This window comes from Panthera leo, chromosome E1 (genome assembly GCF_018350215.1).
Source record: "Panthera leo isolate Ple1 chromosome E1, P.leo_Ple1_pat1.1, whole genome shotgun sequence".
In the NCBI taxonomy this organism is placed as follows: Eukaryota; Metazoa; Chordata; class Mammalia; order Carnivora; family Felidae; genus Panthera; species Panthera leo.
In genome coordinates this window covers 31,397,611-31,469,699 of record NC_056692.1, presented here as the reverse complement: position 1 = coordinate 31,469,699, position 72,089 = coordinate 31,397,611, and the positions used below count along the sequence as shown (strand labels likewise).

Below are 72,089 nucleotides of genomic sequence, written 5' to 3'. Positions count from 1 at the left end.
AGAAATGTTGGCAGGGAAGGTATCAGGTAAAATACACGTAGATACTACCTTGAAACCTACTAAGATTAACTGTTGGATCAAGAGGGCATGTTAGGTGGTAGCAAGAGCTCAAAAACCAGACCAGCGTTTAGATAAATGATGTAAGTAGCTGGGGAAGCAGGAGAAAAGGAGAATAGACAGGCAGGGTGCCCATCTTACAAAGAATAGTGTAAGTGACAGGTCACAACGTCAGGAGTTAGATATAGTAAACAAGACAGAAGTAAAGCTTTCAAAACCAGGACACATGATCAGAGCTGAAGTAAAACAGCAAGAGTAACCAGAATCTGAATCCCAAAAGGTTGGGTTAAATCTCCTTAAATCCCTCCTGCTTAGGAATTAGTTCAAAAGACTTTGACAGACTGACATCAGGAAGCAAGGTCAAGTACCACAGCTGTGAGAACAAGCTTGCAGAGTCTGGAAAAGAAGCAGAATAAGACTTAATTTGAAATATGTTTAGGGGATTCCATTATGAACTCCAATACAAGAGATTTTTAAAGACCTGCGGCCTTTTTAAACTGAGAAATATCGGCCAACGCATCTAAGAGACTGTATTGTTTCATATCACAATTATAATCCACATATGTGTAGAATAAACAGTATAAATTCCTGTTTTAAAAATTTACTCCTCTGCATTGCATTTTTACTTTATAACCTTTTAAAATTACAATTTAACACACATACAGAAGAGCGCATAAATCACAAGTGAATTATTGCAACGGGAACACAGCTATGTAATCCTTACCCAGATCAAGAACAGCACATGCTCAGCAAATCAGAAGCTCTCCTCATGCATTATCCTAATCATCTTAAATGCGGTTTTGAAAGTGTGTTTTGGGAAAGACACTTGTTCCCTTTAAGAATCAGAAGGAAATGTGAAAATGCTTGAAGAGTGCAGAAATCAGTGAAGAAACTAACTGAAGGACCATTCCAGATGAACTGTTATATCAAATCCAACTTTCCAAAGGTAAATAGCTGGAGGCAGAGTGATTTGAGGTGGAAGGATGGTAATCTCTTAACAGGAAAGCACCATTCAGTCATACTTTCTCTGCAGAACAAAGAAACAAGGATGTTATTGAGAAATGGACTTAGGTTTGTTAAAAATGTCTACTGTAAACTTTAGAACCACCATTAAAAAAATTGTTAAAGAAGTATAACTGACACCCTAAGAGAGAACAGACATAAGATAAAATCATATAAAATGTTTAACTAAAACCAGAGAAGTGTGGGGGGGGGGGGGCAACAGAAACAAACAATAGATACAATGAAGACAAAACAGTTATGGTAGATATTAATTCAACTGTATCAAAAACCTCTTCAAATGTAAATACTCAAAACACACCAATTAAAAGAGACAGACTGAATTTTTTAAAAAGATCAATATGTTATCAATAAGAAATCTATTCTCTTATAGTGACTCACGTACATTAAATGAAAAATGTTGGAGAAAGATTTACCATGCAAACACTACCAGAAGATGAGTGATTGCTTACTAAGCAGACTTTAGAACAAGGAAAATCATCATAGATTTAAAAAAGGGTATTATATGATAAAGAGGTCAATTCTCCAAACAGACATAACAAACATAAGTGGGCATCTTCGTAACGATAGAGTCCCAAAATAAATAATAGAAGTGAAAAATAGAAAAATTCACTAGTATAGTTGGAGACTTCAACACCACTGTATCAATCAGTATTTGATAGATCAATTAGGCAAGAAATGAGTGCAGTCTGCAAGACCAAGGGGGAAAAAAAGGATCTGTACCTAGTATAAAAGCATTATTCCAGTTGATAAACTTGGTTCCCATGGAGGTATGGATTAGCAATTCTGAAACCACTATACACATACACTTGAATTAAACAACGAAGCAAATGGATGCCAGATGGAATCAGATTAATCAGTGTTGGAGTGGGGATTACAGATAAACAAGGGGAAAAGGCAAGAATAATCCACATGTTAATGATTTGGAGATTGAGACATCAATACAAACTCATATTTAGTTTCATATAGATACGGATGACTACATATAAAGATATTTATAGATTGTGCATATATACCAGTTAGTATATATACATATATATTTCCTTTCCCTGTCAACTAAGAGGACCTAAAAACTATGACTCCCTGGTAGCAACAAGAACACCTAGAATTCAGATCTTGATTTCTTTTTTTTTTTCTTTAAAAGTTTAATTTTTGAGAGACAGAGAGTGTGAGTGGGGCAGACAGAGAGGGAGACAAAAAATCTGAAACAGGCCCCAGGCTCTGTGCTATCAGCACAGAGCCCAATGCGGGGCTTGAACCCATGAACCACAAGATCATGACCTGAGCCGAAGTCAGAAGCTTAACTGACTGAGCCACCCAGGCACCCTCCAGATCTTGCTTTCTAATGCCATCTCCAAAGAAAATAAACCAAGACTCTTTAGAGAAGGACTTGATTCTAGCACTGGAGCAGAAAATATACAAAATGAGCCTGGAGCATCTTGTAGTGCCAAAATGTAAAGTAGTATTGAATTAATAAACACATGCACGTGCGCACGCACACACACACGCATGCAGATACAGTGATAGGAATTATGTCAAAGGGACACAAGAGCCAACAGAAAGAGTGCTCAATTGCTAAAGCAGAATAATCTGAGCATCAAAGTACTAAATAATAAAGCAGTATTGGATTCTGACATAAAATATACCCATCAACCCACACTGAATGATTGAATATATAAATAAATGGAGGACAACAGACAAATCTTCCATGCAGAGACATTCCACATAATTTATGCACATACATATAATTCTTTACAAAGATGAAGCATAGGGGTGCCTGGGTGGCTCAGTTGGTCAAGCGTCTGACTTCGTCTCAGGTCATGATCTCACGGTTCGTGAGTTCGAGCCCCATGTCGGGCTCTGTGCTGACTGCTCAGAGGCTGGAGCCTGCTTCAGATTGTGTCTCCCTCTCTCCGCCCCTCCCCTGCTCACGCTCTGTCTCTGTCTCTCAATAATCAATAAATGTTAAAAAAAATTTTTAATTAAAAAAAGAAAAAGATGAAGCATAACTTTCCATTACTTCAGTGGGGGCTTTGTACAGTGAGTGCTTCCTAAGAGTACAGTATAGAAAAGGGTGAGGGGAGAATAACTTTACAGTGGAGACACTTGTTACAAAACGCAACCTCATGCAGGCTTGATCAAGGTTAACCTCAGCAGGTTAAGCTACATAGATAGTATGTCCCCTTGATATGATGTGATGGGAATGGCACATTACCTCTGTGATTATTCCTCCCCAAAACTCATAATGCCAACCTAATCATGAGAAAAACATCAAATTCCAACTAAGGGACCTTCTACAAACCATCTGACTACTTTTCAAAACCCAAGGTTATCAAAACTAAGGAAAATTTGAAAGTATGACAGCCAAGAAGAGCCTGAGGAGAAATGACAATTAAATAGAATATGGTTTTCTGGATGGGTTCCTGGAATAGAAAATTAGGTAAAAACTGAGGAAATCTGAATAAAATATGGACTCCAGATAATAATAATGTATCAACACTGGTTCATTAATTGTAATAAATGTACCATATGAACGTAACATATAAATATAAAGCAAAGTGGCTGTGGAATATACGGGAACTGTCTATACTATTATCACAATTTTTCTGCAACTCTAGACTATCTGAAAATAAAAAGTTTAAACAACTTTAAGCCTCTTTCTTTAGTGATAAAGAAAAGCATCCTCAGACTTTAAAATGAAAATCCCAACTCCATTCCTTCTACCCATCAAGATTTGAGAAAATCTCACCATTTAATCTTAGCTTGAACACGAGGTTACAGACTTCAAAAGATCGTTGGAAAGTCCATGTCGTGGGTGCTGAGGATGAAGCAAGTTGATGTACCCTGTGTGGCTTATATGACAATGGGACTACATGGTAATTGGGATCCCATGCCTAAATCATTGACTGCCATGGTGTGGGTGCTTCAAACATGTTAGCTAGAGGAAAAACAAATACATGTATTCACAGCATCATTCCAATAATCCAGGGAAAAAAAATAAATTCATTCCTAACAAATAGCAACCAGCCCCTCTGTCATAAAGCTAGAAATTAATCTTAATGTGTAATGAAGTAGACTACAGATCTTAAAGGGGAAAAAAAAGTGTGTGTGTGTGTGTGTATTTGTGCTACTTAAAGAGTAAACCTAATAGGTGGTCAACATTAATTAAACTATTAGTTTAGTAGAGAGAGTCAGTTAATGGAGTCAGTTAGTTGCTATACTAGTGTCATTAAAATTAACTGACAAGACTCTGTAGAGGATGTTGTCAGCATCCTGTTTTGGCAGCCATTAACATTGGTTCTACTCCTGGACATAGCTGGAGCCCCACCTGTTCTTAACAAATAGGTACAAGCAAGAATTTAAATGCTTCTGACCCATAGGCCAGTAATTTTCTGCATGTATTTGGCTAATCATCGGCAAGGAAGCTGGAGGCCCTAAAACTTTCACAGAAAGGAAAATTTAAAATTTCCACTTAAATATGATAAAGAGAAAGCAAGACATGGATTAAAAAAGTATCTCAATTTCATCTTCATTCGATTTTTGTTTAATTGTAGCTCTACGGACACCAAGGTGGCTCAGTCAGTGAAGAGCCTAACTTTGGCTCAGGTTATGATCTCATGGTTCATGGGTTTGAACTCCATATCAGGCTCTGTGCTGATAGCTCAGAGCCTGGAGCCTGCTTCAAATTCTATGTCTCCCTATCTTTACAGTCTCCCTCTCTCTCTGCCCCTCCTCCTCTTGTGCTCTCTCTCTTAAAAATAAACAAACATTAAAAACTCTACTGTTGGTGACAGGTAATGATTTGTTAATTAAAAAGACTTAAAGTCCTTACAAGTATTTTCTATTCTTGTAGGTGTTCTAAAAATTGTTCATTTTTAAAAAATGAAACTATGGTGTTTTTATTTGTTTGTTTTGGTCTTTGTGTTATTTATTTATTTACTTGTTTGTTTAGACCACCAGCTAATAACTGATTTAATCCAGCTAACCAGCAAACATGACTTACTAACTTATACAAAATTATTACTTTTCTTAGATCAAAAATTTGAAGTAAAAGCATTATAGAACTTGTAAATATAGATGGCTACCATACACCATAATATATATTTTAAATCCAATGTCTGACACACATAGGAACACAATATTATTGAATTAATTTGTGTCATTTGTAGATTTGCACCTTTTATTAAATTTTGCAAGTACATAAACCTCTTGTGAAAAAGAAAAAAAAAACATATCCTGCATGAGGATATGGTTTTCTCAGTTTGCACGTATCAAGTAATGGCAAATATTACACTATACAGTCTATGTGCTGTCATGCGAATACACTCTCTGAACAGGAGCCACAAACAGGTCTCCAGGGGCTGAGCAGGGAAACGTGTGTCAAGCAGCAAGGATACCAGGCAAAAGGGCACGCACACATACATACATCCTCATTGGTGTCATGGGGTATAAATGTAAATTAAACTTCAGTAGAGACAAATGTATAAGTAGAGGGCACATAATCATAAATTCCTATCATTCCAAAAGACAGTCTCTTCAGCAAGTGGTGCTGAGAAAACTGGACAGCAACATGCAGAAGAATGAACCTGGACCACTTTCTTACACCAGACACAAAAATAAACTCAAAATGGATGAAAGACCTAAATGTAAGACAGGAAGCCATCACAATCCTCGAGGAGAAAGCTGGCAAAAACCTCTTTGATCTTGGCCGCAGCAACTTCTTACTCAACATGTCTCTGGAGGCAAGGAAAATAAAAGCAAAAATTAACTATTGAGACCTCATCAAAATAAAAAGCTTCCGCACAGCAAAGAAAACAATCAGCAAAACGAAAAGGCAACTGACAGAATGGGAGAAGATATTTGCAAATAACATATCAGATAAAGGGCCAGTATCCAAAATCTATAAAGAACTTATCAAACTCAACACCCAAGAAACAAATAATCCAGTGAAGAAATGGGCAAAAGACATGAATAGACATTTCTCCAAGGAAGACACCCAGATGGCCAAACGACACATGAAAAAATGCTCAACATCACTCATTATCAGGGAAATACAAATCAAAACCACAATGAGATACCACCTTACACCTGTCAGAATGGCTAACATTAACAACTCAGGCAATGACAGATGTTGGCGAGGATACGGAGAAAGAGGATCTCTTTTGCATTGTTGGTGGCAATGCAAGCTGGTGCAGCCACTCTGGAAAACAGTATGGAGGTTCCTCAAAAAACTAAAAATAGAACTAACTATGACCCAGGAATTGTACTATTAGGCATTTATCCAAGGGATATAGGTGTGCTGTTTCGAAGGGACACATGCACCCCCATGTTTATAGCAGCACTATCAACAATAGCCAAAGTATGGAAAGAGCCCAAATGTCCATCGATAGATGAATGGATAAAGGGATAAAGAAGATGTGGGGTGTGTGTGTGTAATGGAGTATTACTTGGCAATCAAAAAGAATGAAATCTTGCCATTTGCAGCCACGTGCATGGAACTGGACAGTATTATGCTAAGCGAAATTAGTCAGACAAAGACAAAAATCATATTACTTCACTCATATGAAGACTTTAAGAGACAAAACAGATGAACATAAGGGAAGGGAAACAAAAATAATACAAAAACAGGGAGGGGGACAAAACAGAAGAGACTCATAAATATGGAGAACTGAGGGTTGCTGGAGGGGTTGTGGGAGGGGGGATAGGATAAATGGGTAAGGGGCACTAAGGAATCTACTCCTGAAATCATTGTTGCACTATATGCTAACTAATTTGGATATAAATTTTAAAAAGTAAAAAGTTAATAAAAAAAATCTACAAAAATGTTGAAACAGTATAATTAATACCCGTAAGCTGTTCAAAAATAAATAAATAAATAAAGCTGCTTATATGAGAAGAAAAAAAAAAAGTTCCTATTACTCCAAAAAGAGAAGAGCTTGAGGTGGCATTGCTGGACTCTATGCACAATGTAAATACTTTGGCAGGCCGGCGGGGGGGGGGGGGGGGGGGGCGCACCGGGAGGGAGCCCTGCATTTCTAATGCCCCACATCTGTGGTTTTCAAAATGTGGTCCACCATTGCTCTGTTCCTACCCCTACCATGAACCAGCAACATCATTATCAACTGGAAACTTGTAAGAAATGCAAATTCTTGGACACATTCCAAATCTATTGATTTGATTTCCCTTGAGACTTCCTATTTGACCCATGGAATATTTAGAACTATGCTTTTTTTTTTTTTAATTTTTTTTTCTTTTTTCTTTTTCAACGTTTTTTAAATTTATTTTAGGGACAGAGAGAGACAGAGCATGAACGGGGGAGGGGCAGAGAGAGAGGGAGACACAGAATCGGAAACAGGCTCCAGGCTCCGAGCCATCAGCCCAGAGCCTGACGTGGGGCTCGAACTCACGGACCGCGAGATCATGACCTGGCTGAAGTCGGACACTTAACCAACTGCGCCACCCAGGCGCCCTAGAACTATGCTTTTTTAATTTCCAGATGTTTAGGGTTTTCCTGTTATCTTTCTGGTATAGATTTCCAATTTGATCCCATTATTGTAAAAGAGCATTTAAAAAAAAAAATATTTCACTTCTTTAACTTTATTAAGGCTTTTTTTTTAATGGTCCAGGACATGGTCTATCTTGGTAAAATGTTCCATGAGTACTTGAAAAGAATGTGTATTCTGATTTTATTGGATAGCATGTGCTGTAAATGCTAATTAGACCCTGTTGTTGAGTGTTGAGCTCTTCTAGATCCCTGATTTTCTGTCAAATGTTTCTACCAGTGATTGACATAGGGATATTGAAGTCCTCAACTATAATTGTAGATTTGTGTATTTTTCCTTTGTTCTGTCACTTTGGTTTCATGAATTTTAAAATTCTGTTGTTTGGTATTCATATTTAAAATTATTGTATCCTCTTATTAAACTGAACTTTTGTTATTACTTGATGTCCCTCTTTATCCCAATAATTTTCTCTGCTCTGAAATCTACTTTGCAGTACATTATATGGTCATTCTAGTTTGCTTTTGACTAGTGTTTGCATTGTGTATCTTTTTCCATTCTTTTATGTTCAACCTGCCTACAACATTGCATTCAAAGTCAGTTTCTTAAAATTATAACTGGGTCATGCTCAAAACAAAAACAAAAACAATTTTATCAATCTCTGCCCTCTCCCGTCTGCTACTGAGTCCATCCAGTGAATTTTTATTTCATGTATTATATTTTCAGTTTTAAAATTCCCACCTTGGAAGTGAACATTTCCCACCCCCCCCCCCGGGCCCCCCCCACCCCAGTTTCAGCCATGTCTTCAGATAACAATCCCAGGTAGCTCTGGAGTGAACCTTATGAAATATCATTAATCTAAACCATTCCTGGATTCCTGACTTGGAATCTGTGAGAGAATAAATGTTTATTGTTTTAAGGCACTAAGCTTTGGTGGAACTTGACATGTATAAATAGATAATAAATACACCCTTTATGCTGTCTATGCCAAGAGTTTATGGAAACAGATATATTCACACAGGAAGACAACAGGAACTATTTCATTGTACCACTTTCATCAAATGGATTAGTCTTGAGGAATAGTATCCCCAAATTGTACGCAAATAATATCAACATCAACCTAAAGTTTTTGTCTTTTTTTTGATAGAGGAAGTCTACAACCCCAACATATCTGTTAGAAATTAGGTATATGCTAAGAACTTAAATTCTTTTCTGCCATGAACAGATACTTTTATCTGTTTCAGGTCCCTGTCCACTTGGAAAATTACCAAACTATTTCAACAAAGAAATCCCAAATAGCCGAAGCTCTTTTCAGACTGAGCTTTTCACCCCAAATCATCAATGGACACCTGAGACTGAAAACAGGAGGACTTAGTTGACTGGACAGTTACAATAACACAGCCATATCACAAATAATTACTGTTGCTCTTCTATCACAGCCCACCTGTCCATGCAGAGAAAATTAATAACAAAATGGCCAAATGTGCAGGCCAAAAAAAAAAAAAAAATCTGTTTTGAGAAACCTCTGAGGAATCTGGAAATCAGGATTTCTAGTTTGAAGTGTCTGAAAGCACCTGTTCCTTGTATAAACCATCCAGATGTAAGATGATGTTATAGTTTATCCTGGGACTAAAAAGATAATATCTGATCATTCTATGTCTATGAAGTCTTGGTTATGCTTCTGTCATTCAAAGTCATACAAAGAAAATATAATTTGTGTGTATCCATGCGCTGCTTAGACAGATGGAAGCACAGCAGGTAGTAAATACTGACATTCTCTTCCATGAATACCTTCAAAAGAAAGGTCAAAGATAAGATACTAAGAAAAGTGAATGCAGATTAGGCAGAACATCTGTTTAAATAGGATAACAGAGGAAATATTCATTGTTTAGAATTTTCACTTCTAAGTTATCAATGAGCATCTGGTTAATTCTCCATTCCTTGCAGCCTACCACATTAGCTTTCTGATTAAAATTAATAGCTTGATAAAGTACAATTAGCCACAAGGAATAATTTGTGCCTTCCCTTTTTTTTTTTTATTAGAAATCGCTAATCTTGTAGGCATAATGGAATATTGTCTTTAGAGATGGCCTAACTCAGTTTGAGAAACAAAGGCATTTTAAGAAAAGCAATCTTTGAAATATCAAGCTATTCTTATAAATTCTCAATGGCAAATTAAAATTTCCATGGACTGAGTCCTAATTTTTTATAAACTCTACTTCTGGTTTACAAAAGAGGAGACTATTGGGGCATCTGTTAAGCATCCAACTTTGGCTCAGGTCATGATTTTGCGGTTTGTGGGTTTGAGCCCCATGTTGTACTCTGTTCAGACAGCTCGGAGCCTACAGCCCGCTTCAGATTCTGTCTTCCTCTCTCTGTAACCCTCCCCCACTCATTCTCTCTCTCTCTTTCTCTCTCTCTCTCAAAAATAAAATATTAAAAATTTTTAATTAAAAAAAACAGAAGAGGAGACTATTTTTTTACGAAATAAAGAAACCAACATGATTTTATCTTAGTTTATACCCTGCCTCATCTCCTATGCAATATTTCTCTTCCTTCCTCATTTCACCTTCCTAGCATTCATGACACAAAACAATCTTGTTTCTTTCACCTTTATTATGTTCCTTCTTTTCTTCACATGCAACCTCCTCCATTTAAGCACTTTCTTGCATATAGCAGTTCCACAGATTCTGATTTAGCTATTTCATGTGTGGCCCAGACCCAGGCTTACTTTATTCACATATCTTATGATTTTCATTGTATTCTGGACATTGTATATAAAAGCACAGTGATAACAGAACATTTTGTTTTGTTCCTTCTCTATGTCTGAAGGCTATGGCAGAAGGCTGAGCATTCCCATCACTAAACACTTGAGTTTGGGGAAGGGATGCAGTTTTAATCAGTCTGAGCTCACCCCATTAGCCCAACCTCCAACTTCCTGCAACACTATCAAAAATCAATCCTTTTGATCTTGACAGTATTTGAAATGGAAGTGGGATTGGGCCACATTTTTAGATAGTTTTGGTTCATCATTTAATCCAAATCCAAAAGAGTTATAGAATCTAAATAATGTGAGAATGTGCACATTTCTGTAAAAAAAAAAAAAATTATCTGCCTTCTAGACCTTCCTCCACACATTCTTGGCAAAAATTGAGGTGGGAGGAGGGTATAGCAAAGGAATCCAATGTTTAGAATGAGTCTGATTATGTACAGATTCCAGTGTATTCCACTACACTATTATTTAAAGTCTCACCTGGTTTTTCCTCATCCCTGCAAAATTTTATGTAATGTCAGATCACCTGGAGATACCCAAACCAGGCACCTTCTCCATCATGTCTAAGGGACTGCTTGCTCGCTTACTCTCTCTCTCTCACACACAGGAATTCAGTTCATCAAGCCTTCCTTGTTTACTTCATAGCCTGATTGAAAAGCACAATTTCTGTGTTATTTGTTTTGTTTCTTGTTTCATCTGGTATTGAAAAGCCACTCCTTCTAGAGATGCTCATTCATCAACTCATGGACCTTAATTTGAGAAATCTGCTAGGAAATGGCCTGGCACCATGGGCCACTTCTAGGGAAATCTGCTTTAGAGTCATAACTAGGAGTTTTATAATCCCTATAATAAGCCTGAGGCATGCAAATAAGCCAAGTAACAAAAATGTTCTCATCCCATAAAGATATTAGAATTATCAGCCACTAAAATCTTTTATAAAACATTCCCTCTTTATTTGGGTAGACTTTACCTTCAGTTTTATTATTACTTATCCAGAGCCCAGCCCTCTTTGATTTCAAATATTAAGGGGTGCCTGAGTGGCTCAATCAGTTAAGCATCCAACTTCGGCTCAGGTCATGATCTCGCAGTTCTGAGTTCGAGCCCTGCATCGGGCTCAGCCTGGAGCCTGCTTCAGATTCTGTGCCTCCCTCTCTCTCTTCTCCTTCTCCCACTCACACTCTGTCTCTCTCAAAAATAATAAAATAACATTTTTTAAAAATTAATAGAAAGTCTTGTCTTCAAAAAGTGCACATTAATGACATCTATTTTCCCTCTCAAAGTTAAATGGATACTTTAAAAATTAATAAATTCTGTCTCTAATATATTCAATAAGGAGTAGGCGTTGGGGCACTTAGTATTTATTCAGTAAATATTTTTAATGAATGAATGCTTTGTTACTCTGGCTTCTCCCATTTGTCTTTTTTTCTCTTTCCTTACTTACCAGTATCATCTCTCCAAATCCTAGCCAGAATAATCTTCTTATTCATTTCAACTTTCTATTAAAAAAAACCTTTAATAGCTCCCCTCCACACACTGAATTAAGTTGAATTCTCAATTTGACCATTAAGGTTTTCCAGAACAAACTTACTTCTTTGCATGTATCTTGCATTCCAATCAAACTAAGAGTAGTCTCTGGATTTTCTGGACATGTTCTTTGCTTTTCCATCTCTGCTTGGTTATGTGTGCTCCAGATAAAATTCTCTTTTTTCTCATTGCACTCTATACCTATCAAAATCCTTCAGTACCCATCTCAAATGTCACCATCACCTTGACATGCAGCCTGATCCATGAAGTTGGACAGGATTCTTTTCTCCTTAATCTTCCCGCAGCATGTGTCTGTACCTCTCTAAAATATTTGCTTACTTCTGTATCATAGTAGTAAATTGTTTCTGAAACTAGTGTAATATCCTTGAGAGCAGGGGCTATGCTAACTTCTATCTACATCCCACATCACTATATTCCCACCAGTAGCAATCACACTGCATCATGCCTACTATGTTTTATACAAATGTTGCTTTAAAATATGAGAATTTTAGGGGCGCCTGGGTGGCTCAGTTGGTTAAGCAGCCGACTTCAGCTCAGGTCATGACCTCACGGTTTGTGAGTTCAAGCCCTGCATCAGGCTCTGTGCTGACAGCTCAGAGCCTGGAGCCTGCTTTGGATTCTGTATCTCCCTCTCTCTCTGTCTCTCCCCTGCTCATGCTCTGTCTCTCTCTCAAAAATAAAAAATAAATAAACATTAAAAAAATTTTTTAATAAAATAAAATATGAGAATTTTATACATGGAAAGGTATAGGTCACCATGAACTTCTGTATTCCCACCTAGTTCATTTCATAGACAAAATACATGAGGCTCCAAAAAGTGTAATGAATCGAATTAAATTTCATCAAATTTAAACAAAATCAAATATAGACTACTAAAATGATTCTTAAATGATTTCATGTTGGATAAGACTAAGCATGGTGGATAAGACTAAGCATGACTAATATGCCCCACAAATTTTGATTTTTTTCCATGTAATATTTAAATTTACCATAGCAGAATGTTCCACTTTAATTTTACTCTGAATTAAATACTAGTCCTAACAGAGCCAATCAAGACTAATCTTTATTCATTTTAATGGGTCGAGTGGGGAAAAATGCAGTTTATAGAGCATTGATGTGGCTAAGACAGTTCAGGACATGCATTATTACCCAATGATGCATCCTGCAGTAATAAGAACTTTTATATATTCTTATTCTAGGCCTTTTGAACAGTATTAAAAACACTAATCAATTCATTAAAATTAATGCAAAATTTTAATTCTGAACATATTGTGTAATATTTTGACCTGTGTAACAGCTGCTTCCTTACAAGCAATCAGATGGTATTGTTAATACCATGAAACTTTGCATTAACATGCCTATGTGTGCACGGTTCCTTTAAAGGCACAGCAGTGCTTCTGTGCTGGGTCCTCAAGAGAAATCCAATGTGTGAAAAGGACTGGAGGAATGGTAAGTAGCCATAAACAAAAGGGTGTATGTATGTATGTGTATATGTGTGTGTGTGTGTGTGTGTGTGTGTGTGTGTGTGTATGAGACATATGTATATGTCTCACCTGTGACATATGAATCCATATAAGCTTGCTTCAGAAGTAGAAAGCATGGGGTACCTGGGTAGCTCAGTCGTTTAAGCGTCTGACTTCGGCTCCGGTCATGATGTCATGATGTCATGGTCTGTGGGTTCAAGCCCCACGTCAGGCTCTGTGCTGACAGCTCAGAGCCTGGAGCCTGCTTCTCTGATTCTGTGTGTGTCTCTCTGCCCCTCTCCCGCTTGTGCTCTGTCTCTTTCTCTCTCTCTCAAAAATAAACATTAAAAAAAAAAAGTAGAAAGCCCTATGAAGAAACATATAAATGATTCACCTTCCACTCTATTTTGTATTCAGTTTCAGCTGCTCTAAAGCTGTTCTTTAATTTTATAGAGCAGACTGGAATTCATCAGAGACAATGAAGGCCAGCACTGAAAAAAGTCAATACCCCTCTAGGTACCTGTTCCCTTGTCACCTCCAACTTCTGTGTGCCACTACACTGTCCTTCTAACAAGTAGAGTAGCATGTGAGGCATGTGTTTACATGTGTATCTGAGAGCAGATGTTGTCTCGTGGAATCAGAGGAGTTTGGACTAATTCGTTTGCCTGTGAAGTCAAAGTAAATCTCTAGCCTCAAACTTACAAGCAGTTACTCATATGGAATCACAATCAACCTTCTGGAGCCTGGGTAGAAACTTCTTTTAAACCAGGGCTCTCAATATAAGGGAAAGCTTGAAATATATATAAATATCTGTATTGTTGTTAGCCTGGCAATTATGGATGGGTACACAATTAGTGTTCAGAAAGAATTCTGAGAAAAATAAGAAGTTACATTTAGTCCTGGTAAATAACCAATATTTATTTGTTCCCCAAATAGAAAAAAAAAAAATTCAACACTGATTTTTCATGTTCAGGGAAATTTTTAACTATCCATTATTTGACTTTACAAATATTGTTTGGTATGGTGTAAATTAAAAGATCAGTAGTTAGAACACACACAGCTCCACGGACATGGCCACACTTAATGATGGGAAGGAGGAGGAGGAGTGAACAATGGACCTGGGCTTGCACATCAAGTAACACTGGAAAAAAGCCAGGGAGTTTGTCCTGGAAGTCAAATAAAGAAAATTCTTCAATTTAAATACTGCCAAGGAGAGGCCAATTGTATTATTACAATTGAAATATATATTGACCATTGGATATAACACTGAAGTCTTCAGAAGCCTTAACATGAGAAATCTGAGTGGAGTGAACTGAGAAACTATAGGAAAGTGAGACATGGCAAGCAGAGTAGGGGATCAGGGCAGGAGCTAAAGAGATACACAGAATTAAAAAAGGGCCTGGTTAAGAAGCAAGATATTCAAGTATGACTGTGTGGTGTATTAGTCATCTATTGTTGCATAGCAAATTATCTCAAAGTTTAGTAGCTTAAAGCAATACATTTATTCCCACACTGTTTCTATGAGATAGGAAACTGGGAACAGTTTATCTGGGTAGTTCTGGCTCAGAGGTTGCAGTAAAAATGTTGGCTATGATTACAGTCATCTGAAGGTTTGACTGGTGCAGAGGATCTGCTTCCAGCTTACACGCACTGCTGTTGACCAGACGTATGAGTTCCTTCCTGGGTGACATATGGTAAGAATGACAGCAAGCTTCCTCCAGAGTGAATGAGGAAAGAGACAGAAAGAAACCTCAGTGTCCTTTATAACCTAATTTTAGAACTAACATATTATCACTTAGGCTACTGATCATACAAACTCTTGTACAATGTAGAAAGAGACTACACTAAGGTCTGAATACCAGGAGACAAGAATCAAAGGGGGATCATCTTAGAGGCTACCTATCACAAAAATGAAGTAAGTGCATTTTGGCAGGGGGCGGGGAGGGGGGTGAGGGTATAGGAAAAAAAGGGAATGAATAAGTGCAGGATTAAAGTCCTTGAATGAGAAAGAATGTCATCTAGCACATAAGTGGAAGGATCAGTCTTACATACAGCAGGTAGCCAATGAAAGTGTAGCCATCTTAACAGGGAAGAGAAAAAATACATTAGATGAGGTAGTTCCTTATGACTCCTTTTATCTTATTGGTGACATCAACAAGGTCAAGTTAATAGTGAGAAGAAAAATTTGAGTAATGGTGTGAAATAGCCACTTCAAAAAGCAGGAAAGTTGAAACAGAATTGACTAGAAAAAAGTAACAGGATTTAAGGAGCAGTATGGGAAGGGAAAAACAATCTAGTAAATGAAACATAAGGGAAACACCTATCCCCTCTTCCAACCTCCATGGAACACAGGATACAGAAAGAAAAAAAAAGAAAGAAAAGAAAAGAAAAGAAAAGAAAAGAAAAGAAAAGAAAAGAAAAGAAAGAAAGAAAGAAAGAAAGAAAGAAAGAAACAGCCCCCAAACAGGATAGCAGAGAATCAAGGTCCTTAAGCATAGCAAAGTTTCAATTAGGATAAGAAAACCCATGAAGTATTCATACCACAGACTGAGGGTCTAATGTATCTTACTGATGGGTTCCAGGTGACTCTGTGGACTAAAGGAAGGGTGGAGGATTAGATCAGACTGGAGATAAACAGAGTAATAGTTCAGATGGGAGTCTTGGACTGCTGAGGTAATGGAAACTACAATGATGAAATCAAACCTGATGACCCTTTAAGGTAAGCTAGAAAGTCAAATTATAACCTTTCTTGGGATTAGGCAATTTACAGAAGTGAGGCAGAGAAGTAGACAGCATATCCCAATGAAGAATAAAGTAATGTGGCACTCTTATATCTTACTAAGAATAGTACTGAGCCTGTAAAGTGTAATCAACATGCTCAGTAATTCTGAATGTATATCGGAAACTTGGTTAACAATTTAGTCTCAGATATAGACCAAATATGTACCTACATGGTTTTTTTTTTTTTTTAATTCATTGAAACTCTCTGGATTTATCATTGGACCTTGATTTGATTATGGAACTTACCTACTTTGTAATTTGTGAAGTAGGAGAACTCAGTAGAAACCAACCTGATATGTCTTTGGTCAGATTTCCTCTAAGAAATAGAAAACAAGGAAAAACAAACCTCAATTGTCTTAAAGATCTAAAAGGATGGAAATATGATTAACTTTTCATGCATTAAAATGGAATTTTCAGGGTGCCTAGCTAGCTCAGTCGGTAGAGCAACAGACTCTTGATTTCGGGTCAGGTCATGATCTCACAATTCATGAATTCCAGCCCCACATCGGGCTCTGTGCTGATAGTGCTTGGGATTCTCTCTCTGCCCCTCCCCCACTTATGCTCTCACTCTCTCTCTCTCTCTCTCAAAATAAATAAAAATAAACTTATTAACAAAATTTATTGATTAAATTTTATTAATTTATTAAAAATTTCAAGACGTAACATCAGAGCATAAAACCAAGTGTGGAGGCCTTCTAAGTGTGGGTCACCACATGACTAGACAGGTCACACACCCAGAAGTTGGCCCTATCTGAGCTTCTTGTAAGAGTCAAGGTCTTAAAACTTAAGATTGAGGAACTGCTCCAAATTGAAGGTGAAAGAGACACGACATCTAAGTGCAATGCATTATTCTGCATCATATCCTTTTTCCAGAAAAGACATTATTAAGACTAATGGCAAATTTTGAAAAAAACATTTGAGAATGTGATGGCAGCAATGTATCAATGTTAAATTCCTCATTTTTATGATTGTATTTTAGTTCTATAGAAAGATGTCCTTGTTTGTAGGAAATACACGCTCAAGTATTTGGAAGTGATAGCAATTTGCTCTCAAATGGTTTGGAGAAAAAGGAAGTTCTTTAAACTATACTTGCAACTCTTCTATAAATTTGAGATTATTCCAAAAAGTGATTAGATTTTTGGATGAAGTGCTCTGTGGACCCATCCCTAAGTCTGACTTCCCACTGGACCCACATGAAAAAAAAACAAAACAAAACAAAACACAACCAATTAGGTCATACATGATCATGAAGTTGCTGCAAGCCCTTTTGTAAAATCACAAAAGTCTTAATATAAGAAAAGCATAGATCTGATGACAAAGAAACACTATGGTCTCATTTCCCAGCTGCTTCAATGTCTAGGTTCAAAAGTCTCTGAAATCATACCACATCCTCACAAAGTGAATGTTTCATTGCAAGGCTGTCATCCCTTCCTCCACAACCCATACCTCAAAAACAGTGATTTAGTTAAACCTTCTGGGCTCACTGTAGCAAATGCTATGGGGTTTACTGAGTATCTGACAGAGTCAAGGCCAATAAGACCAAACCATTGTTTGGGACACCATGCCCCATATTCTTTCGGTTGCTAATTTTCTCTCTCTCTTTCTCTCATTTTCTCTCTCTCTCTCACTTTCTCTCTCTCTCTCTCTCTCTCTCTCTCTCTCTCACACACACACACACACACACACACACACACACACACACCATAAGAGAACAAAATGACAATAAAAGTGAAATCAGAGAGAGTATAATCCAGACATGATGACAGAGACTTTTTTTTCCCTGTTCTTCCACTATTAAATACCATTATAATCCCTGGAAATAAAGCCAGAGGTGATTAAAGGAGAACTCTGAAAGGTGGTTAGAGGAAGACAAACTTGTTTGCCAGGACTGAAGGAACAACACAGCAAAAGGTATTCTTAAGACACCCTACACCCTACTTACAATCCAGCAGGAAAAAGCAACCAGGCCTGCTATTTCCCGGTCACAGACCTAGCAACAGAAGGCAGCCCAGGTAGGCTTGTTCCTCTTCTGGGATCAAATGGGAGTCTCTGGACAACACCTGGAGAGCGTGCATCACTGGCGATGAACTTCCTTTTGTCCACAGACCCTTTTCCAACTAAGAGATAGCGAGGTGGCACAGCCTAGGGCAGTTCCTTCTGCCCTCCTCAGGCAACACCAGCAGAAAACAACAGAGTATAAAAACACAGGGTATAGCCTCTGAATATTAAGCTCTTATTGGAAACACACCCCATAAAAGTTAGCCAAGACATGCATGCTAAACCTTAAACAGGGTGACTGCCTGCTAAAGTAGAAGATTTAAATAAAACCTAGAGTGTCCTAATGTAATAGGCAAAGTGTCCAGGATATAGATTAAAAACTCATCATACCACGAATCAGGAAAATCACAACTTGACACAGAAAAGACAATCAACTGACGCCAAGGCCAAGATAAATCAGATGTCAGAATGATGTGCCCAGAATATATAAAGCAGCTATCATAAAAAATGCTTCAACAATTATAAATTCTCTTGAAGCAAATTTAAAAAACAGCAAATCTCAGTGAAAAAAAAAAATAGGAAGAAACAAAAGGAAATTATACAACTAAAAAATAAAATAACAAATTTTTTAAAAACACAGGGAATGGACTAAGTAGTAGAGATGACAGAGGGTAGAATCCATAATCTGAAGATACATCAAAAAAATAGACCCAATCATAACAGAGAGAAAATGGGAGGGTGGGGAGGGGGAGTACAGCCTCAGAAACCTGTAGGACAGTAACATTTGGAAATATCCAGTATGTGTGTCATTGGAATCCCAGAAGGGGCTACAGGGTAGGGCTGAAAGAACATTTGAATAAATAAACTTTGATACCTCATCCCTCTATTTCCAGGAAATAATTGGTTTAAAAACAATCAAGTCTCCTTAACTCCTATAAACGTCCAAGAAACAGAGAGATTTGGGTTGGTTTCGTTTCTTGGTCTGCACTAGCTCATGGCGTGATTATTAGGTAAGTCACCTTATAACCATGGCTTATGAGCTTTCCACTTCTTCATGTTTAAAAAGAGAGGGGGGGTTGAGGGAGACAATCCCTAGGGTACCATCTAACCCTCCGAATCAACGGTAGTTTTTCATTTTGTCAATAGTTTCCAGAGCCCTGAAGGGTATATGTCCCTGAATCCTTCCTATTCAGTTCTTGGCTTCCCTTTGTCTATAGACTCAGAGCTGATAAAATGTTAGGTCTCTAAGATCTGGGTTACATCTGGACTATTTCAAATCCATACCTATCAACATCTTGACATTTGTAATCAGCAGTTAAGCATTCCCATAACCTCATGGATGTGGGGTAGAGGGGCACAAAAAACTGCCAGATGCCTACTGGGGAGTTTTGTGCATATAATGTCAGGACTCGCCTACATTAGATTTGCTAGAAAACTATAGAAAATCACTTAGCCTCTCCCTGCTTCATTTAAACACTGACGAATAGGACAACATTGGGAAGCATTCTAGGTCCTTGGTTAAATGAAAATCCACTTGGCACTGAAGACCATTATTATCCCATTTGTGAAGCCCTTCATCTCTCTGTCTGTAAGAGAGCTTCTGCCTGCACTGGATTTCAGCATGTCTACAAGCTGCCAATGCCCTGCATTAAGTATTTCCTGTCATCTGTGCTTGTTAGAGATTAGTTTGCAGACATTTTGCAAAAAGCATGCATAATACATACTGCTGAATACAATATTTATCATAAAACAGCTCCAGTGATTGAAAAGCATTACCCAACAGCATCCTCCATTGTGTGACTTGCCTTTCCATCAATGTACCCTAAGTAGGCAGTGTGTCCCTAACTGTTGAGTCATATCTAGTCTAACTCCAAAGCCAAGACTGGAATTGGCTCAATTTCACAAGAGCATCATGGTCTTGTCTGAACATATTTGTATGGTATGTGCTAAGGAAAAACTGAGGATGCCATATAATTTATTTTTCCCCATCAAAGAATACCCTGTTGCCCATTTCAATTGAAAGTCAACTCCTTTCTTATGGTCATGAGTTAGAATTAGGGGAAGAGATATACTTAGTTACAAGGAACATTAAGCAGCACCTCATTTTCCTTTTCCTAATATACATGCTCCTGGATAATAAGATTTTGAACAAATTACTCTCTTTATTTCATGAGTGCCATGAATTCTGGCAGGGTTTACTCTGACAGCTATTTTAACAGCACCGTTAACTCTAAACTCTGTCAGACCAAGCTTGTCTCCCCTCTACTAATGACATTCTTGCCAAGAGTCAAAGTAGGTTTTAGCAGGAGGGGAGGAGATGCTGGAACCAAACCAGCCATGGAAGCTGGAGGGACCTCACATAAAAGATGGAGTTATCTGCTGGCCAGTGTTCCTCACCTCTCTCCACTCTCCCACAGGAAAGACATCTCAGGCCTGTGTGTCAACAAGCAAATGCCTCTTTTCTTGTTCTGCTCAACACACAAAATGGCAAGTATATACTAATCCTTTTATTGACTTGGACTTATAGTCATAATTTTTGTGAGTTTTTTAGTGTAGGGCATTCAGTTCTTTCCTGTGTTACCTCTCTGTTGAGGCCAGCAGGTAACAGGAACAGTATCATATTGGAGAAATATTCTGATTCCCAAATGGAAAATAAAACTTCAAGATAGATTAGAAAGAAGGCATGAGGCAGTTAACAGTGGAGAAGCAGGATGAACACCTCAGGAGTGAATGCAAGACAAAACTCTCCTTCCTAAAACATGAGTAGAAAGTGACTCTAAGAAAAAAGGGAGGAAGAGCCTTGGAATGTATCTATTTTTCCTCAAAAGTGTTTTGTAAACTGCCTGTGCCCCTCCCCAGACTATAAACAACATTTATGAGAATATTTCTACATCAGTTCACAGATACCTACTTCATCTTGTTTGACATTTGGATAACAGTAAGAATTCCTTCCCCCCATAACTTATTTAATCACCTGTTTAGGGGCATTTAGGCTATTTCTAGTCTTCACTGTTATAAACAATCCTACACATAATTACTTAGTTCCTCATAATTAATGTGTAAATAACAGAAGTAAAACTGACCAGTGGAAGGATTTGCACATAGTGCCAAAAACATTGAATACTTACAACTGGTCCTGAAAAAAAAAATGTGTATACAGAGTGTTTACCTCCCAACATCTATGTCAACACTGAGCATTAATAATTTTTAATTTTTAGTCTTAATCTTTACTTTTAAAACATAAAATACTTTTAAAACACTTCATAATTTAATATTTCTTTGATAATAAAGAGTAAACATTTTACCCCATGTTTCTTGGTCAGTAGCATTTTTGTGTGTGGATGTATGAGATACTTTTTTTCTAACCAATTTTTCCATTAAGGTATTAATATTTTTCTTAGTGATTTACAAGCATTTTTACTTACTAAGGATAGTAATGTTACTTATACAGTTATTTTTTCCAATTTGCCAATTATCTTTTTAATCTTGTTATGATGATTTTGCCATGCAGGCTTTAAAAAATTATATAGTAAGAACTTGCAATCTATTCTTTGATGGTTTCTGATTTTTGGCCTTCTCCAACTAAAATTATAGATAGCCCTTAACCTTCCCATGCTTAATTTTCACAAGGTGGGGGTGTCTATATTACAGTGCTCTTCTCAAACTGTCCTACCAATGATGAACACCAACATTCAGACATTCAATGTTTATGACAATTATTTTTCCAAATTAACTAATGTAGGCAATTGTCAAAATCCTTGACCAAAAAGTAACATATTAATTTGACTGAAATAGAATTAAATTTATATATTAACATAGGGAGAATTGGTATTTTTAAAACATTTTTTATGTTTATTTATTTATATTGAGAGAGAAAGTACAAGTCAAGGAGACACAGAGAGAGAGAGAAGAGAGACAAAATCCCAAGCAGGCCTGCACTGCCAGTGCAGAGCCTGATGTGGGGCTTGAACCCATGAGCTGTGAGATCATGAACTAAGCCGAAGTCAGACACTTAACCGACTCCTCCACCCAAGTATCCCCCATCTTTTTTAAACATTTTCCTTTTTTTAAGTTTATTTATTTATTTTGAGAGAGAAAGTGCAAGTCAGGGAGGGGCAGAGAGAGAGAATCCCAAGTAGGCTCCACAGGGAGAATTGGTATTTTTAAAAGTACTGGTCTTCCCATCTGGAAATACAGTACTTTTCTTAATCTGTTCATTTCTTCTTTCAGCACTAGTGGTGGCCAGCCTCCAACATGGTCTCTGGTGATACATATCCTGTTGTTAGTGCCCTAGTGCAGTCCTCTTGTACATTTTATCTGGGTTGTTCTGAGCGATTCCAGAATTCCAGATTCGAGTAGAAGTCACAATATAGAATTCCAAAAACTTTGCTCCTACTGTCTCTTGGATTACTCATTCTGGAGGGAGCCAGTCACCATGTTGTGACGACACTCCAGTAGCTCTTAGAAGAGAGGTCCGGTTAATGAGGAACTGTGGCCTCCTGTTGACAGTCAATACCAACTTGCCAGCCATGTAAGTGAGCCATCTTGGAATCCAATCCTTTAACCCCAGTCAAGCCTTTAGAAAACTATGACCCTAGCCAACATTTTAACTGCAACCTCTCAAGAAATCCCAAGCCAGAAACATCCAACTGAGCTTCTCCCAAACCCCTGACCCTCAGAAACTGTGTTAGATAATTAACAATTGTTACAGAATTAGTTGTTAAAATTTGGTGTAATTTTTTATAACAGTTACAGACAGCTAGAATGGTCCTTTAGTTTTATAGTTTCTTCATAATGTCTCCTATCTATTTTAGTAAATTCATCCCTTGGCATTTGACTGTTGTTGTTTACAATATCCTGAAGAGATAAAATGTATCTGTCATGTCATTTACAAAAATCACTCTAATATACATTTCAGATACTATATTTGTTGTAATGCTAATATAGATTTCAGATACTCTATTTATTGAGGACAGAGGAGCTGGGTCACCTCGATGTCATGAGGATAAACAGTGAAGACATAGAACACTCTATTATAGATTCTTAGTAGTGTCCACCATTTTAATAAAGGTAGATAATGGAATGAATAAGCTCAACTCAAAAGGAATGAACAAAGTATATTCACTGCAACATCTTTCTCAATCCCCAGTTCACTTTTTTCCTGCCACTATGCCACATTCCATATAAAGCAGCTGGGGCATTTGCTGAAAGAGTTGAGAACTGCAAACCTAGAAAGAGAGGGTTTCCCATGGGGTCTTATCCAGTGTTTTGTTTTAACTTTCTCACAATAGGTTCTTTAAAGTTTTATTTATTTAAGTAATCTCTACACCCCATGTGGGGCTGAACTGAACTCATGACCCCAGAGATCAAGAGTCACATGCTCCTCCAACTGAGCCAGCCAGGTGCCCCAACTTCAAGACAGTTTTCTAATGTCTAAAAAATACGTAACACCCATTCATTAGTATCAAAAGGTCCTTCCACAAGACCAGGCATTCCTGGCATCTTGGTGACAAGGGTAGAATACAGAACTGACTATATGGGTTTTTCCCAATATCCTAAGCAATCCTAAGATCCTTGCTCAGACAAGTCTGTCACAGAAGAAAATTCTAGAAGTGCTCTGTATCTGTCAGAGTCCAGTCAGGAGACAGAAACTACATGAGCAATTTGCCAAGAAAAAAAAAAATTTAAGAACTATTATCCAGTGAAAAGACACTAACTATTAAAAGGGGGTAAAGAGAACTCTAAACAATATATGAATAGCAAATATAGGGAAGTACAAAATACTCAAGATAGAAACAAACTGGGAAAGAGCCTCCCTCCCCAGGGCTGAGATTCAGATCTCAATAGAAGAGGGTAAGGCTGTGGCCCATTGGTTTAGGAAGACTGAGGTGTCAATGGTGGAGGTTAGCAAGGAGGGAAAGGCTGCTGGGGTACTCCCTGGGAAGCCACCCACTGCGGTGGTGGTGGTGGTAGTGACATTCGTTGGGAAGCTGCCACCATTATGGGAGTAATGCCCTGCTATAGGAGTAAGAAAAACACTAGAATCAAGAAAAACTGGGTCCTCTTGCAGTGGTCCTCCAGCGCCCTCTACTGGCAAGGGCTAGCTAGCATTATTCCAGCTGGCAACGGAGAAAGAGTTTCTACTCCTCAATTCTAGAAATATGAAGGACAAAGAAAAGTGGATTTGGTACATACATACAATGGAACATTATTCAGCCATAAAAAGAATGAAGTCTTGCCATTTGCAAAAACGTGAAGCTAGAGAGTATTATGCTAATTGAAATAAGTTAGTCAGAGAAAGACAAATACCGTATGATTTCATTCATATGTGGAATTTAACAAAACAAATGAGCAAAGAGAAAAAAAGAGAGGCAAACCAAGAAACAGACTCTTAGCTGTAGAGAATTGATGGTTACCAGAAAAGGTGGGGGGGGGGAGTGGGGGGACGGGTGGATGAGTGAAATAAGTGACAGGGATTAAGAAGTGTACTTACTTGCTGTGATGAGTACTAGGTCATGTGTGGAAGTGTTCAATCATTGTATTGTACACCTGAAACTAATATTACACTGTATGTTAATTAAGGTTAACTTAAAAACTTTTAAAAGAGTGGATCTGGAACTGTGAGGCCATAAGTTGATGACTGGTATACACTCTAAAGCACAATAAAATACAGAATGTTAAGGATCATTAAAATTTTTTTTAGAAAAGAAATCATAGTGTAGCTGGCCTCAGATTCCACCTTAAAACCGGAAATTCAATACAGCTCATCCAAACGCTCCATCATAATCCTCCTCCAAGAGCCTTCTCTACACTAGTATTTTCCCTTTATGGACAAGGTATCTAGTAAGTCAAAGAATGTTCACAGTATATTTCCTTTTCCAGCCGTCAGTCACGTTCTCTGAGAGAGAGGCAATGAAGTTCAGGATTCCTGCGAGACCACAATTCTCTGAAAATAAAGACTCTCCTGAAATACCAAATTATTTTTATCACAATTTCTATTTTCCTTTCATCTCATTTCATTATGTGAAATTAAATACATCAGCATGGATGCAATAAAAAGAGAAATAATAATGAATTTCTGACCCATGGGGAGCGACCATGAGCCCATCACCTTCATTCTGCAGTTATTATCATGCAGGGGGAAAAAAAAAAAACCCAGCAATCTCTACTCTTGGTTGGAAAAAGCACTCAAGATATATATTGCACCTGGAGGATATAAGTCTATGATCAGACCTGCTTTGGGCAACAAATTCTTGCTTCTTTCTTACTTCTGTTGGCATCTTCAGCATAATAAGCAATTTAATCAGCTCAGCTTCATGAGAATGCTTCAGATATTTGCATTTTAGCACTACTTGTCTTCCTTTTTCCTTATTAAAATTGGCATCTACCATGTTATGACACAAACTGCAGAGCCAAGCACCCTGGGCCAATGACAGCACAAATACAGCTGTTTGTTCTACATCCTAAGCTTTGGTCTCTGCCACTTGTCCTTGAGACCTGCATTTTTCCAGATATAGAAAATCGATGCTGCCTCTGCCCTACCCAAAACGAATCTGCAGAGAGATGTATTTTATTATTGTTAATAAAACTGCTTAAATAAGAGTTCTTCAGCAAAAAAAATATCTCTCTTGCATGTTAAAGCACTGACAAGGCAGGGAAAAGGTGAGAACATTACAAATAATTGCAGCAGTGATGTGACACTTGCAGAATTTATGTTACTATGTTTGTACACTGTATTCTACAGACAGTGAGAAAGTGTGCATATCAATAAATTAGATACTAGGTTGGAAGCACCACTAAAAAAACATCAGGTTGCAGTATATTTGCAAAATGAAATCAAACAATCAAAGGGGCTTAGTTTTCAAGCTGCCATCTCCCTTAGCAACTAGCTTCTAGATATATCAATTCAGAATTACTATTAAAATGCTAACTTACTGATTTTTTTAAATCTCATATGTAAAGTGTGGGAGAGACCTCCTTGTGTTCATAAAATCCATTTTCCCACACAGTCCACCTTGCGTCAATGGGTGGCCATTGAATAATTCTCATTAAAGGAATGGGGGGGGGCGGTGATTTATATCACTTTCCTGACAAAGCTTTTTGGAAATGGGTGTGGCTCTTTACCACTCTATTTCTCCTTCCATCAGCCGAATGCAAAAGAGACAATGGTCATAGGACCTGAAGAACCAGAGAACTGGAAGGAGCCTGGGTCCCTGAGTCACAAGAAGGTCAGACTGTCACTGACCAAACCTATTATATTTTCTTCATGAGTCAGACAAACTTTTATTGGGTTTGAGCCATTATAGATTTTGAGGTCTCTGAGTATTATATATTTATTTATATATTACCAAAAGAGAAGAATCATTTTTAGGTCAATTAAAATGTCTGGGAATCTGATCTCTTCTCAAATGATATTTTATCCTAGTCATCTATTCTTTCTAGCCCTAATTTTATCCACCAAGAGTGTAAATTTATTAGACATGCCCACAGAAACATCTTCAAAAACACTTAAAGTGCAGTTTTTAAAGTATGGCCAAAAAGTTGTTTTATCAATCAATATTGCATGTTTTGAGGCAGTCTGGGGATGCACCAGATGACAGAGAATTTTTATTACATTTGGGCTTTTGGCATGTGCCAGCACTTTCCCACTGACATTTATTCAAAGTGACCAGTGACCTACAAAGCCACCAAAATATCCGTCAAAGCAACTGAATCATGTTCCAAATCACAAACACTTTATGGCAACATGAATGATGCTTTTCAAAACACAGTATTTTCCATATTGTGTTTCATGCTCAATACATATTATTGAATTTAATTGGTCAGATAGGAAAAGGCATCCATTTCTCTTAACTTAGATTCGATTGACTAAAATCATCATTCCAAATATGCTTTGTAGTTTTGATAATGGATTTCACATTCTTTTCTATACCTAATGCCACTTAACTTGGTTTTCAAGGTATAGGTATAGGTAATTACCTTATAGCTTTCCTAGTGTCAAATCCAATGACTTTTCTCTAACCTCATTTCCTCTTTTTTATTTGCTTTAATTTTGTTTTTGAACCTGCAGAACACCTCTTTCCAAAATTATATTTCCTCCTGGTTGTAGCAATTCTATGCAATAGTAGCACACTCCCACTACATCTACTTATTTTTCTCTTTGGTCACTGTTCCTCTTTCTTTTCTTACAGGCTTTTCTGTGAAGCTATTTTTCTCTCTCCCACTCTTTAATCCATGGGCTGATGATGCCCAAATTTTTGTATCTAGTTATGCCAATTTTCCTGAGATCTCAAATGCCTGTTGTCAATCACTTAAAGAACGCACATTTTCCTGACCTTCTCTTCCATTTCTACATACCAACATCTTTTCTTCCTCAATATGGATATCTATTCCCTTACATACCTGTTCGCATTAGTCTGTGGCATCAAATTCTGCCAGTTTTGAACCCTTTGAATAATCACTGAATTAGCCGCCTTCAGTTTCCATTTAATTTTTTGCCAAGTCTTTTCAGTGTTCCCTGCAAAGTGCCTATTGAATTCTCCTTTTATTGCTGTGAGCAGCATCTTTACAGATGCTCAATCCTCTAGTGTGGGCTTGATAATCTTATCTGAAGTGACTATAACTCCACAGGTCCTCCAGCCCCAACTCAAAATAGAGGTTACCAGTGGTTCTCAAATCTGGCTACATGTTGAAATCCCTGGGGAGCTCTTAAGAACAGACCAATGTCAGGGCTGAGCACTAGCATTTTTATTTCTCCCAGATGATTATAATATACAGACAAAACTAAGAACCACTTAAGTATTCCATTTCTAGGCTATGTTAATTCTTGGGGGTTTTAAATTTTCTGTGGATGTAGTATATCAGATTCATTCTTTCATTATATTTGCTAAGTAACTATTGTTGGTATATTAAAAAAAACTATTGATTTCCACATACTGATTTATAGGTACAAATCCTTTTGAATTTTTTTCATCTCTAAGAGACTTTAAGTGATAATTGTGGGCTTTCCAAAGAAATAAATCATATTTATTAGTTCCTTATTGCTCCTATAACAAGCTACAATAAACTTAGTGGCTTACAGTGGCACAAATTTTATTATTCTGGAGATCAGAAGTCTAGCATGGGTCAGCAGGGCTATATTCCTTCCTGAGGCTCTAGAGAAGAACTTGTTTCCATGACTTTTCGTGCTTCTAGAGGTCACCTATATTCCTTTGCCCATGGCCCTTCCTCCATCTTCAAATCCAGCAGCTTAGCCTCTTCCTTCTTCTCTGACCTCTGCTTCCATCCTTCCATCTTTTCTCCACTCTAATGTTTCCTTCTCATAAGGACCCTTGTGATTACTTGGGCCTACCTGGGTAACTCAGGATAATCTTTGTATCTCATGATCCTTAACTTAATCCCACCTGCGAAGTCCCTTTGGCCATTTAAGGTAATATATTCACAGGTTCCTGGGATAGGATGTGGATTTCTTGGAGAGAGGGATGTCATTATTCTTCCTACCATATCATCTTAAGACATATTGCCTACTCTGATTATATTTTTATACCCCTCCTTTCTCTTGGCTTTGTCAGTCCTTCCCCCCTTACTGTTGATAGTAATGACAGAGATGATAGAGATAATAGAGATAATAGAGATAATAGAGATAGAGATAGAGAAAGGAAAGGAAAGGAAAGGAAAGGAAAGGAAAGGAAAGGAAAGGAGAAAGATTGATTTATGTATAGGTATATATTCAGCTCTTCCCTCTTTTTACAGTTTATAATAATGATATAGATTCCCATATTGTTTGTAGGTTATTGTTTATCCATGAACATAGCCATTTTTATCTGGTCCTACTATTTGCTAAAAATATTGTTAGGGTGAGTGGGGAACTTAGAATAGTGTCCTCTCTCTTGGGGGGACACCTTCCTCATTTCCAGAGTTCCCACTTTTGGAGTTAAGATTATTCAAAGATCCCAGGCCTTCTGTGTAGTTTAGTATTATCGATCTTTGCCCAGCTGAATCAGAAGAGGAGTTCAAAAGCAGAATGCTGCTTCACCCCAGTCATGTGACTGGGCACCTCAATCTTCTTCCCAGTCCAATGGGCCACAGCCTTACCCTCTCCAATGATATCTGAATCTCAACCTTAGGGAGCGAGGCTGTCTCAGGAAAAGGAAAGATGGCATGCATTACTAATAGTATGAAACTGGGCTTCTAAGGATGGGTTTCTTATTTCTCTCGAGGCAGGCTCACACTCTGATCATCCTCAGTTTTACTAAAGGACTCTTTGTTTAGGACTTTTAGGACAAGTTCACTAATATTTAGAAATTTCTTACCCCTGTTTAGATTTTTAAAAATAGAAGTCTATGAAGGAGTCAAATGATTAACATCTAGATGCTCGTACTCCTTCTCAAGCACAAGTTCTCATTTTCTGTACTCTGAGTAAAGTCTGTTTCTTGCTAGACCACTTTCTAGACTTGTACGATGAGCAACTGAGAGAATAGACCAGACAGACTGAAAAAGGGGTAGGAGATGGGGGGAAAAAATGGGAGGAGAGAAATCAGCAGAGGTGATCTTACAAAGTGCCACATAGGATGTGTTATTCATCCATTTATTTGCTTGTCAAATAATCTATTGATCATCTTCAATATGTTAGACACTCTTCCAGGTCACGAGGACATAGCAGTAAACAAACCCATCAGGTTTTCTTTCTCTAGCTTACATCCCAGTTGGTGACGAGATAGTCAATAAATAAGCAAACATATAAACAAGATTAACTTCAGTGTGGTAAATTCTAACAAGGAAATAAGCAAGATACTAATATGGAAATGATGAGGCATGGGGCAGGTGAGGCGGTCAATGAGGTCCTCTTGGAAAAAAGCAACATTTCAACTTCTGCCTAAAGGATTAAATAGAGCTCCCCTTTGAAAATCCAGGGAAGGGGTATTCTGTCCAGGGGACATGAACCCTAAGACCAGATATAATTTGCCTCATCTGAGGCAAATGGAATGCCTCAGCACAGAAGGATGGGGGGAATATGTAGGAGAATCTAGTAATCCACAGGGTGAAATTGGAGACAAAGGCAGGAGTCAGATGGTATACAAGCTCAAACTCATGTGGTCCAATCTTGGAGTAGTAGCTCAGTCTAGGAGCCAGAAACAATTAAGAATTAATTTAGTACTGAATGGGTATTTCCCCCCCCCCTCTGAAAAGTCTAGTTCATCCATTTGTAATCTGAATCTCTCTAACACCCTCTATTATCTTATTAGTCTTCAGTCCTACTGTTAACCTTCTCTTTCCGGCATCATGTATCCTGCTCTCTCATGGGATCAATCCAGTTAACATATAAACATATGTTCCAGTGAACTATAAACAAAGAAAAGCCAAGGACTAGGTGGCTTTTCAGTGAATTCTACCAAATACATTAAAAATGATTTATCGCACTCCTCAAACTCTCCCCCAAAATTAAAGAGGCCAGCATTACTCTAATACTTTAGCCAGATAAGGGCACTAGAAGAGAGGAAAGCTAAAGGCCAATATCACTGATTAATAGAGACACAGAAATTTTCAACAAAATACTAGCAATCCAAATTTAATAGCACATTAAAAGAATCATACACCATGATCAAATGGGATTTATCCCTCCTAGATGAAAGGATGGTTCAATATATGTGAATCCACAAATGTGATATACCACATTCACAGAATAAAAGACAAAAATCGTATGATCACCTCAATTGATTCAGAGAAGGAGCACCTGGGTGCCTCAGTCGGTTGAGCATCCGACTTCAGCTCAGGTCGCGATCTCGCAGTCCATGAGTTCGAGCCCCACGTCGGGCTCTGGGCTGATGGCTCAGAGCCTGGAGCCTGCTTCCAATTCTGTGTCTCCCTCTCTCCTTGCCCCTCCCCCGTTCATGCTCTGTCTCTCTCTGTCTCAAAAATAAATAAACGTTAAAAAAAAAAAATAGATTCAGAGAAGCATTTACCAAATTTCAACATACCTTCATGATATAAACTTTCAAGAATTTGGACCAGAAGGGAACAAACCTCTACAGAATAAATGTCACATATGACAAGCCCACAGCTAACATCATACTCAACAGTGAAAGGTTGAAAGTTTTCCCTCTAAGATCAGAAGACAAGATTGTCCACTCTCACTACTCCTATTAAATAGAGTACTAGAAGTCCTAGCCAGAGCAATTAGGAAATAAAAAGAAATAAAAAGCATTCAAATTAGAAACGAAGATGTAAAACTGTCTGACGACATGATCATTTATATAGAAAATCCCAGTCGCCAACAAAAAACTGTTTAGACGTAATAAACTAATTCAGTACAGTTTGAGGACATAAAGTCAACATATAAAAATCAGGTCATTTTCTACACACTAAAAATGAACTGTCTGAAAAGGAAATATGTAAAAACAATCACAATCCCACTTATATCAAAAGCAATAAAATTCTCATAAATAAATTTAACCAAAGAAAGTCAAAGATCTACACACCAACAACTGTAGGGCATTAACGAAAGAAACTGAAGAAAACACAAATCAATGGAAAGATAGCTTTTGTTTATGGATCAGAAGGTTAATATTGTTAAAATGTCTGTACTACTAAAGCCATCTATATTCAATTCAATCCCCATCAAAATTCCAATGGCATTTTTCACAGATTTAGATCATAAAATTCATATGGAATAAAAAAAAAAACATATAACGAAAGCAATCTCAAGAAAGAACAAAGCTGGAGGAATCACACTTCCTGATTCAAACTACATTACAAAACTTTAATAATCAAAATAGGATGCTACTAGCATAAAAACAGACATGTAAACCAATAGATCAGCATCAAGAGCCCAGAAATAAACCACACACATACAGTCGATTAACATTTGACAGGGGAAACCAGGAATATTCAGTGGGGAAAGGATAGTCTCTTCAATAAATGGTGATGAAAAAACTGGATATTCCCATGCAAAAGATGGAAATTGGACCTCTATCTTATACCACTCATAAAAATCAATTGAAAATAGATTAAGGACTTAAATATAAGACCTGAATCCATTGATATTCTTGGGAAAAACAGAACAGAAAAAGCTACATGACACTGATCTTGGCAATGATTTTTCGGGTATGACATCAAAAATATAAGCAACAAAAGCAAAAATCAACAAGTGGGACTACATCAAACTAAAACACTTCTGCAAAGCAAAAGAACCAACAAAATGAAAAGGCAACCTATGAAATGGGAAAACATATTTGCAAACTATCTACCTGATAAGGGATTAATATCCAAAATATATGAGAGACTCACATAACTCAATAGCAAGAGAAAAAAATCCAACTAAAAAATGGGCAGACTTGAATAGATATTTCTCCAAAGATGACATACAAATGACCAGCAGGTACATGAAAATATGTTCAACACAAAGTCATCAGGTAAATGCAAATCAAAAAACCAATAAACTATCACCAAACCTGTTAGAATGGCTGTAATCAAAAAAATAAGAGATAGAAAATGCTAGCAATGGAAAATGCTGTGGAAAAAAGGAAACCCTGGTGCACTGTTGGGCAGTAGGGAATGTAAATTGGTATAGCCACACAGAAAAAACAGTAGGGATTTTTTTCTTTTCTTTTCTTTGTAATATATGAAATTTATTGTCAAATTGGTTTCCATACAACACCCAGTGCTCATCCCAAAAGATGCCCTCTTCAATGTCCATCACCTACCCCCCCCCTCCCTCCCACCCCCCATCAACCCTCAGTTTGTTCTCAGTTTTTAAGAGTCTCTTATGCTTTGACTCTCTCCCGCTCTAACCTCTTTTTTTTTTTCCTTTCCCTCCCCTATGGGTTTCTGTTAAGTTTCTCAGGATCGACATAAGAGTGAAAACATATGGTATCTGTCTTTCTCTGTATGGCTTATTTCACTTAACATCACACTCTCCAGTTCCATCCACGTTGCCACAAGGGGATTTTTTTTTTTTTTTCATTAAAAATAGAACTACCAAATGATCCAGTAATTTCACTTCTGGATACATTTCCAAGGAAAATGAAATCATTATCTTAAAGAGGTATCTGCACCCTAGGTTCACTGCAGCATTGTTTACATTAACCAAAACATGGAAACAAAACTAAGTACCTGTTGATAGATGAATGGACAAAGACATAAGACATAAATACAGATATATCATGGAACAGTATTCAGCCATGAAAAAAGAAAATCCTGCTGTTAGAAACGACATGGATAGACTTTGAGGGCATAATGCTAAGTGGAAATAAGACTGAAAAAAGGCAAATACTGTATGATCTCATTTATATGTGGAATCTAGAAAACCTGAACTCACAGAAGCAGAGAGTAGAATGGTGATTTCCAGATGATAAGAAATGGGGAAAAGGGAGCAATGTTGGTCAAATGGTATAAATTTTTCATTATAAGATGAGTAACTTCTGGGTGCAGCATGGCTACTACAATTAATGACACTTTATTATATACTTGTGAGTTGTCATGAGCATAGAGCTTTAGTGTTGCCACCATAACAACAACAAAATGGTAATTACGTGTGGTGAAGGATAAGCTAACCTTACTGTAGTAAACATTTCACAATATATACAGATATATCATTGCCTACAGTTTAAACTTGTACAGTGTTCTATGTCAATTATACCTCAGTAAAGCTGAGGTGAGGAGAAGAACTAAAAAAACATTTCTGGGGAAAGACAGTCAAGAAATGAAGTGCAGTTAGAGAGGATTGTGGGATCAAGGGCATGTTATGATGTTGGCACTAACTTGTTCATATGCTCACTGACTTGATCCCATTAGAGAGGGGGATGCATGAAGCAGGAAAGAGGGGCTGGGTTAACTATAGGACTGAATTCTTCTAAGAAGATAGAGAGGATTGGAGAAATTCAGATTACAAATGGAGAAACTAGGCTTTCCAGAGAAAGTGTAGCACTGACTTCTTAATTGTTTCTAACTGCTAGATTGAGATACTACTCCAAGGCTGGACCAAATCACTTTGAGTGTACATTTGAATCACATACTGGTTTTTAGTTGCTACATCCATCATTGGCAAATGCCCTTCAGAGTTAGTGAATTTGTAGCTATTTCTTAATTTTATTGTGGAGAGAGATTACAGTTTTATTCTTTTACTGTTTCAGGCTGAAGATAGGAGAAAAGAAAAAAACGCCACCCGTTCTCAATAATATTTGCACAGAAATTCTTTACAATTTTAAAGTAAGACCAATGGCACTATTATTTAGTTTTATGGTTTTCTCCAGAAACTCAGTTTTAAGCATCTATATCATACTGGCATCATGGATTATGAATTTTAAAACTAAAAATTCTCTCTCCCTCTCTTCATCTCCTTCTCCCTGCCCTGCCTTCCCCACCCCAACATTCCCAACCCCCCCCGCCCCCTGACACCTCTCTGTCTCCCTTCCTCAAAGACAACACAGTTTAAATACTATTGGCTTGAAAACGAGAGAGCATTTTCCTCCTCTCAGTGTTTTCTCTAAGGGTATCCTAGGAAGATGCTTAATTAGAAAATATAGCGATTTAAATGTTTAATTCTTTTAACTAGGTCCAAAACAACATGACTATATTGCTGTAATTTATTTTTTACCAACATTTTCAAGCTAATTTTCTAATTAGTAGGACTGAGTTGAGATATTATCGACTAATTAATGAAATTAACTTATTATTTTCATAATAATATCATATAATCATCAATCACACTTGAATATGGGTTAAGAATTTTATGCTGGTTTATTAACAGGCAGTGTAAGGATGCTTTGTTGTATCATATAAAAGCCAAAGAACAAAGATGGCTTCTGTGCATGTGTATTAAAAAGCCTAACTTTTTAATCCAGACAAATGGACTCCATCTTCTTCTCAGAACTGTTCCTTAAAATTCAAGGGATAATTCATACCTCTCTCATATCATTTATCCAAATTCAACCTCAGAATATAGGAGAAATAACAAAGTGTAAAATTAATAAACCCAGGTTTATATCCTAGCTCTGCTTCCTAAGAGCTTGGAACCATGGATAAATCAATTCTCAATTATCCCTAAGAATACCTGCCCCACCAAATTATTGTAAGAACTAAATGTGAAAATGTTTGTAAAAGCATTTTAAACCATCAAGTCATATAAAAATATATTGTCTGTTATATTTATCATGTCTTTATCATCATCATCATTTGGACACATCCCAGAACTTGAGCCCTCATTTAAAATCATTAAAAATAATGCCTTATATAATGATTATTTATGTATATATTTATACAACTCCAGATAGCAAGCAGCTTGGTATTAAGTTAAAACCAGGTCTTATTTTTATTCTCTCCCATACACACATTCCCATAAATGTGTGTTGAAATGTTTATTAAGTGTTTTATAAGCTTGTTCCCACATTTTTAAAATGCTTCCTATCCACACAGCCCTCAATTTTAAAGTAACTCACACTTACAGAGCTCTTACTTCCAGCTAGAAACTGTCCTGAGCATTTTAGATGCAAAACCTCACTTAATCATCCTAACAGCTCTGCAAGGTATGGTACTGTGGTAATCTCTTCCTTCAAAATGAGACTTTGCTATGGTAGACAATTTCAACTTCTGAAAACATTGTGCTTACCTTAAGACACTAGAAAGACAAATGGATCAGCTGGTGGTCCCAGTCTTGGGGAATGTGTCAGGAGAAGAGATCTGTATCACATCTTTGACATCAATTACAGTTAACACAGGAAACTTCAACTTCCTTGCCTAGCAGATTTTGTGACATTTTCACTAACCTCTTAACTGAGAAAAAGCTGAGCCATTGGTTTGTCAATTTAGATAATTTTAAAGATGAGAGGATAATTCGTGTCAACTTCACTCCAAAAGCAGCATGACAGGGATACAGGTTTCCACCAACACAAGCTTTGGAAAACATGCCCCATAGGGGCCTAGTTTGTACCTCTCACAGGGCCTAAGACAGTGTAAACAACATGGGCTTTCAATGCCTAATGAATGTAAATGAATCAAGATTGCTAAGTTAGATGTAATAATAGCAGAAAAGTCAAAGCAAAAAATGACAAGCAGGTTATTGGAGAAATAAAGAAGATAGAAGGCAAAATGCCTTTCATTTCAGAAGTAACAAGTGTGGTAAATTGACATGGGGTACACTCTGGGAATGTGCTTAATGACAGATAATTTGAGTTATTTCAAAACTTGCCAAGACAAGAGAAAGATGAGACAGCAGTCAGAATAAATTTGAACAAAAAAGTCTCTATTTGATCAAACCACAAGCTTTGTTAAATGGGAAAATTGGGTGAAAATACCTCTCAGTTTTAAAATATTCATCAAATGTAAAACATTAATAGTTTACAGCATTTGGCCTCTCACCTTTGCTAAATCATTCCTTCTGTGAGAAGGTGGGACTACCATAAGTGGGGGGAGAAAAACATGGGATTTCAAGTCAGACCAAGTTCACATGGGATCGCTCCTACTCTGACCTTGAATAATTTACTAATCCTCTCTCATGGTGCTTCTCAAATTGTAGGGGAGTTATAAGAACCATGTAGGATGCTTGTTAACATATGGATTCCCAGGTGCAACTCACAGAGATTAGTGATTAATAAGTATACGGTGGGATTGGGAGGGAAGATGGCAGCGTAGGAGGACGCTGGGCTCACCACACGTCCTGCTGATCACTTAGATTCCACCTACACCTGCCTAAACAACCCAGAAAGCCGCCAGAGGATTAGCAGAACGGAGTCTCCGGAGCCAAGCACAGAGGAGAGGCCCACGGAAGAGGGTAGGAAGGGCGGCAAGGCGGTGCGCGCTCCACGGATTGGCGGGAGGGAGCCAGGGCGGAGGGGCAGCTCGCCGGCCAAGCAGAGCCCCCGAGTCTGGCTGGCAAAAGCGGAGGGGCCGGACGGACTGTGTTCCGACAGCAAGCGTGACTTAGCGTCTGGGAGGTCATAAGTTAACAGCTCTGCTCAGAAAGCGGGAAGGCTGGAGGACAAAGGGAGGGAGAGTTGCCAAGCCCATGGAGGACAGAGCTCAGTTTGGTGGGGAACAAAGGCGCTCGCCAGCGCCATCTCCCCCGCCCATCCCCCAGCCAAAATCCCAAAGGGAACCAGTTCCTGCCAGGGAACTTGCTCGCTCCGCGCAAACACCCAACTCTGTGCTCCTGCGGAGCCAAACCTCCGGCAGCGGATCTGACTCCCTCCCGCTGCCACAGGGCCCCTCCTGAAGTGGATCACCTAAGGAGAAGCGAGCTAAGCCTGCCCCTCCTGCTCCCGTGCACCTTGCCTACCCACCCCAGCTAATACGCCAGATCCCCAGCACCACAAGCCTGGCAGTGTGCAAGTAGCCCAGACGGGACACGCCACCCCACAGTGAATCCCGCCCCTAGGAGAGGGGAAGAGAAGGCACACACCAGTCTGACTGTGGCCCCAGCGGTGGGCTGGGGGCACACATCAGGTCGGACTGCGGCCCCGCCCACCAACTCCAGTTATACACCACAGCACAGGGGAAGTGCCCTGCAGGTCCTCACCACTCCAGGGACTATCCAAAATGACCAAACGGAAGAATTCCCCTCACAAGAATCTCCAGGAAATAACAACAGCTAATGAACTGATCAAAAAGGATTTAAATAATATAACAGAAAGTGAATTTAGAATAATAGTCATAAAATTAATCGCTGGGCTTGAAAACAGTATACAGGACAGCAGAGAATCTCTTGCCACAGAGATCAAGGGACTAAGGAACAGTCACGAGGAGCTGAAAAGCGCTTTAAACGAAATGCAAAACAAAATGGAAACGACGACAGCTCGGATTGAAGAGGCAGAGGAGAGAACAGGTGAACTAGAAAATAAAGTTATGGAAAAAGAGGAAGCTGAGAGAAAGAGAGATAAAAAAATCCAGGAGTATGAGGGGAAAATTAGAGAACTAAGTGATACACTAAAAAGAAATAATATACGCATAATTGGTATCCCAGAGGAGGAAGAGAGAGGGAAAGGTGCTGAAGAGGTACTTGAAGAAATTATAGCTGAGAACTTCCCTGAACTGGGGAAGGAAAAAGGCATTGAAGTCCAAGAGGCACAGAGAACTCCCTTCAGACGTAACTTGAATCGATCTTCTGCACGACATATCATAGTGAAACTGGCAAAATACAAGGATAAAGAGAAAATTCTGAAAGCAGCAAGGGATAAACATGCCCTCACATATAAAGGGAAACCTATAAGACTCGTGACTGATCTCTCTTTTGAAACTTGGCAGGCCAGAAAGGCTTGGCACGATATCTTCAGTGTGCTAAACAGAAAAAATATGCAGCCGAGAATCCTTTATCCAGCAAGTCTGTCATTTAGAATAGAAGGAGAGATAAAGGTCTTCCCAAACAAACAAAAACTGAAGGAATTTGTCACCACGAAACCAGCCCTACAAGAGATCCTAAGGGGGATCCTGTGAGACAAAGTACCAGAGACATCACTACAAGCATAAAACATACAGACATCACAATGACTCTAAACCCGCATCTTTCTATAATAACACTGAATGTAAATGGATTAAATGCGCCAACCAAAAGACATAGGGTATCAGAATGGATAAAAAAACAAGACCCATCTATTTGCTGTCTACAAGAGACTCATTTTAGATCTGAGGACACCTTTAGATTGAGAGTGAGGGGATGGAGAACTATTTATCATGCTACTGGAAGCCAAAAGAAAGCTGGAGTAGCCATACTTATATCAGACAAACTAGACTTTAAATTAAAGCCTGTAACAAGAGATGAAGAAGGGCATTATATAATAATTACAGGGTCTATCCATCAGGAAGAGCTAACAATTATAAATGTCTATGCGCCGAATACCGGAGCCCCCAGATATATAAAACAATTACTCATAAACATAAGCAACCTTATTGATAAGAATGTGGTCATTGCAGGGGACTTTAACACCCCACTTACAGAAATGGATAGATCATCTAGACACACAGTCAATAAAGAAACAAGGGCCCTGAATGATACATTGGATCAGATGGACTTGACAGATATATTTAGAACTCTGCATCCCAAAGCAACAGAATATACTTTCTTCTCGAGTGCACATGGAACATTCTCCAAGATAGATCATATACTGGATCACAAAACAGCCCTTCATAAGTTTACAAGAATTGAAATTATACCATGCATACTTTCAGACCACAATGCTATGAAGCTTGAAATCAACCACAGGAAAAAGTCTGGAAAACCTCCAAAAGCATGGAGGTTAAAGAACACCCTACTAACGAATGAGTGGGTCAACCAGGCAATTAGAGAAGAAATTAAAAAATATATGGAAACAAACGAAAATGAAAATACAACAATCCAAACGCTTTGGGACGCAGTGAAGGCAGTCCTGAGAGGAAAATACATTGCAATCCAGGCCTATCTCAAGAAACAAGAAAAATCCCAAATACAAAATCTAACAGCACACCTAAAGGAAATAGAAGCAGAACAGCAAAGGCAGCCTAAACCCAGCAGAAGAAGAGAAATAATAAAGATCAGAGCAGAAATAAACAATATAGAATCTAAAAAAACTGTAGAGCAGATCAACGAAACCAAGAATTGGTTTTTTGAAAAAATAAACAAAATTGACAAACCTCTAGCCAGGCTTCTCAAAAACGAAAGGGAGATGACCCATATAGATAAAATTATGAATGAAAATGGGATTATTATAACCAATCCCTCAGAGATACAAACAATTATCAGGGAATACTATGAAAAATTATATGCCAACAAATTGGACAACCTGGAAGAAATGGACAAATTCCTAAACACCCACACTCTTCCAAAACTCAATCAGGAGGAAATAGAAAGCTTGAACAGACCCATAACCAGCGAAGAAATTGAATCGGTTATCAAAAATCTCCCAACAAATAAGAGTCCAGGACCAGATGGCTTCCCAGGGGAGTTCTACCAGATGTTTAAAGCAGAGATAATACCTATCCTTCTCAAGCTATTCCAAGAAATAGAAAGGGAAGGAAAACTTCCAGACGCATTCTATGAAGCCAGTATTAAATTCCTAAACCAGACAGAGACCCAGTAAAAAAAGAGAACTACAGGCCAATATCCCTGATGAATATGGATGCAAAAATTCTCAATAAGATACTAGCAAATCGAATTCAATGGCATATAAAAAGAATTATTCACCATGATCAAGTGGGATTCATTCCTGGGATGCAGGGCTGGTTCAACATTCGCAAATCAATCAACGTGATACATCACATTAACAAAAAAAAAGAGAAGAACCATATGATCCTGTCAATCGATGCAGAAAAGGCCTTTGACAAAATCCAGCACCTTTTCTTAATAAAAACCCTTGAGAAAGTCGGGATAGAAAGAACATACTTAAAGATCATAAAAGCCATTTATGAAAAGCCCACAGCTAACATCATCCTCAGTGGGGAAAAACTGAGAGCTTTTTCCCTGAGATCAGGAACACGACAGGGATGCCCACTCTCACCGCTGTTGTTTAACATAGTGCTGGAAGTGCTAGCATCAGCAATCAGATCAAAGGCATCAAAATTGGCAAAGATGAAGTCAAGCTTTCGCTTTTTGCAGATGACATGATATTATACGTGGAAAATCCGATAGACTCCACCAAAAGTCTGCTAGAACTGATACATGAATTCAGCAAAGTTGCAGGATACAAAATCAATGTGCAGAAATCAGTTGCATTCTTATACACTAACAATGAAGCAACAGAAAGACAAATGAAGAAACTGATCCCATTCACAATTGCACCAAGAAGCATAAAATACCTAGGAATAAATCTAACCAAAGATGTAAAAGATCTGTATGCTGAAAACTATAGGAAGCTTATGCAGGTAATTGAAGAAGATATAAAGAAATGGAAAGACATTCCCTGCTCATGGATTGGAAGAATAAATATTGTCAAAAATCAATACTACCCAAAGCTATCTACACATTCAATGCAATCCCAATCAAAATTGCACCAGCATTCTTCTCGAAACTAGAACAAGCAATCCTAAAATTCATATGGAACCACAAAAGGCCCCGAATAGCCAAAGTAATTTTGAAGAAGAAGACCAAAGCAGGAGGCATCACAATCCCAGACTTTAGCCTCTACTACAAAGCTGTAATCATCAAGACAGCATGGTAGTGGCATAAAAACAGACACATAGACCAATGGAATAGAATAGAAACCCCAGAACTAGACCCACAAATGTATGGCCAACTCATCTTTGACAAAGCAGGAAAGAACATCCAATGGAAAAAAGACAGTCTCTTTAACAAATGGTGCTGGGAGAACTGGACAGCAACATGCAGAAGGTTGAAACTAGACCACTTTCTCACACCATTCACAAAAATAAACTCAAAATGGATAAAGGACCTGAATGTGAAACAGGAAACCATCAAAACCCTAGAGGAGAAAGCAGGAAAAGACCTCTCTGACCTCAGCTGTAGCAATCTCTTACTCGGCACATCCCCAAAGGCAAGGGAATTAAAAGCAAAAGTGAATTACTGGGACCTTATGAAGATAAAAAGCTTCTGCACAGCAAAGGAAACAACCAACAAAACTAAAAGGCAACCAACGGAATGGGAAAAGATATTTGCAAATGACATATCGGACAAAGGGCTAGTATCCAAAATCTATAAAGAGCTCATCAAACTCCACACCTGAAAAACAAATAACCCAGTGAAGAAATGGGCAGAAAACATGAATAGACACTTCTCTAAAGAAGACATCCGGATGGCCAACAGGCACATGAAAAGATGTTCAACGTGGCTCCTTATCAGGGAAATACAAATCAAAACCACACTCAGATATCACCTCACGCCAGTCAGAGTGGCCAAAATGAACAAATCAGGAGACTATAGATGCTGGAGAGGATGTGGAGAAACGGGAACCCTCTTGCACTGTTGGTGGGAATGCAAATTGGTGCAGCCACTCTGGAAAGCAGTGTGGAGGTTCCTCAGAAAATTAAAAATAGACCTACCCTATGACCCAGCAATAGCACTGCTAGGAATTTATCCAAGGGATACAGGAGTACTGATGCATAGGGGCACTTGTACCCCAATGTTTATAGCAGCACTCTCAACAATAGCCAAATTATGGAAAGAGCCTAAATGTCCATCAACTGATGAATGGATAAAGAAATTGTGGTTTATATACACAATGGAATACTACGTGGCAATGAGAAAGAATGAAATATGGCCTTTTGTAGCAACGTGGATGGAACTGGAGAGTGTGATGCTAAGTGAAATAGGCCATACAGAGAAAGACAGATACCATATGTTTTCACTCTTATGTGGATCCTGAGAAACGTAACAGAAACCCATGGGGGAGGGGAAGGAAAAAAAAAAAAAAAAGAGGTTAGAGTGGGAGAGAGCCAAAGCATAAGAGACTGTTAAAAACTGAGAACAAACTGAGGGTTGATGGGGGGTGGGAGGGAGGGCAGGGTGGGTGATGGGTATTGAGGAGGGCACCTTTTGGGATGAGCACTGGGTGTTGTATGGAAACCAATTTGACAGTAAATTTCATATATTAAAAAATTAAGAAAATAAATTAAAAAAAAATAAGTATACGGTAAGGTCCTGGAACCTGATTTTTAGTAGGCACCCTAAAATATTCTAATAATGATGGTGGCCAGTGATTCTCACTTAAATAGTGCTCTAGGCATCAATAATTTCTTATCTCCGTGGAAGAAATGATAATACCCACAGGACCAGGGGTTTTATTTATTTTTTTTTTTGGGGGGGGGGTGGACAGATTACCGAGATAACCAATGTGAAATCCTATAGTTTAGTGTTGGCACTTTGGAGGTGCCACATAAATGTTATCAGGAGTACCCCAAAGGTACATAGGTGTCATCTAACAAATCCATCCCCACTGCTTCTGCTGCCCCCAAGCATTAAAGCTTTCCTGACAGTCCATACCGTTGCTGCCATCAGCAGAAAATGCATCAGAAAATTATCTAAATGAGTGAATCAAATTTCAATGTCTTAAACATATCTGAAGAGGCAATTCATGAAGAAAAATGTACAGAATTGTACCTAAAACCTGCTGTCCTAAACCCAGTTACATACAAATGCTCAAACTCACCTATACCTCAGTATCTAGTCAAAATAACAGAAATGGCTTCAGTTATTTTAAGTAGGGAGAATTTAATACTGTTTCTCCAAAGTGCTGGAATGACTGCAGGAAAAATTAAGAGAATAGTTTTTTCAGTTATCAATAATGACAGAAGCCTCTCTTTTCTAATAGGATTGCAGGAGTGAATGGGAAAATTATGTTACTCAAAGCCTGTAATTGCTGTGTCCTTGATGTTGGAAGCATCCACTGTTGTTGTTGGAATGACAGTTCTGCTACTTGGTAGAAAGCTAAGATACCACCCCTCTACCGATACTGCTGGAAGTCCACAGACACACTCCACTGTTGCCCACCATCACCGATTCTGCCGGAGCCTGAGCCCATAAGAGCGATGCTGCTGAAGCACTGAGGTGTCTGCTCCTGCTGCCATATTGCCCTACCACAGCCACAGCAGGCAGACACGATGCTGCTGACGTTGCTGGACTGTCTGCTGCCACTGCACTTCACGGAACCCTCTACCCAAGCAGGACCTCAGGAGCTCATTCTTCTTCCGAGGAATCACCAACACAGGAGTATCTGCTTCTTTTTTCCTATATCTTCCTTTTTCCTACTTTCCAATATCTCTTTAGTGTCCCCCACTGGAAGAACCTAACCAGAAGTCAGCTGGCCAGGAATTCTGAGAACTGTGGTTTGTAGGCTTTTAACCTCTCGTGATAAAGAGGAAAGCACAGAAGGGACAGAACGTTGCTGAGATCCAACAAGACATCAGAACAACCTGCCATGTATCTCTTACTGGATAGGAAATAAGTCCATTTGTGGGAACTGCCCAGGTATCAAATGATCACAAGACTCTCTTTTTCATTCTTTCTTTAGCTGACCAGAGGAAGGATAACAGAAAATCTTAGGAATAAGGCCAATACATTTGGGATTTTGCAGTATGAGTTCATCAGAATTTAGGTTTTAGAGATTTTACCATGACGGTGAATATTTTTTAGTTGGAGTTTTCCAGCATAGCACATGGTGGTTACTTCCTTCAGGACTCACTTACTATCTGCAACCTATCAAATTAGTTCAGCCCAGGAAATTTTCTTCTCCCCGGAACTCTTACCATACTTACTTAGCATCTAAAATACACTATTTGGGAAATATTTGCTATGCAAATATATGCCTTCTGGAAAACTGGATCCCATGTCTTATGACTTTTTAAGATCTAATACCCAACAAAGGTCCTTAAACATGGTTAGTCATGTGATAAATGTTTGCAAGAATGATATTACAAAACAAATACAACTTAAATAAGGAATTTAAATAAAGAAAAATTTGGAATATTAGCTTTTCTGCTACATTTTCCTACTCCCCTCTCCTTTCTGAACTATGTGCAGTATATAACAGATATAGTATTTCACCCCTAAATACCTGAACATGTACCTCCCATGAACAAGTACATTATCCTAGATAACCACAAGATCATTACAAAGTCAAAAAATTTAATACGGACTCAATAACATTATATAAAAATTCCATACTCAGGGCTCCTGGGTGGCTCAGTCGGTTAAGTGTCCAACTTCGGCTCAAGTCATGATTTCCTGGTTCATGGGTTTGAGCCCTGCATTGGGCTCTGTGATGACAGCTCAGAGCCTGGAGCCTGCTTTGGATTTTGTGTCTCCCTCTCTCTCTCTCTGCTCATCCCCTGCTCATGCTCTCTCTCTCAAAAATTAACATTAAAAAAATTTTAAATCCTGTTCAATGTTTCCCAAATGTCCTTTATATCTGTTTTTCCCTCATCCAATGCAGAATCTCATCAAAGTTCATACATTTCATTGGTTATATATTTCCAGTTCCCCATAAACCAAAAGAATCTCTTTTAATCTAAAACTAGCTTTCATGATATTGACATTTTTAATAGTTTAGGTCACTGGACTATTGGACTGTCCCATATTTTGGATTTGTCTCATTACTTCCTCATGATTAAACACAGATTAAACATTTTTGGCAAAAATACTGCATAGGTAATGTGTAATTTCTTCTGAATCACATATGAAGGTACATATTGTCAATTTGTTCTACTAACGGGCTAAGCTCGACGATTTGATTAAGGTGGTATCTGCCAGATCATTTCATTAGAAAGTATCCTTTCCCTGTCATTTAATAAGCAATCAGTTGGGGGATAATTTGAGACCATGAAATATCCTGTTCCTTAACAATCTCTTATCAAGTAATTTTAGCATCCTTGATGATTCTTGCCTGAATTACCACATAGGTAGTACCAAATTGCTTATTATTCTAATACTATCATTTCTTCTATATATATTAACTGGCATTCTTCTATAAAGGAAAGTATTTCAGGATGCCTGGGTAGCTTAGTCAGTTAAGCATCTGACTCTTGATTTCGGCTCAGGTGATCTCACTCGGTTTGTGAGTTCGAGCCCTGTGCTGGGCTCTGTGCTGACAGCACTGAGCCTGCTTTGGATTCTCTCTCCCCTTCTTTCTCTGTCCCTCTCAGGCTCAGGTGCGCTCACACTCACTCTCTCAAAATAAATAAACTTAAAAAAAAATATTTCAATTCTCCTCCCTCATTTTTTGTTATCATCGTAGGTTCATATATCTTTAATCATATCATATTCCATAACCATCATTTTTCATGCTCAAAGCGTCCCAAATTTAGCCAGTGGGAGACTCAAAATTTGGGTTTGCATCCATGTCACATGTTCTCAATACTTTCTGAACACTTCCCTATCTTCAGGCACCAAAATATTCCTAGATTTACCTTATACTTTCTCTGCCTCCATTCTGGAATTATCCATTCTCAAAAGAGACCTGCTCCCTTTGAGTATTTAGGGGCCCAATTTTCTTAATGAAGCCCTTTAATTCAAGCTTTCAAACCCAATTTTGAGAAAGAATTTCTCATTAGCCACTTCACTGTCTTCACATAATTTCAAGATAGTATTGATTTGAAACTCAAACACTGACTGAAATGGTTCAAGAATGGTGGATGTTCTCAAATTTTCCCAGTCTGTGCTCTAAAAGGTCAGCAATCCAAATACAGGATAGAAAAGCAGAATTCCACTGTTACCTGAGAAGATATTATTAATTGTATCTACCTAAATTATGCCATGTGCATTCCATAAATAACAGTGTTTTATGGGTTCTTCCCCCCCTAATACCTCCAGTATGTCTTCAAATTGTGCTCAGATCCAGTTCGGTATACTATTCTAAGTATACTATTCTTCAGTATACTATTCTAAAGCAGGGATCAACAAAGTTTTTCTATAAAAAGCCAGTCAATAAGTATATCACGTTTTCAATCTCTGTTACAACCACTCAACTCTTCAATTGTAGCCAAATCAGCCAGACAATATGAAATGAACTGGCATGGCTATGTGACCAGTAAAACTTTTTTTTTTTTTTTTTTTTTTGGCAAAAACAGATTTGAGTTGTTTGCCAACCCTAGTTCTAAACAAAAGTAACAATAATTATAACATATGATAATAATATATAATTATATCTTACTTCTATTACTACAATTATAAATAAAATGTGATAGTCCTAGAACCCAAGATATTCACTTCTAATGTTTTGCTCTGCTTCCTTCCAATCTTTGATGACTGTTTTTGTTTTTTTACATAATAGTGATTGTCTCCATACATAGTTTTTCTCAGTATTTTCCACTGAATTTTATCATCAAGACATTTCTCCCTCATAGCAAATACTGATTTTCCTCTGCCCCATATCACTTCCACCCTCTGACTCCACCTGCAGTGGCATGGACAGCTTCCCATCTTGATTAGTATTTCTCTGCTTTTCCGAAGACTCTCTCCAAGCTCATAGGAGCTTGCAGAGACACCTCAAAGCCCATGATTCAACCCTCCTAAGGGCAAACTTCAATCAGAGAAAGACTAGAACTTGTGTGTAAGTGATCCTCCAGTTTCCCTGTTCTTTAATGTCCATTTTTACAATGTATCACGTTATATTCTCGGCATATTTTCTCCAGTTTATTAATATATCTCCATTTTGTTCATTAATGTTTTATATGTATTTAAGTATTTTATTGATATTGATGGATCTTCACTGCTTTGTTGGCTTTAAGTTGATAAAATCCTCTCCCGGACAGTGATTTTATATATATTCATTTTAACTTTGGGATCACTTAGTCAAGTTAACCAAAAACTATATATATGAATGCATGTATCTTTGCTACATTAGAAAAAGTTGAACTTTTATATAAATGAGAATTTAAATATATATGATGCTACAACTTTATCATACTGAAACTTCCTATCAAATTTAGGTGGACTTCCCAATGTTTAGTCTCTCTCTTTTTTTTTTTGGTCTTTCTTTAACGTCTCTCAGAAACATTTATAGATTTTCTTGATATAGAGGCCATGTGGTCTGGGTTAAGGTTATTGCTGGGTTTTTAATCTTCTTTATTGCAATTGCGAAATAAGGACTTTTCTCATCCATTATATTCTGTAAATTGTTTCATTCACAATTATTACCAACTTTGTAGGTTTACCTTGTATCTAGCTAAATTTCCACATTCATTCTGATACTATATAGAAGTACATGCACGTAATTGTGTTTTGTTGAGATGCTATCAACTATATACAAGGACTATATAGGGACAAGCTTTCTGAAAATCATTATTATAATGATTTAAATATTTTAAGAAGGCCATTCATGACCCATTTATAACAATATAATATTTTTTTGGTCTGCATTTTTTTTAAATTTCTGGTTTCATTTAATATGCTTAGACTCTATGTTAGCTTTCTGTATTTTATATGCTCTTATAAGTCACCCTAAGTAATTTCTAGAGGTTGATTTCTTTATTTTCTAACTATGAAAAAGAAACAGAAATTGGTATCTTTTTCAATACAAATCAAACATTAAAATGTACTTTTCTCCTTTACAAAATATATTCCCAAACAGCGCAGTGGCTTTTTTTCACTAGTTTGTTGATATTCCAATTTTGTTTATAATTTTTTATGACTATAGGCTTTAAGTGTTTATGTATTTATATCAGCTTATTTTTACTGCCTTATCAGCTTCAGACTTATAAGACCCTTTCTTGGGTAATAAAGATTTGACTCTTAGAACAAATGCCAGCTCTACAACTTGGATGAGTTACCAAGCTTCTTTGTGCCTCAGTTCCCTGATCTGTAAAATGGGGTCATGAGGTCATTAAGATGGCATATGCTAATGTGCATGCTACACATTCACATTATTTCTTATTTTTAGGCTCTTCTTTATTTTATATTGAGTACTTAAAATACAAATACTACCTACCCTATGTAAAAGAAAACATTTAAGTGATGACAAGGTTTACAAACATTTACTATGGGAACCAAGAGGAACCACCATATTTTATTAAAGCTAACATATAAAATTATTTTATGTACCATTATGAATAAAGACAAAATGTAAACTATTCATCTATGATATCCTCTCAAGTAACAGATATATGCCAAGTTCTAAGGTGTAAAAATGGAGGAGGCTGCATCTTAAAATGAATGATAAGCAGTAAGTTCAAATGTGTTTTCCTGCTGGCCAAGCACCATGTTAGCATTTTACATATGTTAGTTATTCTGCTACATCTCTCAGCTTTGGCATCACTTCACAGTTGAAGAAACTCAAGTTTCTCTAAGGTTAAGCCCTTCATTAAAAATTTTAATTGAAAAATCTATCAGATATGAACTACTATGCTAGATGCTGAAGATACAGTGATGAAAAAGAAGAACAAAATCTTTTCCCTCATTTATGAATGATGCGTGTTACTAAAGGGTGCTATGGGAGGCCTTCCCTATGGGAGTGGGAAGATTTAAGCCAGACCAGGGGCTCAGGGAAGGGATCTCAGAAGAAGTGGTGTTTAAGCTGAGATCCAATGGTTGAGTAGCCATCATCTAGAAAAATGTAGCAAGAGTGTTCCTGGCACTGAAAAATAAAAAAAAGTAAGTAGCCCAAGGAAGCAAAGAGTGGAGCTAGGATTTAAATCCAAATCTGAATGACACTAAATCATGTGGCAAGTTCACTTACTATCTATAAAAGCAAATCACACTCTGCCCCTGCACACTCCTACCTGCCCCTTGCCCAACATTTTCATACAGATTAATTAATGTCTAAGACAGCTTTCAAGGGGAAAGGTATAGGGCAGTCTAAGAGTTGGATTAGCTTCCTTTTTTTTTTTTTTTTTTTAAAAGGAAGGAACCAGGGGAGTTACCTATCTCGTCCCCTGCCACCACCTCTTCTACATCCTTAATATGCTACCAAACTATTCAAGGATGCCCAAAATGCAGCACCAAAAGCAATCAGCCCAACTAACTGGCTAAGAGAAGACTCTGCACCTATCTGGTTGGTATCCCTACAGGATTCAATAGAGACTCCTTGATCCTCATATAAAGCCCTAAAAGAGAGAGCAATTTGAGAGGACTCAGAGCTGCTGAAAGAATGCAGAAGACCAAGACTGCTCTCCAAGGAGCTATTCTTCCAGAAGAATGGGTGTTCACCTCAGAGAGCAAGAAGAAAGAGGGATGCAGGAACTCAGAGAACTAAGCCTGCACTTTAAACATGTGCCTTTGGTTGTGACACACAGATTAAAAAATCTTGTGTTTACCTAGTTAGGAGAACAGACGAATCAAAGACAATAGGCAGACACATTTACACATGCATTAGTACTTTTTTGTATTAAAAAAGTGAAATGTTGACATTCATAGCTTGATAAAATTTCAAATACCTTCCCACATCTTCCCTATCTGTCTCCACCTTTCCCTTTCTCTATTGAATTTGCCATTTCCTACACAGGTGCATTACAAAGGATGCCAAGCATAAGCCAACAGATGTTGCAGAAAAAAAAAACAAAAAACAAACAAGAAGAAAAAAAAGCGTACCGCTTCTCAAAAACAAAGATATGCTTTTTAAGTGGACTGGGTCATGTGTATTAGACTCCACATTGATATTTGAATTTATTTGTACATCACCACCTCTCAATGGGGGATAAGTTTGTTGCTTTTGCCAACAATGAAGGGAAAGTTAATATATTTGATTAGATGTATCACTGGAGGTGATTAAAGGCATCAATGGTAGCAGAGAAAGCCCTGGACATGTGTAGTCCAATCCATCTTGGAGAAGGCAGTTATGCCAAACAGTGGAGCCCAGGTGTGATGGGCAGGCTTTCCTATGATCTCAAATATCTTCAAGACAACAGAACTACAGGGACTTGGATGACTCATATCACCCACATAAGACAGAGAATTTTGACTCACCTTTCTATGTTTATCTGATTCCATTCTTCAATTTCGAATACGTGAGATCTTTTGTGCCCGTGTTTGTCACTGTGCACTATACTGGTTGAAAACTCCAGAAATAGATTTCTTTGAAGCAACTTCTCAGTTACTTTGAAGTTTACAAAATAGAAGTATATGATTGTTTCCATTCTCACTGACTTGCTGTCCTATGACAAAACTGACCAGTGAGCAACATTCCCTGATCATTGTATACTGAAGTTAGATTGATCCCGCCACGTTTTCTTCATGTTTCACTGCAATATGCTTTGAATTCATTGTTTAAAATACCCTGACAGACCTGTGTGTCATTTTAGACTAAGTGAAATCATACATATCATTTATCCCAAAGAGAACATAATACTAAGATCTAAGGAAAAAAGCAAATACCTGTAGAACTATATAAGGACTCACTACCGTGTGATAAAACCTTCTTAGGTTGAAAGAATAAAAGTTATAGGTGGAATATAAGGGGAATCCCAGTAGCTGATCCCGCTGACATGGCCGGTTCTACTGCTACAGATGGAGATGCATTTCCCCTCAAATAAATGACTAACTGAATTTATGCCAAACAACAGATTTCATTCTAAGCAATTGTGAAACAAATGCGTTTTGATTCTTTTCATTAGTTCAATACAATCTTTTCCCTGGTTGCAGAGAGAAATAACAATTAATTTCTTTGGGCAGAAGCTGAGAGCTAAGGGTTTCTTTCTCCCGCTAATCCCTTCATAATAATTACAGATGCATAGAAATATAAGTGAGGTAGAACTGCTTGCTTGGAACATCTGGATAATGTGAAGAAGTCATGGAAATTCTTTTCCTAAAGATGTTTAAAAGCAGAAATACCCATGTGACCTGTATGTTATAACTCATAATAAAAGGCACTGTAATCTATTCATCCTGAAATGCTTCTGCAATTACCAGGTTCTGATATATGATAAAACCTCATTAAGGTTTTTGTTTTGTTTTGAGTGTAGAACATGATGTTCTGGACAGGGGACTAGATTAAATGGTCCCCCAAATTCACTCCTATTTCTACAATTTTAAAACAGTGGTAAGGAAAGTAAATTGTCATGTTCATTAGGACCAAAAAAAAAAAAAAAAAACAGTAAAAATGGATTTGTGACCTAATTTAGATTGTCTGATTAGATTCATCTAGTTTATCACACAGTCACATGTGGGGTCCATTTTGTCTGGGTAAACTTTCTCACCAATGAGAATTTTAATTTTCTTTCAGACACCTTACAGTCTCAGCATCCTTGAATTATTTGAAGATGCATGTATACCAACAGATCCCTGGAACTAAAGGAAGTGTTTTCCTTTGCATTGTTAAGAAAACAATGGACGTTTTTCTAATGCCAGCATTCACTATTGCAGTAAGGTATTTGCTGGAAAGAAAACATTAAGCAACCGCTTTGATCAAAACTGGTATTTGTTGCAGGAATCATGGAACAAAATCAACAACAGTTCATTTGATTTATTTATTGCAGATGTGCAGAGCATTAAACTTCTTATTCCAAACGGCAATTTTACTGCTCAGGGCACTGTCGTTATTCGCAGTATAATAGTGCACTCTGCAGGATTTCGTTTCTAAATGCAAGATGTGTTAATTATGCCTTTGAGAGAGACAAAGATGGAAAAAGGAGAGAGAGAGTAAATCCTAAGAGTGTTAGAGAGGCTGAGGAAAAGAAGGCACAGTCAAAAAAGGACATTTGAGATAATGGTCTAGAAGCCCTGAATATTACCTAGCCCAGTTTACCAGGATAGGAAATAACTTAATTTGAGAGAGAAGAAGAGTTCTTTTGATTGCAAAGTACCCTGTGCCATACATTTTAAGAGGCTGAGTTTGGCAGAGTACAGTTCTATCCTCTAGGAAGAAAATGACCAATGACCTGTACACGAAGTTATCTGGGAAAAAAAGTAGATATAATTCAGTGCAAGGACTTCAAATTGGTATCTTCTTTCTTTCCAGCTTTACTGAGGTTTAATGGACAAATAAAATTACAGGACATTTAAAGTGCATATTGTGATGATTTGATATATGTATATCATGAAAGGACTCCTCCTATCTAGTTAATTAACACATCCCATCACCCTCATATATATGTTTTGGTGACAACATTTCAAAACCTACTCACTTGGCAAATTTCAATTATGCAACTATAGTCATCATGTTGTACATCAGATGCTCTGAATTGATTCATCTTACAGCTGAGGCTTATAATCTTTTACCAACTTCTCCCTATTTCCCCTACACCCCAGTCCCTGGCAATGAGTTTTCTACTCTCTAATTTTCTGAGGTTTTTTTTTTGTGGTTTTTTTTTTTTTTTTTTGGTTCCACATATAAGTGATACCATGCAATATTAGTCTTTTTCTATCTGGATTATTTCACTTAGCATAATGCACTCAGAGTTCATCCATGTGACCACAAATAGCAGCATTTCCTTCTTTCTCATGGCTAATATTCCTGTGTCTCTGTGTGTGTGTGTCTGTGATACATCACATCTTCTATATCCATTCATCCATCAATAAGCATATAGGTTGTTTCCATGTCTTGGCTACTGTGAATAATGCTGCAGTGAACATGGTAGTGCAGACATCTCTTTGAGAGAGTGATTTCATTTCCTTTGGATATATACCTAAGAAGTGGAATTGCTGGATCATAGGGTAGTTCTATTTTTAACTTTTTGAGCAACCTCCCTACTGTTTCCCATAGTGGCTGTGCCAATTTAGATTTCCAACAGTGATGCACCAAGGTCCTCTTTTCTCCACAGCCTCACCAACACGTGTTATTTATCTTTACGATGACACACATTCTAACATGTGTGAGGTGATATTTCATTGCACTTCTGATTTGCATTTCCCTGATGATTACTGTTGTTGACCACCTTTCCATGGACCTGTTGGCCATTTGTTGGTTTTCTTTGGAAAAAAAAAAAAAAGTCTGTTGAAGTCTTCTGCCCATTTTTTAAAGGGATTGTTTGTTTTTGCTATTGATCTGTGAGGGTTGTATTAACTCCTGATCAGGTAGATGCTTTGCAAATACTTTCTCCCATTCAATAGGTTGCCTTTTCATTGTGTTGATAATTTCTTTTGCTGTGCAGAAGCTTCCTAGTTTGTTATCATCATGCTTATTTTTGCTTTTGTTGCTTTTGCTTTTGGTGTCAAATCCAAAAGATCATTTCCAAGACCAACGTCAGGACGCTTACTCTGTACGTTTTCTTCTAGAATTGTTGTGGCTTCAGATCTTACCTTCAAGTCCTTAATCCATTTCCAGTTAATTGTTATGAGTGGTGTAACATACAAGTCCAATTTTCTTTTTTGCGTGTGAATATCCAGTTTTCCCAACACCATTTATTGAAGAGACTATCCTTTCCCTATTGTGTATTTTAAACAGGTTTCATCTTAAGTGTTAACTTTGATCAATTAGTGTTATCTGCCAGGGACATTGGGGGAAATGGAGTGGCATCCCATGTGCTATGCATTTGTCATCCCTTGATAAGTAAAAAGAGTAATGAACTGGTAGTCAGAGGTTCCATATTCAAGTTTCAATCCTATTATTTTGTTATAACTCCATGCCCTGGAAAAGTGTTCTAAACTTAATAAATATATGCTAGAATAAAAACTAACTTAATACTGAGAGGGCTTCAACTTAGAATGGCAGTCAAGTCTGCAGAGTACCTTGCCAGCACTGGTCTCATCAAATTCTACCACCACCTCTGTGGAGAAAGAGGTACTACAGCATGGCAGCGTGGAAAGAAAAGCAGGGAGAAGATAATATAGATATGGATATTAATTCTGGCTTTTCCATTTAGCTTCCTCATTTTTAAAATGAAGTTTATAATAATAACAACCTCCCAATGAATGTAAGAATATCCACTTTGGAATGTGGCACTGCTGCTCCCTTTATCAGAGCTGGCCTTGTGACTTACCTTGGCCAACAGAGAGAAATAATAGTTATGAATATGAAGCCTAAGCATTAAGACAACTTGCAATTTCCATCCTCACTGTCTTGGACTCCTGAGACCATCATGCTATGAAAGTCCATCTAGCCTAGTAAAGGTTAAAAAATCACAGAGAGGAGAAATGAAGTGCCATAATTGGCTTCAGCTGACAAATACATGATTGATGTCCTCTTGGAATCACCTGCTCCATTGGAGCCACCAGATGACAGTAACTGCATGAATGATTCCCAGTGAGACCACGCAAAGAAGCACTGAGATTGTACATCTACAGAATCATAAGAAATAATAAACTGGTATTGTTTTATACCACTAAGTTTTGCATAGCAATAGGTAACTGATACAAGCACAATGCCTACCTTCTAAAATTGTAAGGAGGACTAAATAAGATAATTATGTAAAATGACAAAAACACAAGAAACTGACTAAAGGGTGGAGAGCATTATTAGCCTCCTGCTTCATAGGTGAAATATCAGGCTTACCACAACTAAGCAGATTATTCAAGGTCACACTGCCTTTAACTGTGAAGCAATGCCATACACAAATTAAAATCCAGAGAAAACTCAGAGGTCATACTTTGTGGCTCACCACTCATTAGTGTGACACCTCTGTTAGGCTGTTTTTCTGTAAAATGGGGCAGTAATCACACTTGCCTGATAGGATTTATGTGAGGGTTGATAGAGGTAATGAATGTGTATCAATTAGCCCAGTGCCTGGTACGTAAGAAGCATTTAAAAATTAATATACAATTATTTTAGTGAAGGTTTCCACTTTAAAACATCAATGAAGTTTTTAATTGCTCCTTTTAACAAATATTACCACTGAGTAGAAATTTTATGGGCCCTGAGGCCAACATAGGGTTTCATCCCAGTCAAGGACACAAACAAGATTAAGAGCATGTGACAGCTTGCAGTTAGGAAGTTCACACCACAGAGTGGTGAGTTTAGGGTGTCATATACAGAGTCAGTGTACAGATGACCCAATAGACAGACCTGGGTAGACATGGTTTTCTAGAGTACAGCTATGAATCAGAGTTAGAATTTAAAGGGGTGAAAAGCAATAGATTAAAAAATCATCTTAAACTAAGAAAGTGGGGCTTATCACTCAGTGAGTTGCCAACAGTTTATCTGAGGTAGGACAAAGGCTGTTGGCTTGATGCCTTCTTTTCAAGCATAGTTGTGAGCATGTGCTATTAAGAGTTAGGTTCTGTGTTAGTTCAGAATATCAAAGAACCAGACGCCAAGATGTGATTAAATTTGCAAGGAATTATTAGGGAAATACTTTCAGAGAGAAAATATGGAGAGTTACAGGGAATGCTGGGAAAGCCATCAGACCATGATACAAGTCTGACCCCAAGAGATGGAGAGAAAAGGTTTGGTAGTAGAAGCATTCTAGACTACCATGCTCTCTAAGTAAAGTTTGACAAGATCTTCAGAGAGTCCTTGGGCCAAGGTTGTCCATCAGAGAAGTTCCAGGTCTCCCAGGAACAGGTTTGCCTTAGAATCCCTGCCAAGTTCAGTCATTGGCTGGAAGCAACCATGGGAAGCATGACATCTGTACAATGTAGCAAGAGATTTCAGAACACAGCATCTGGGGCTCTGTTCAATTACATCTTCCATAATTGGAAGCCCGCAAGGAGTATTCCAATGGCTGCCACAGCCCACTAGGGAAAAACTGGGTTGAACAGGTGCTGTGTCCACCAGGAAGTCACTGACATTGCAGCACGAGAATGTGCTTTGATTGCAAATATAAGGATGATAAACAAGTGACAAACCTACTCAGAGACCTGTTCTTAGTTTCACTGAAGAAGAGAAGGTGTCAGGGACTACAAGCAGTTTGTCTCTAAGATATTGGTTTTACTTCAAGTGACATGTCTTTTTGCAAAATTGATAGAGATCTTTCCAGAGTTGGTTGAATAGAGTGTTAAAAAGGTATCAGTAAAATTCAAATGGATCCTCTGACATCTCTGCTAATAAGAATAACTGCTGCTCCACAGAGAAAAGTGAAAAGAAGCTGAATAGGTGTTTGAAATCAAAGAATCTTTATCATCACCCATACTTCAAAGAATGCTATTATGATATGCAGGGGATTTGGATCTCTGAAAGCAATCAAAGAGTTACTGTGTTCTCCAAATGAAATTATATAGTATTTTAATATTGACAACACAAATCCATTTATAATTTAATTCATCAAGTAAGTATACTTGCTCCTTCTTCCCCACCTCTCTCATTCTCTATTTTTTATATTCCCCTTTCAGCCCAAGTGAAAAGCTCCGCAACAACCAGCTAAAAGCTGGTGAAAACCACGTGCTAATTTCAAGAGTATACTATCCTGTTATTTCTACCAATTTGGACGTTTCATTTCTCTAAGTATTTATCAAGAACTTACTATGTGTTCAAGCCCTTCCTCTAGATACAGGTGGGAATAAAGATCAAACCACAGTCCATCTCCTCAGAATATTTTCAATAGGTACTGAAGATCCTCGAGTGCAAAAGGAAATGCTTTTTATCTCTAGAACTGTCATATAATGTGGTACAGGTTGTTCACTGCTCAAAGGTGCCCAGCAAGTGGAGTGAGTGGAGGTCTGAAATTACCCATGTTCAGTTCATCAAGCTATGCAACCTTACACACAGCTAGGTCTTACAAGAGAAAGTGTGCATTTGTCTAATTAGCACAAAGTTGCCATTTGACTAATGATACCCTGAAAATAGTTCTGAATCTTAAATGAGCTCAGTCTGCTGCATTTAATAGGAACACAATATTGAATGAGTGAAACGATTATGCATCAGAGAATGCAGTGTATATTCTAGTACCCAAATTCATGGTATAGAAAATAGTTTCTTAGATACCAAAATATGGAGAAACTGCCATAAGATATATTATTCTTGCAAGACTATCTTCCTAGCAGAATCAATTCTCAAATATATACATGGATGATTCACAATACAGATCACTGAAAAGGTCAGAACAAAAGACACTGAGTTTTGAATGGAAATTGGATGACTTCTGGGATTTGGCAAAATTACCATCATAGTACACTTTGCTCTTTCTCATATTCAAACAGATATGTACACTCTAATAGTCACTGACTGGTAGCCAGAAAAGCAAGTCCTAGATTAGGAAGATGAAGTCTAACCAGGGAGAAATGCTTGTCAAAAATCAATCTACCAAAGAAATACATCACTGACTAATAATCACATGTAGTAAAATGGGAAAGAAAAATGTATTCCCACAGAACTCCAGGGAAAGGGTGACTGGCTACATTGAACTCTCTCCAAATAGAAGCAGGTAGAGCTGGAGACTGAGTGGGATGAGTCCCCAGGTGAGAGAGATCAATGACAGCAAAGCATGAGATACGGAGCCCAACAATGGTAGATGTAGCAATAACAACATCCCATGTAGGGAAACCCTAATCAAGAATCTCTCAAATGAAACCAAATACAATGTAGGTGGTCATCACATTACCACATTTATTTGTTATATATACAATCTAGATGAAAGTAAACATGAAGGGTTCTGTAAGGACTGTGGCTTTTATTGTGAATGAAGATCGGAAGCCATCAGAGGATGTTAAGCAGAAAAATATTGTAAAGTGGACTTAGAATGTAAAAAGTCCTCTGGCCGCAATGTGAGCATTTAACTGTAATAGGGCAAGAGAAGATGTATTATATGAAGGCTGCTTCAGTAATCCAGGTGTGACATGGTGGCTTGGACCAGGATAGTGACCGTAGAGGCAGACATACTACATATAAATGTGGTATATTAGGTATAATGTCAACATAGATGCATTGAGTTAACAAAACCATATTTTAAATGAATTTATATGAAACTGTAGTTCTGAAACCACCTGTCTCTATTCTATCAATGCCTTTTCCCTTCACCCCTTATAACTGGAGAGGATTATTATCCTTTCCTGAGAATTTACTTGAGCCCTTAAAAAGTGATAGTTTCAAGGCTTAACCAGATTTTTCACACTTGAAAAATAGACAATGTAAAGCCACTGGTTTTTTTCTCAACAAGTCAGAAGAGGCATAATTTGGACAGGGTAAGGTGAGAGAACAAATGGAAATAAACCAGCACAGTTTTGCATTATGATTTATTGTCCAAACCAGGATACTCTCGAGGGATAATTTAAAGTTATATGTTTTTTTTAAGTGATTTACTGTAAAATTGGTTTCATTATATTGTTGGACCTTTAAAATATTTTTATTCAAAATTACTTTCAAAATATAATTCTTAAAATTAAAGTATCAACTTGGGGCACCTGGGTGGCTCAGTCAGTGAAGGATCTAGCTCTTGATTTCTGCTCAGGTCATGATCTCAGGGTTCATGAGATCAAGCCCCACATTGGGCTCTATGCTGACAGCACACAGCCTGCTTGGGATTCTTTCTCTCCCTCTCTCTCTCAAAATAAATCAATAAACATTTAAAAATAAAGAAAATTAAAATATCTACTCCTGTAAATGCAGATAAAACAGTATTTATTGTAAAACTTCACTGATTGATGTTGTAATCAAAAGAAGTAAAGATAACATGAGTAAAATAATTATTTTGGCGTAGATTAATTTAATCAGTTTCTTAGCCATAACAATCCCTAATTGTCTTGTCACTGGTATTTGTCTCAAAGTTGTTTTTTCAAGATGCTCTTATTTTTTAACTGTTTAAATTCAATTTCACACACCATTTCAATAGTGCATTTTATATGTATGATATTTAAAGTTGTTGACACTTTCAGTTGACTCTTCCCTGTAGACCATAATTTTTTTAATTGAGAAAATCACTCTCTGCAGACATTGAGGTATCTGTTAAGCTGAAAACAACTTCTCATAAGTAGATGTTATTCCCCATTCTAACTTATTATCTTATTGATCTGTAAATATCTCACAACAAATACTTTTATAAATAGTGTACTTTTGCTTCCATTTAGATACTTGTCTTCATCTAATCTCTATGATTTTTTTTAGGTATTTTGTATACTTTGCCAAATTTAGATATTACAACTTTGTAGCCCTTTTCAATTTCATATCATCAGCATCCTAGTGGAGAATGTAGATTTTTCCAATAAAAAAGTGTCAAAGTATTCTTACCATCTGTCAAAATATTACACATGTAATTATCAAATTTCCAAATGAAATAATTTACACCAGTACTTCTCAAATTTTAATGTAAATACAAATACCCCAGGGATCTTATTAAAACAAAGACTATGATTCAGGGTGTGTTGGAGCTACAGTTCTAACAAGCTCACAGGTGAGGCCAATGTTGCCTAGGACCACACTCTGAATAGCAAAACTGAAATTTGGGTTTTTATTGTTTTTTTTTTTTTAACGTTTATTTATTTTTGAGACAGAGCATGAATGGGGGGAGGGTCAGAGAGAGAGGGAGAGACAGAATCGGAAGCAGGCTCCAGGCTCCGAGCTGTCAGCACAGAGCCCCACGCGGGGCTCGAACTCGTGAACCACGAGATCATGACCTGAACCGAAGTCGGACACTTAACCGACTGAGCCACCCAGGCGCCCCTGGGCTTTTATTGTTTTATCCATTCAGTTTTTCCTTTCCTTTTTTCAAAAAATTTTTTAAATGTTTATTTTTTTTTAATTTTTTTTTTAACGTTTATTTATTTTTGAGACACAGAGAGACAGAGCATGAACAGGGGAGGGGCAGAGAGAGAGGGAGACACAGAATCTGAAACAGGCTCCAGGCTCTGAGCAGTCAGCACAGAGCCTGACACGGGGCTCGAACTCACGGACCGTGAGATCATGACCTGAGCCGATGTCAGACGCTTAACCGACCAAGCCACCCAGATGCCCCGTAAATGTTTATTTTTATTTTTGAGAGAGAGCACGAGTTGGGGAGGGGCAGAGTGAGACGGAGACAGAGAATCTGAAGCAGACTCCGAGCTGTCAGCACAGAGCCCAACTCGAGGCTGGAACTCACAGACCAGGAGATCATGGCCTGAGCCGAAGTCAGATGTTCAACCCACTGAGCCACCAAGGCGGCCTTCCTTTCCTTTTTGAGAGATCAATTTCACAACGTCTTCTTCTCTGAAATTTGCCAAATACATAAAAAGCTACAGTTTTTTTTTTTGGCATTCGTGTGTTAAATGTTCTGATTAAAGATTTTCAATTAATTTTGAACAAAATGCAATCAATTTATTTTTTTAAAGCAGTTTAATACCATCACCATCATAAAACATTTAGTTTGTTTTCTAGTGCTATTCATTGAAAATTCAAACATCTCTGACTGATGGTGAGTAACTAAAAGAGGTAAGCATGCTGAAGAGTTTTTAAAAATTTAATACCATCTTCATTACAAAATAAAGTTGTAATTTGTTTATTCTAAGTGGATACATATGACATTATTTTGATATCTACAACTTCCATTTTGATTGGTTAAATAACACATTTTGTTTAGATGCGGTTATAAACTATGCATGCACCACAACCAATTTCAAGTACATTTCTGCTCCAGGGCCTCTTAATTTAATAACATTATTTTTACCACCACACTGTGTGCCAGTAAAATCTGTGTTTGTTCCTATTTTCTCCACAAAATATTTTAAATGATGACATGTTTAACTTTATACTAGTATTCACAATACTGTCAGATGTCGTAATTTAGAATGATTTTGATCCCATTAATGGGAATTTAAAAATAAGCTATTATTGAATTTATCTACACTTGATCTTAGCCAAAAGGCCGAGAAGCGATATTACTGAATTTATCTAAGTTCGTGTTCTACTTGAAACACTTGACACTGAGGGGAAAAAAACATTGTTTAATTCTTTGCAAAGTTTTTCTGCTAGTGAAGCTATCCTATTAACAACTATCAATTTACTTTTAGTGTATTCACAGGAAAAGCTGGAATCAATGACAGAAGAAACTAATTTAGAACTGTCATTTGATCTAAATGAAAAGTCATGCTTCACAGAATAAAATGTAAGTGCTCTTTCTAAAGCTGTAGGTTTCCAATCATTGTTAACAGGGTAGTCTTCTTAAAGTAACTATTAAATTTTGAAGGAGAGGCTGATGCTTCTTTACCATACTTCTGACTCTTGGTTTTCACATGCTCATTAATATTATGACAACCCCCATAAATAATTTTCAACAAAGTCTCATGGAAGTTTCCCATTCATCAATATCTTAAGAAACAGAAATTCATATTTAATCTCTTTTAAATATACTTTTTTTGCTTTGGCACATTGCAGCCAACAATTAGAAAAAAATGTTTAAAGCCTAATGAAAAAAATAAATTGTTGTAGAGTTCTCATGGAATAAATGACAAAAATCACTGTAGCAACACATTCCAACAATTATTTTCCATACATATTTCACATATATCTAACTTCTAATTTTTGCAGGTTTCCCAGTGTGTGCAACTAGTGGCCAGATGCTTTGTGTATCCAACATCCCAAAGCAGGACCACAGCAATTCACCAAACAACCAGAAGAAAAAACAGCAATAAGCAGTTCTTCCATCGCTACCTAAAAGTAGGTATTGGTGGTCTCTAGCTTCTCCTAATAAAGTGCAGTCTTGCTCACCAGCAAGCACTCTTAATGCTATCTTTCAAAGGAAGGAGATAGGGTGTTAGTTACTGGCCATGTGGAAACGGCCAGAAAAGAGAAATAGTGAATATGAAAAATGGACCAGTGATGATTTATGATTTATGTGTTTATGAGTAAGAACTCTGTTCACTACATATGCATTGCCCACTTAACATGATAGAAGCTGGAAGTAAACATGAAATCAACCAAATGCAGAGTGCTTATTTTAATGCAGTGATCAATAACACTATGCTTAAAAAAATAAAAACTCTAGGACAAACGCTAAATGAAACTGGATACCATGATTAGAGCCATAAACCATGACTGCCATAGGCAAAACATGAGGTACGGTCATTCTAATTATAAAGTGAAGTACTATCCCTACAGGAAGAAAAACCGATCTCTCAACTTACTAGGGCAGTTAGGAAAATGTTTTTCTGGTGCCTTAAGGATTTAGATGGAATGCAGTATCTTTGTTTATAAGACAAATTTGGCCTGCAGACATTTTGTTGGCTTACACAGACTTGTTTTTCATTTGAGTTACTTGCAAAAAATTAAATTGGAAGATTTCACGTAGAATTGCAGTTGAGAGAAGAGAGAAATAGATAAAGATCTGACAACTCTGAGCTTGTATTTTCACATACTCAAAATGAGATATAATGTCACAGAGCCAGGTTTTCTTATAAACTCAAAGAGCACCACTTAGCTTGTATCCAAAGTGAAATTAATACAAAAGAATTGTATATGAAGCGCCTGGGTGGCTCAGTCAGTTAAGCATCCAACTCTTCATCTCAGCTCAGGTCATGATCTTGCTGTTTGTGAGATCAAGCCCTACATCAGTCTCTGCACTGACAATGCGGAGCCTGCTTGGGATTGATTCTCATATTCTCTCTCTCTCTTTCTCTCTCTCACCACTCCCTCAAAATAAACTTTAAAAAAAAATACGAATGAATTGTACCCATGTAATACAAATATACCACCCCCTGGAATTGAGCAACTCCTAAGGTCCCAATATATACAAAAGACACCTTTAGAAGAAATAGATAGCCTTCAGTTTGCCATACCCCTACCCAATTCAACCAATCAACTTCATTACTTGGACATATGAACAACAGAGCTGGTTACCTCTGGTTTGGAGTATATTCTTCCTAAGAGTTCTTTCTGAAAAGTATTTGTCTGATTTTATAGTTAGCTACTGTACAACCAAAATAATGGAGAGATGAATCTGCAACTCTTAGTGGTGGAAAATACCTGCACTATCTTATGTGTTTTCAGTAATAAAACCACCCACACCCCATTGCTCTTCACCACATTATTCAGTAGGATTGAAGAGATGAGGGCCATTGATTCTGTCCTGATGGAGACTCTAGAGCCATTATTCCAAATATTACTTTAAGCCAAATAATTTAAGTGTTGGTATATGTGCTCCTTGTTGGCAGAGAATAGCATGGATGACCCGAAGCCCAGCAGTTATTACAAGAAAGTGGTGGTCCCAGAAAGACGCATACGTAATACACAGGGACTCAGACAGGAAGAGGAAACATTCCAAAGACACCGCCCCCCTCCATTCAAAAGTCAACCCTTATCCCTCAAAAGTTGTATTTCCTAGATGTTTCCCACTATGGGAATAGCTGTATTTCACATTGACTGTGGTGTTTGGTTTGTTTTTTTTTTATCTCTTATATTGTAATTTCCTTTAGTTATTCCAGGTTTTCAGTAAAGTTCATTATACCCATAACGACTTATATAACAATGTTATGGACAACAAAGCAGGAGTAAACGCTAATGTGAATTTCTGGTGCTTCGGAAGAGGGGCAAGCATACTACTGTTAATGGTGTATGGCAGATCCAGTGTGCTCAGCAGGGTGACACACAGAACACATGCCTTTAAAGAGCTGCAATCTCATGAACAACTCATGACTCAAGAGGAATATAAGCTAACCCTCCACTACTGAAAGTCAGAGGAGATGCAAAATTAGAACAGATAGCAGAAATACACAAATATTAACATACATACATACATAAATGTTAGATATATAGGTAGAAATAGTTTGTGTGCAAGTGATTCCTTTTGAAAGAAAAAACTGGTCAAAAAAAAGTTGGGGTCTTTACCTTTTCCTTGCGAAGTTTCTGGAGACTAAAAAGTTGCATCTTCCCAACACCTACATAGCCAATGAGTGACAGTGTATGCTCAAACTTTGACACCATAAGCACTGTAATAGTCCCTCTCATTGCCAGTTAAAAAGTACACCCTTGTTTAAATGGCTGGAATGCATCTTGGCAGATAATGTATATTGAATAATGTCAATACACAGCTTGTTAAAGCTGACAATGGATGCTCAGAAGATGTCAAACAGGAACAGAACTCAGCCTTTATCCCAATCCAGGTTGCTTAAAGCTGAAGTGTGGTAAATTGGGCATGTCTAAAAGGGAGCTGTCAAGCTTAAAAGGTTTAATATTAAATCTTTCCCTACAGATCTGAAACAGACTAATATAGCCAGGCACTTACACTTCTCTTGGGTTATAAAGCACTTGAAAAATAATACATATTAAGCTACTAAAAATGCCCTGTGAGGTTAGGGGGCAAGTGGAATTATTACATGATCCATTATTTCCTTCTACAAATGCCCATGTGATTCTATACAGGGTTTCCTTCCATGGTTTTATCCTAAGGATGAAAATAAGTTTCCCTCTGAAGATTAGCTTCCCCTGCTTAGTAACAGGCAGTCTCAAGCACTGTGTTGAAAAGGAGTCTGAGGCCACTCCTAGGCTAAAACTAGAGTATCACAATCCAAGCAGGTCAGGGAGGTATGGGTTGAAAATGCTGACACAGATTCCAGGTGTTGGCTGCACACTGAACTGAGTATGGCACAAATATGTTGTATCTCTCAGTTCAGGATCATGTTTAATATAGTTAATAAGCTGGTGGGCTGAGCACCAGGGCACCAAAGGATGCTCCAAATGAGAGAGAGCTGCCCATCCAACATGCAAAGCAGAAACATTATCTGTACATGGAAGGGGTGTGAGGATTTTGTAATTTGAAAAAAAAAAGAATAGCGTTTCTGAGGTCTACACGGCAAGATATTTCCATCTCAGAGAGTTTGTGTGAATTTTTCCTGTATTTCTTATGCTTATTTTTTTTCCAGCCTGGAAACCCTTTTTGTTCTAGACTTTGCAACCTACTTATCTTGTGTGCTTAGAAAAATCTCTTCATTCTGAGAAAGTAGTTTGGATGTCAGTTCCAGTTTTCCTGTGAATGGAAAGATTTTTTGGAGTTGAGTTACAAAGTACAGAGGTTGGTGAATACTAATCTGAACAACTAAGCAAGCAGTGAATTGTGCTTCCACAAATGATGGGTTGAGCCCTGGATCAAAGAAAAACTGTGCCTTCATGTATATAATAGGAGAAGCTGGGTAAGGAGAGAACCAAATGGGAAAAAAAAAAAATCAATCTCTTTTAATAGGCTCTGTATGTTTTTCTTAACAGAGACTATATTTATTCAAGAAACTGCATGGTTCTGGAAAGCATACCACCTCAATATGCACTGAAGCCTGATCTTATGACTGCAGTCAGCCTAGCACTAAATGCACACAAAAACAGACAAAATGTGTGAATCCCCACTATCCCACACAGCCTTGATGGTATATCTGGTTTTCTCTTTGCATACTCTAAAGTGCTAGCTGCCTTGCCAGCAGGCAGTGGACTTGTTGCAGAATTCAAGTCTATTTCTGGAGATTACAGATTGCTGGGATTAATATCAGTGTAGTCAGTACATAGCACCCAAATTTCCATGCTCTGATGGTATGTCAGAACTGGCACCCTACCTCTCTCCCATTATATTGCCAGGGGACAATGATGAGACAACTCAGGGATGAAGGAGAGGAGGGACTAAATAATGTTTCACAAAGTCAGTAATTGCCCAGCCTCTATCATGATTTGTACCAAAGACCTATACCAATAGCATTATCCTTTAAATACACTCACTTTGTTTACTTTATCCTAAGAACTACCACAACAGCATAGATTGAAGGGATAAATAACATTTTTAATGCTAATTCAAATCCGTAACTGATGCAACAACAACAACAACAAAAAGAATGTGTCCACCCAAAGTCCCTAAATCATCTTAAGGCGCCTCATAAAGTCACACTCTGGGAAATTGGCAACTGAAAGGAATCCCAGCTGAGAGCTGCTAGAATTTCAGACTAAGCCCAAAATACCCACACTAGAGCTGGATGAAAAAGGCTGGAGTGGAGAACTCTCATTGCAGACTTACTCTTCTCATCTAAATAGACAATCATTTCTACTTTTCCACATCCTTATCACCACCAGATACCATTCAAGTACTGGCAGCTGTTGGAAGAAATGTAAGAAGGGAAGAAACAGAAAGAAAAAAAAGAAAACGGATCTGACAAGTAAAAAGGAATCTGCTTGGTTTTCTGATGTTGCTGCATTTTGTGGGTTGAAAGGCTAATATCAAAATATTGTGGTTATAAAAACATCATAATTATAGGATTCTGAATCATGTTTGTCATCACTCCATGCCTTTGTCTTTGTCTTTCTTTTAATCTCTTTAATGTACCATAATTATGTCTTCAGTATGGGTCAATTATCTCTGAACTAAAAAACAAATTACCATCATTACCTCTGATTATTCTTCCCTTTTCTTTGATCCTATTTTGTTCAACAACCAAAATTTTGTGTTCATTCAGCCCTTCTCTTCCCTAGTTGCATCACTGGCAGGGCTGAGATACAGTAGAAAATCATTCCCCTGCCATTTCCAATATTATCCTTTCCCTTCATCCCCTTCTTCAAACATTTCTGGTGCCTGCACATCATCAAAATATGTTCAAATGATCTTATTACAAACATAGCTCCTGGCTGACACCACCTTTCAGGCCCAGCACCCCTTTAATCTTTTACTTCCCCATCCTAACTACATTTACTAAATCCAAATTAGTACATGAAGGCCCATTCAGACTACATTAATGTCTTAAAAAGTGACTGCATCCTACTGTCAATAATCCTAAGACTAATGGGCCCCTGGACTTAGGTGACACAGAAAATTAGCAAGGCTGGACTGGAGCAAAGATCCATGAATTACAAAGGATCTCTCTACTGTGGTTACAGAAACTAATGAAAAATTAGCATTTCTTTTGGTTGGAAAAGGAAGAAAGCAAGAAGGAGGATGAAAGAAACGAACTTAAGAATAGTACTTAGAAAATAATACTTGAGAAATAAAAACATCCAAGTTGTCTTGATGATGCTTTTCTAGACAGGTGTCCAGAAGATTAAGAAGATGAAAGCAAAATTTGCTTTCTCTTTGTGGAAGTAGGATGGAAATAAGGGATGGAGGAGCCACAGTGATTATTCTTTCGGGCAGTCTTACTGGTTATGGAGCACCAGGCATCATGATGGTTTTCTTGCCCCGTATTGATAAGCTGATTTCCCAGAAATCCCTATAGTGAACTGGAAGAATATTCTTAACACCAACACATAGACTCTGTGCACCCAAGTAGAAGTGGGAAATTCAGCAACAATTTCCTCTAACTCATGCTAGCTGGACCCTGTATGTAATCAAAATCTTCACTTCTACCACATCTTTGTTTCCTGTCTGCATTTTTAGGAGGTGTTTCTCCTATGCTGATTATCCCCTTCCATTCCTGAATTCACTGAATCTAAAAGCGGGGGGGGGGGGGGGGAGCAGGGCCTAAAAATATAGCCCACTGGGGCACCTACTCTGCAAATAAGTACAGCTTGATGTGTTACAGATACCAGGATAGACAGAATCCTCTAAGTCTTTGTTTAATATAACCATTAGATTTGAGACAGGGCATGGAAAAACTATGGTACTGGAACAAAGCTAAAATACTTCACCTTTTAGAAGAACAGCATTATTTTCAAATAGAATCACTTGTTAATAAATTGAGGCCATGATGATAAAAACAGATCAGAAGCCCAAGCTAGGATTCTCATATGCCTTGCTCCAGCCAAATGACTTTGAGATCACATAAACTATTAAGGTCCCTACTCTAGCTATGTCAGAGGGTTTCTATGAGGATGCTCTGAAGTAATATACATGAAAATGCTCAACATTCATGCCATTTGCAGCAAAGTGGATGGAACTGGAAGGTACTATGCTGAGTGAACTAAGTCGGTCAGAGAAGGACAGATACCATGTTTTCACTCATATGTGTATCTTGAGAAACTTAACAAAAGACCAAGGGGAAGGGAAGAGGAGAAAAAATAGTTACAAACAGAGAGGCAAGGAGGTAAACCACAAGAGACTCTTAAATACAGAAAACAAACTGAGGGTGGACTGGGGGTGGGGGAGAGGGGAAAATGGGTGATGGGCACTGAGGAGGACACTGTTGGGATGAGCACTGGGTGTTGTATGTAAGCCAATTTGACAATAAATTATATTTTTAAAAAACATTGTATAAATACAAGATACTTGCTATAGACTGTTTCATATATTGAAACCTTAATGCCCAATATGATGCTATTGGTAGTTTTTTAAAGGTAATTGGGTCATGAGGGTGGAGCCTCATGATGGGATTAGTGCCCTTTTAAGAGACACCAAAGAGTTTGCTTCCTCTGTTCTCTGCCACTTGAAAGAAGATGGTGGTCTAGAAATCAGGAAGAGGTACCCTGCCAAAAATCCAAGCATGCTGGCACCCTTATCTCAGATGTCCAGTCTCCAGAACCGGGAGATATATATTTGTTGTTTAAGCCACATCCATGTAATTTGTTATAGCAGCCCAAATGGACTAGGACCCTTTATAGAAAGAATTTGCTGACCACTATTCTAGGGGGTTGAGATACAGCAGTGATAAAAGTAGCAACACAAAAACAAAGATCTCTGCCCCCCTGGTGCTTACATTCTAATGGGAGAAGACAACTTACTTAATAAAAAAGTTAATCCCATAGTTAGAAAGTTGAATGTCATGGGAGAAATTAATCAGGGTAAGAGGAACTGGATGTGTGCAAGGGGAGGGGTTGCAAGTTTTAAGAGAAACTTCTAGGTAGTTCTCACAGAAGATTAAGAGTAAAGAATGTGACTTGGGGTTTTACAGGCCACTGCTACTAATCTTGGGTTTTACTCTGAGTAAAATGGAAAACCACAGGCAGTATTTAAGTGGAGAAATGCCAGGATCTAATTTGGTTTTTATTAATTTTTTTTAAGATTTATTCATTTTTTAGAGACAGAGACAGAGCATCAGTGGGGAAGGGGGAGAGAGAAAGGGAGACACAGAATCCGAAGCAGGCTCCAGGCTCTGAGCTGTCAGCACAGAGCTCGATGCAGGGCTCTAACCCACAAACTGTGAGATCATGACCTGAGATGAAGTCGGATGCTCAACCAACTGAGCCACCCAGGCGCCCCATCTAATTTGGTTTTTAAAGGACCACTCTTGCTATTCTGTTGAAAATAAAATGTAGTAAGACATGATCAAAGAAAGAAGATATGTTATAGGAGACTTTTCTAATATGGTAGGCAGGAGATAACGGTAGCCTGAATGATGACGATAGTAATGTGAACAATGAGAACTGACTCCTTGGAATATTTTGAAAATAGAGCAACAGGATTTGCTGATAAGTTAGATTAGAGGTATGGAAGAAGGAAAGAAGTCAAGAATAATCCCTAAGGTTTTTGGCATGAGCTAGAAGACTAGAGTTGCCATTATCTGAAGACTGGGACTGAAGCAGATTTAAGAGGTACATTAGTTTCCTAGGACTGCTGCACTAAATTACCACAAACTTGGTGGCTTAGAATAGAAATTTAGTCTCTCACAGTTCTAGAGGACAAAAGTCCGAAACCAGAGTGTCAAGCAGGACCACGCTCTCTCCAAAGGATCTAGGGGAGCATCCTCCCTTCCCTCTTGGGTTTCTGTGGCTCCAAGCATTCCTTGACTGAGAGCTGCATAACTGTAATCTCTGCCTCTGTCTGCTTTCTCCTCTTCTGTGTGCCTTCTTTGATAAGAACACTTATCATTTGATTTAAGGCTCACCCACATAATCCAGAATTATCTCAAGATCCGTTTCTTTTTTTTTTTTAATATGAAATTTATTGTGAAATTGGTTTCCATACAACACCCAGTGCTCATCCCAACAGGTGCCCTCCTCAAGATCCGTTTCTTAATTACATCTGCAAAGACCCTTTTTCCATATAAAGTCACATTCATAGATTCCAGAATAACATATCTTTTTGGGAAGGGCATGTTCAACCCTCTACAAGGGGAAGATTGAAGTTCTATTTTAGACATTAAGTTTGAGGCTTCTCTTAATTGAGTGGAGACATTGATTGGGTAGTTTAATACACAGACCTAGAATTCAACCACATGATGGTAGAAGCCAAGAGTTCAAACAAGCTCTTTACCCATGCTTGTTCACATGTCACAGGGGTCTCTCATATACAACAGGAGTGACTGGTAAATGGTCCTTTATATAAAGTAATATTCCCTGCCTATGCCATACCCAATGCTGATGCCCTTGGCTATAACACAAAGAGCCCCTGCTTTCTCCTTTGAAAGGTGGTGTGGATTTGACTAATCAAGACGAGATTCTTAGGGTTCAAGGAAAGCAACATTGTTTTCCTAAATTTAGTGAAGAGATCAAACTTACCAATGTACAGAAAGCACTAGGAATGCCATGGTCCAACTGTCCCTGGCTCCTGCTTTGTGAAACACCGTAAACACACCATGGAGTTAAGGATCCAACCAATAGTTCAGAACAGCAACTTTCTCTACAGTACAGAAAATAAATGGCTTAGCTAGCAGCATTTTCTAACCCATGAAGCTAACTAGCTGAGAAGAAATTTCAGCATTAGGCCACTTAATATTGACTCAACACAGATATTCTGCCAAATCAGAAACTTCAAAGCTCAACATATTAATGAGTTCCTAGAGGCTCTGGAGACTGCTTGCTGGTCAGAGAAAAGATCTATCCAAGAATCTTCTCTTTAATTTAAAGTGAAAATTGATGCTATCTGGGTTTCAAGTGTAATCACACTAATTTATTGGGAAATATATAGGGGATTGCCAAAAGTAGAAATAATCCAATTATAGGTTTAAATGAATTGGTTTTCCTTGTTTTTGTCAGTCTGATTCATGAAGTACTTTTGCTTTCAAACAATCAGAAGTTATTTATATAGGTGTGGCTTCATTAATGTAGGTAAAAAGGCTCAAAGGTAGAATTACAGTTCTTTTCTGAAAAACAGTGAATTGATAACAAGAGAGTGAATCATTTAGGACAGGGTAACTCAGAAGAACACTGCTCAAATGTGGCTTCTTCCTCCAAAAGGTTTTTGGCTCCATTTTTTCAAAATCTGCTAAGACAGAAAATATCCTTATCTCATGGTTTGTCCATGGACATAAATAAGTTGGTGGCTTCCCTAAGCTCCTACCAGGAAGGGAACATTTGAGAGACTGGTTCATTGTCTGGAACTGAGCACCAAAACTGCATTGAAACTGCTACGCTTCCTTATTCTTCCAGGACATAAATGAATATAATTAGGAGAGGACTCAGAAGAGTTGGGCTCTTTCTCTTACAGAAAAAGGAAAAAGTAACATATTCTGCCTCATAGTCACTACCCCTTGTTCTAAGGGAGATAACACTGTTAAATTTTCAAAAGAATATTCTTTGGCATTAGGAGAACATCTGAACATCCTTTCTGCAGTATGTCTCTTCTGTCACTCTAGGCAAATCTAAAGAAGAGATCAGAATAGTCCATATTTCATACAGCTATCATGAGGGTTAAATGTAAAGAATACACACATTGTCTTGCACAAAGAAGAGTTAATTGTAGCTATATAGCAGGGCTATAGTTAAGTGCTACAAATTGCACACCTTTCTGTGTCAGGCAAATATTCTTTGATTAAATCTCAAACCCAATAACCCCAAACAAGAGACTGTGATAAAATGCCAACTCTTCTGAAAGTGTGATGAGAAGTTTGTTTTCCTATTAGTGAAAGTGGAAAAGTTGTTTTTATTCATTTTTGTGATCTGGCTGAGGATCCAAAGGCCCTAGAGCACCTGGCACAGAGAACTAAAAGTTATTACTGAAAACTAAAGTTTTTGATGAACCTAATACCCAAAGGCAGATCACATCCACATAGCA

The 72,089-nt window shown here is 37.8% G+C and overlaps 1 long non-coding RNA gene and 1 pseudogene across 5 annotated transcripts; one reads left to right on the top strand and one right to left on the bottom strand.

The window, feature by feature from the left end:
* Positions 1-22,539: 22,539 nt before the first annotated feature.
* LOC122206335 lies at positions 22,540-66,448 on the top strand. 5 transcript variants are annotated; one of them, XR_006196421.1, is made up of 5 exons: positions 22,540-22,668; positions 61,273-61,367; positions 61,790-61,918; positions 65,459-65,613; positions 66,305-66,448. It is a non-coding gene; the product is annotated as an uncharacterized LOC122206335 (long non-coding RNA). The 5 variants fall into 5 exon arrangements; XR_006196418.1 differs by having other exon boundaries at positions 65,459-66,448; XR_006196420.1 differs by lacking the exon at positions 22,540-22,668 and adding an exon at positions 56,699-56,846 and having other exon boundaries at positions 65,459-66,448.
* LOC122207511 lies at positions 61,050-61,139 on the bottom strand (annotated as a pseudogene).
* Positions 66,449-72,089: the final 5,641 nt, after the last annotated feature.